Raw genomic sequence first — 72,089 nt, 5'->3', positions numbered from 1 at the left:
TAATATATTATAGTCCACAAAGGATAATAGCATACACATAAAATGAATTAACCAATGCACTAAAAACATATCAAAATGAATTACAGTAAGCTTCCAAACATAATATAATAAAAATACGAAAGTAACAACAAAACTAATTTTACTATGAGCTTTATATGTATAATAGTATACAAGATATTGGGAGGAAACTTTATACAAAAATCTTAAACCATATAATATAAAAAGCTTTGAAATAAAGATTTTATATATAATAAAAAGGAGTAAAATCATCATGATAGCTAAAAAAGAGTACATATGTACATGTATAAAAGGTAAGTATTAAGTGAATAAAAAAAGAGTTATACTACCCAAAAGGACTCTATTAAAACAAAATTTAACTAAAGGGATATTTAATAAACAAGATAAACCGCTGAAATTAAAGGAAAGACTGAAACGCAATGTGCTTCAACACTCAGGGATCAAAACAATAAATATACCAACTCTATGTTTTAGGTAAAGATACCCTAAAATCTTTTATTTGGCTGCTTAAGACATATCAAAAAACAATAGCCCCCTTTTATTCATTCGGCAGAAATAAAGAAAGCAGCCCCTTCCCCTCAATTTCTTTTCTCTGCTAGGTTTTCTACCTTCCCCCTTTGAACCGTCACCAAATCATCGTGAACCCACCGTGGCTTTCACCGTAAACGGTGGTCCAAAGCCTCATGGAACCGGGTTTTTGGCACTTTTAAAGGGAGATTCAATGGTGAGGCCTCTCTATACCGAAGAAAACAAAGGAGAAAGAACCCCCCACCTTCTCCTTGCGTCGATTCCGATGACGGGAAAGAAAATGGTAAGTTTTCCTTTTCTCCTTTTATTTATATTTTTGTAAAAAGGGAATTTAAAAAAGGCAAAAAAAAAGTAAATGAAAAAGGAAAACCGAAAGAAAAAGAACAAGAAAACAAGAACTAAAATCAACCTTTTTGTTTTTGCTTTTTGATTCCCTAATCGTGTGAAAATACAATCTTTTCTTGTATTCAAAAATCCCCCCACTCAAGGTTCGTCAATCTCGACTTCGAAATCTCCTCTCAAACTCCGATGTCCGCGAAGGAGATGAGGATTTCAGTCGTTATTTCATAAAGGTAAGCTTTTTCCTTATTCCATTATGCTAAGAAAACACATACAAGACGAAGAGAAAGAGGTAAAACAGATTCAAAATAGGAAACCATAGACGCACAAAATCACCTTTAATTTTTTTGTTGCTCTTGTATTCAGTATGCTAATATGTTCGTAAAAAACTTACAAACGATTCTCTTTTTTGATTTATAGCCGAGAGAAAAAGAAGAAGAAAAATAAAAAAGAAATATACAAATTTTTTTGCTATTTTCTTGCGTCTGTTGTTTTCTTACGTTTGGTGTGCAGGTACGGATGCTACTGGCATGTGTATGGGGTGCGGGCGTGGCGTACGAGGGCTGTGGTGTGGCTGCTGCAAGTTGGGGCATACGGAGGCCTGGAGTGGCTAGGCTGCTAGTGAGGGCTACGGCGCAAGGGAACCCTTGCCCTAGGGTTTGCTGACATTGGGCTCGTTTTAGATATTGGGTCTATTGGGCCTGTACTTGGGTTTGGGATATTGTTTTTGTAATTGGACAGTAATGGACTGTGGGATTTTATTTATTTAGTTATTTGTTTTTGGTCTGTTTGATTTGTATTTGCACTGGCCCGGGCAGATTTGGCCCATTACAAATGTAAGGGGTGAAGCTATTAAGATTATGAAAGTAAAAAATTTAAGTTACAATGTATATACATAGCTTGTTATTGTTTAAGTATTAGTTTATAGAAATACCACTGAGTGTATACTCAGCGTACGGTATATTTCCGTGTGCAGGACTAGGTACGAAAGAAAGCTAATGACTAAGCATCCAAGCCAATCCCGAACTTAAAGTGGTGAATACTTTTCTTTTGGTAAAATGGCATGTACCTAGGTTGTTAAGGTGTTATTTTGTACATGATAGTGAATAATTATGAAAGTTGTTGAAGCATGGTATGAAATATGCATATTTTGGAAGTTAAACTTATATGAGTTTGACTAGTATGATAATGTAGTATAATTTTGATATGTATTGTGTACATAATCCTTAAGAGGTAATGAAGTGAATGAATGAATATTTGCTAAGTTTGAATGGCATAATGAATGATATTTGATTTAAGAACTATTAGTAAATGTTTGGGCATGAATTAGTGTGTTTAGCTTTGTGAAAATAGCTTAAAAATGGTCAAAAATCATGTTTTCACATGGCCAAGTCACATGGGAGTGTGCTTAGGCCGTGTAGCTCTCTGTTTATGTCACACGAGTTGTTCCCACGGTCGTGTATGCAAGTTAGATCTGCCCACGTCCATGGGAACCCCACGGGTTGGCCACACAGCCATGTTTCAGGCCACACGGGCGTGTGCCCCTATCTTCAAGGAAAAATTTTCAAAGTTACCAGTTTAGTCTCGAATCACTTCTAAAGCATGTATTGGGCCCCGTAGGCCCATATTATGGACTTTATGGTGAAATTTGAAAGGTTTTGAATTGGAATGCAAATTTATGACTCATTTTTGTATAAATGTTAGTGTATAAGTCTAGTAATGCCTCGTAACCCTATTCTGGTGACGGTTTGGGATTATGGGGTGTTACAGTTGGGATGGTTGGAAATGGTGTGTAGCAGATGGGGTAGGAATAACTGCATATGTTTCTGATTTGTTCTGTATATAAACTGGAATTGTTCTATCATATAACTGTTACGTTAATCCTATATGGAATATTCTCTGATTCTGATTGGAACTTGATATTCGAGAACTTCTTATTAAAACTTTGCTTCTAATTGAATCTATATTGGTTATACACTGAGTTCTCTACTCACTGTGTTGTTGACTAAATTTCAGGTAACTCACAGGCTTGACCGGGTCAGAATAGGGGATCTATTTTATTATCATATTATATATTTATTATGTAGTTCCAGTATTTCTTAGTATTTCGACCTTTCTAAGATTGTTGAATTGTCTGTTGGATTTAATGGTTGTCATGACTTGTTAGGTATGGTTTTCTTAATAACGTTAATGTAACTCTTTGGACTTGGTCTACACACCTAGGTCGTGTTTAGGGTGTTACAGATACAAAAATATTAGATACAAAAATATCGATACCTAATTTTTGCATCGTGCTTTTTTTTTTTCAAAATTAGTTTTTTACCCTAAGTTTCTCTCCACCGTTTTCAAATACTCTAAAAAAACCTTACACAAAAGGCTTTCAATCTTTAAAATCTTTCAAGAAAATCTTCAAATACTTCTTCCTAATAAAGATTTAACGTTCCCTACATGGATTTCTTCATCATTTTCACAACATTTTGAGGTAAAAATGTCGTTTTATTTCAAAATTTTCAAAAATATTTTGTTAAATATTTGGCTAAAAGTTGTGTTATTAGGTTGATTGGAATTTGTGTTTTATTGCAAGAGGTTGCTTAAAACCAAAATTTTTTCTCGAAAAATTTTCAAAAACCTTTTCCCACCAAATGCTTGATAAAATTCCCAAACAAACTTTCAAAATAAATTTAGTGTGTCTAGAATCTTAGCTTGTCATTATGCCTTTAAATAAATGTCCTCAATCCGATACCTCATCATCCAACCCATCTAGTGGTACAATGGATTTGTTAAATGATTGTTTTAGAAACTCTGATGAACGTTATCATTTTAACACTTATTTTTCTACTCGCAAAGTAAATGTGTCTCAGCCACTTGATTTTAATTCCTTAATCGATTTTAATTTTCACTATCTTCCTACTTTGGCCGAATGAAATTGGGTTGCTTGTTTCAAAATCTCATCTCAAACCCATGCTAATATCATTCAAGCATTCTATTTGAATGCATTGATTGAACATGATGAAACATATGAAACCATTATTGCTATCAACTCTTTTTTTAATGAATACATCTATTCGTCTCGCCGTAAAATTTTTTAGAGATTTTTTAAAACTTCCCCCGATAGGGTGTCGAATATGAAACGCTCCTATAATTCAACCTTGATCGTTCTGAGCTCGAACGCATTTGGGCTCAATTTCCATGATCGCTTTTTTACATTTAATACTTACATGGATATTGCAACCAATTTCTAAACATTCTATCATTCGATCTATCAGTTATTGGTAGATTGATTGTTTTCAAAACAATAAGCATCCTCGCACTTATCATGTTTAATGACATTACCAAGGTCATAGGTAAGGAGCTTACCAACGCCATTAAGTTTCCATTTAGAACATATCTTTCTTACATTTTTAAACTTCTAAAAATCCTAACCCGAGGTGACCCTTCTTTGGCCTTACCTACTCTTTTTGGCGTTGGTGCCCTTCATCATGCGAGATATAAGAAAGAACCACACACTAGTAAATAGGTCAAGGATGTCCAATTAGCAGCTCTTAAAGATGAAGATGTTGAGGGTGGTCACGATGAGGTTCCTCGTCCTCCTCCCAAGCATGTTCCTCCTCTATCTGCTCCTTTGGTTGGTTCTTCTCAAGCTGCTCCTATTTTCATCGAGCTAGGTTACACGCTCATTGGTGCCATTAATTCTTCAGGCGATGAATTACAAGGCTTTCGAGTTGAGGTTAATGATGCGTTTCATAGTATAAGCTGTAGGATGTCTTTTTTAGAGGATCAAATAGCTCAACTTATGACTAGATTCCCTTCACCTCCCCAACCTCAAGAAGACTAGGTTGCATATCACATTCTCATACATCCTCATACTTTTAATTGCACATTTCTTGTCTTTGTTTTCCTATCTTTATGCGCTAGTACTTTTATGTTTATATTGGTATTTTTCAGATACTTGAATGTTTATTTTGAAAATGTTAGTTCTTTATTCCCCAATTTCAATCTTTATTATTGAACTAACAATATCTCTCTCTTAAGCTTTACTTGTTGCTTTTTGTAATAACAAAAAGGGGAGAAGAGAAAGGTAAATTTAAATTTTGGTTAATGATTGATTGTTTGGTCTTATGCCAAATTACAAATTTAGTGACCAAGTTTTCAAAATGTCTTTAACTGAGAATGAATGACCAATTTATAAATGAATGCCAAATTTTGGTAATGAATGAAAAATTTGTCTAAGCCTTAAATTGAAAATGGTTTTTAAAAAATGGGAGCAAACTTATTCAAAATTGAATTTACCAAAATGTTTTGTTATATCAAAAAGGGGGAGATTGTTGAACCAAGCTTTAATTGGAAAATTATTTTGATATAACAAATATTATGTTTTAAATAAAAATATTTTTAAACAAAACTTGGCAAAAATTTCATTTCAAGTGACATCTAAATTGAAAACTTGTTGAACTCATAGTTAGAAAAATATTTTAAGGCCAAGTTAGTTAAACAAACTTTCAAACATTTTTCAACCTTGTTAAAATTGCTCCAGGCCAAAAAGTATTGATACTTTTTGTCAAGTATCGATAGTTTTTATTGATTATTGATAGAATCAAGATTTTATCGATACATTTTTTAGTATCGATACAAAAATGACATTCTGTTTTCCAAAGTATTTACCAAGTATCGATATGGTATCAGTAAATTTCTTCAAGTATCGGTAGTGGTATACTTTTATCAATACATTTTTCAGTATCCATACGAAATTTGCATTCTGACTTTTTAAGATTTTATCAAGTATTGATACGGTATCAATACATTTTATTTGGTATCGATAGAATTCCCTTAATATTGATATTGATGGTTCTAACGGTCACTAAATTAGGCATTAAATGTTTATGGTATCAATACTCGTAGAAAAAGTATCGATACCTGTTGTTATAGGTGACATTAATGCATTGGTATTTTCATCTCTAACGACTCTATTCAATATTCCAACAATACAACAATTTAAACCAATTAAATGGTATAAATACCAGCCTTCAAAGGGTCTACAAGAAAAGAGATTGTCAAAGCAGAATTTTCAATCAATCAACCTTTGTGCTTAAAGTTTTCATACTTTTCTTGCACACACTTGTGAGCTATCATTGTTATTTATTTAGCTCAAGTGTTTTATTAATTTATTTATGGTAAATTTGCAAACAGTCCAATCTAGTAAGGATTACATCTTTGTTTGCTTATTTGTATTACTCTTTGAGAGGGTTTTATTTTAAGGTTTAGGTAAAAACCTTAAGGGAGTTGTAAAGTTAAACCTTATCTTCAAAGGTTAGACAAATTAGTGAATTTGAGAAAATCCTTAATTGTGGAAAGCTAAAGTAGTGGAGTTGTCAATTGGGGCCGAACCATTCTAAATCATTGTGTTTATTTGTTCTATATTTTCTTTCTTGCTTTTAAAAAATTCCCCCTCTTGGCAATTTCAGGTTGTTTTAGTGAGCTAACAATATATATACTATAGCAATATGAGGTTAAAAAAAAGAAATAAATTTTTAAAAGTCACATTTCTATTTTTTAACATATGGTACTTTCCATTTGAAGTATTTATTTACAGTGGGTAAATTACTCTTTTAATCATTATGCATGCCTTTTAATTTTAGTAAAAGTTATTTCATCCTTCTTGTTTAAATTTTTTCTTTATAATTTTTATATGTTAAATATAAAGTTGATTTTAAATGAAGTATCTCTTTATTTTAATATTTTACTTAAGTGAATTAACTTTTAATATTATCATATTAAAATTAATGAATATTAAATTATTAAGTTTAAAATATGGTTTTAATAAAAGACACATATTAATAACAATTAAACTTATATTTTTAAATATAAAAGAGTTAATTATTAAAGTAGAGCAAAGATACATATAAAATTAAAAAAATTGAATATTAACAACTTTGATATTAAAACAAATTAATTTAACCATATATAAAATAAATAACCAGTAAGAAATTATTAATAAGATTATTTAAATTATACTATATTAATATTAATATTATGACGAATTTTTATTATTTTAATATTCAATATGTTTAAAATCAAATATAATTTTAAATTAATTAAATATTTTTAAAAATATTTTGTAGTTACAACACTATTTCAATTTATTAATGATTTTAGAAAAACTTATTTAAAAATTTTAAACAAAAACTAATTTTATAACAAAATAACATAAACTTAATATATATAATGTGAAAATCGAACGTTGATAATGATAATGAATCGCAAAGAAAGAGAAAATAAAATACACTGATTTTACGTGAAAACCCTTTCGAGAAAAATCACACGCAAATGAGAAGAAAAATTTACTAACTGTTAAATTCGAATGATACAAGAGGAGAGATGATTATGTCTATTTATAGGTTTAAAAACTTTACTCTAATCAAAGTCTAATAAAAGCAATGCAGTAAGGTTGAAACACTTTATTTAAATTAATATCAAATATAAAAAGTGTAGGATTCCACTTGTGCAGTCTGTACTATATATACCGCCTTTGCCCCCACAGATCCCCTATTTTGTCATTTTTTTTAATAGAAATTTGGGTCACACGACTCTAACATACAACTCATCCTGCACTAGAATACAAACTAGTTACAAACTAAGATAATTTTATAACACCTCCTTCAAGTCTAGAAATTATAGTTGTGACCATAAATGGGGACAAATTCATAATTTGATCCAAAATCTTTATTTTTTCTTGTTCCACGTATTTACTTTGGTAATTATTTTGACTTGGATTATCTTTTATTGTTTGAATATAACAAAAGTAAATGGTATTGTGATGTAGTGTTAACGTATGGCTTACACTAGAACATGAGTTGTTAATGCCAACTAACTGCTCCTTCGATGGAGCAACTGGTGATGGCTATGAAGGGGACAAAACCATGAATCAGAGGCGAGGGACCAGCTTGTGGTTAGCCTGCTGCCACTCTCTTTTTAATGCTAATCTCATTCTTTTTTATATATTACTATATTCACGAGTGAAGTGCAAGAAACCCATTATTCATTTTCCAAAGAAGAGTTGATTTCAAGTAGAGTGGAAGGACAAGAGGTTATTTAATGAACCTCACTCGCATTTATTTCTCACCCCTCCTACGTTGATTATTCAATAATAAAACCTTGTATCAACCATACATGAATCCTAGTGTGATGAACAAATCTCGAAAGTGGCATGTTGAGCCCATTTCTTTGCATTCTCTTATTCCCCCTTTCCGCCATTGACGAATTAATATTTCCTTCAAACACGAAAAAAAGGGAGGTGTGTCCCCTACAATGAAACAACAATGCACCATCAACATCAAATCTTTAATAAACTAAAACCATATCCTTTATTTTAATCTACTTCATCAACCCTTTGGTTGGAGCAAGAAGATGGTCGATCATCATCGAATTCAGTCCCTAAAATTCCTCTCAGGTCTGACCATAACGTTTCTGCAAAAGAGGAACATAATCAGTGAAGAGATGGAAAAGGATTGATGGAGTTTTCAATCATTTTCTGTAAAACCATCCAACATTAAGTAAATTAAATTCATCTCTACAGCAATTTAATTTTGTTAATTTTAATAGTAAGTCACAATATTTATGTTTTCACCAATTGTATAACTTTGTTATTGGTATAATAACAAGATTAACTCTCAAAATTTTCACATTCTGCTAATAATATTTTGTCAACATTTACACAAAACATATAAATATTAAGGGATAAATTTGTTATTATATCAATTAAAATTATGTACAATTGACGGAAAACATTAACTTCACGATGCTTACTTTATAAATTGAAATGAACTAAATTGCTCCTGTTTTTTTAGAGTAACTAATTTATTCAATATCCACAATTGAGAAGGATTGGAGAAGTATTTTTAAATGAATTTTTTTGAACATAAATCTCATTATAGATTCTTATTATATCTGCTTTTTTTTTGATATAATCTTTATAACTACCCATAACCCCTCCCAACCCTTAAATAACAGATTCGAACCCATGTCTTCTTACATTGACAACAATACCGATACTAATCGAATTAAGACTCAATCGATTTTTAAATTATTTTTAATTTTTTTCATATCCCATCTGCATACTCAAATAAATATCATATTTAAGAAAAAAAAAAGAAAAGAAAATCAGTGGAAACAGGAACACTCATAGTTATTACTATACAAGTGAATATGTAAAAGAGACTTGAAATATTAGTTTATTCACTGTGATTGCACAGTGACAGACTGTGTTGTCCCTTGAATTCGGGAAATTGAGTATATGTTGGACGATTATAATAATATATAATGTTTTAGACTATTGGAAGTATTTTTGAAAAAAAAAAAAGAACTTGATGGACGTAAACTAGAAAGCAAAATAATAGAGGAATGGGGAAGAATCAACATACAAGCTATCCACACATATGGGGGTCTAAAACAACAGTTGCAATTTGATTGTAGTCAGCCATTAAATTCGAGTGGGACCAAACACTCACCTAACCATGGAAAAAAACATGACATAGCATTTCCCCTTTCACTTTATTTTGTTTAGATTTTATAGTCTTTAATTTAATAAATTTATATTTTAAAATATAAAATTTATATAACATATATTCGCTTAAGTAATTTAGGTTAAAATATATCATAAGTTTTAGTATTTTCTTTAAAGATTTAGAAATTAATTTATGTACTTTAATTTTAAAGAATTTAATTTATGTAATTTTAAATTTCAAAATTCGAGTTAAATTGTTAGCATTGTTAAATTTATTAGTGTTACATTTTGAAATAATTTTTTTACGTGATAGCCTTGTAATTAAAAAATAACGTTGTAATAAACTTGAATTTAACAAAAAATATTAACAGTAACAATTGGATTTGTATTTTGAAATTTAAAAATTAAAAGGATTAAATTCCTAAAATTAAAGTACAAAAACTAATTCCAAGTTTTGAAGACTACACAGACTTATAACATATTTTAGCCAAAAATTTATTTAACATATTTATAAATTAAATACGATTTTAGCTAAAATGGTAATTGATGAAAATTTTTTGAGGTATTGAGTTCAAATCACATCATGTGTATATATTTTTAAAATTGTATGTAAAAATATAAAAAATGCTCTTAATTTGTTGCTTTATGGAAACCACAAATATAACTTATTTTAATTACATAATGACATTATCATAAAATTTTTAACCAAGTTGGTGACCCGATTGAGGATGACACCCACTTAGTTAGTATAAATATACAATTAATGAAAGTTAAAATGTGTATTATAATAAAATTAAAATGTATAGCTATATTAAAATAAAGCTTTGGTTAGATGATAAATTAAATATTTTACTAATTCAATTGGTTCGATTCAAATCCTATTTTTATTACTGAACGACATTTTTGTAACACCAACTCAACTAGGAATTTACATAATAGTATAGATATTGAACTTTTGGTAATTTCACAACTAAATTGGATCCGGTTGAGAATGACACAAACTCGGTCAAAGTTTTAAACAATAGTATAGATAGATAATTTTATTTATTAAAAAGCTTGATGCCATTCGGATAAGATTTTGGATTTAAGTTTTGTTAATGGAAAAGAATATCTTCGATTCATTTAGAGATTTAATTTTATTCAAATTTGAATTTATTCGAAGTTAAATATTAGCCATAAAAAAGTATTAATGCAATGTTTTGATATCTTTCTAGTCCTATCTTCTCTTTGGCATTTGTCAAAGGAAAACTTTCCTTTTATATTTGCTTTAAATCTTTTTAACTTTACTTCTCCATTAGAGATTAAACCCAATTCACATATAAGCTTCTATTTTTACCTTTATTTGTGCTTTTTGCCCAAAGCTTTTCAACTTTTTGCTTCTTCTTACTCCTACTTGTAGAAGCATTTGATTTGCCTTTGAAAGACATCTCTTTCTTTTCGTTTATTTTCTCTCTCTCTTTTCCCTGGTCTTCACCACATTACAGAAAGAAAAAAACACAAACAAAACCCCAGGGGATCAATCTCAAGACACACGATCTAATTGCTCTTTTCATTGAGTTTGTCCATATGTTCCTTGCTTTCTCTGTCACACCACCTTTTGCTCCAAACCATAACTCTACAACCCAACCAATTTACACCTTTCCACTTATTTTCTCTTCCCGTATTCCTCTCTTGCTACTCTGATCAGATCAGCTGCATGATGTTTCGATGCACAAGACAACTGATTCTACTCGTCTGGCTGTTCTTAGCGTTGGCTTTCATCGTTTGCCTGCAGTGCCAGGGTTCAAGAACCACCCCCACCACCAACGTTTTCAAGACCAAGCCAAAATCACAATACACAGGCCACTTCGTGGGGTTCTTGCCTAGGCATTTCCCTATTCCAGGCTCTGGTCCTTCAAGGAAACATAATGACCTTGGCTTACAAAGTTGGAAATCACCATGAACATCAACAACAAAAGGTGATGATCAATATCACTTTGTTTTTGGTTCTTTTAATTTCATTTGTTTTTCTTATTGAAATTAATGAATGAGATGGTGGTGGCTACTGTATATGGAGTTGTTGGGTTAATCATTTTTTGGAGGCTTTGTTGCTTAAAAATATATGAACCTCTCCTTTGGTGCTCAAAGGAGGATATAGATTAGTTGGTTTAATCTTTTTTTTTTCTGGAGTGTGAATCAGATGTAGAAAAAAAAAGAAAAGAAAATTAATAGCATGGCAGAAGATCTAATTTCTGATTTTTTTTTGGGGGGTTTATATATGAGAAGAAATGTTGTGTATAAAAAATATATATCATTATTAAGCATCCAAATTTTTATTCTATTTGTGCTAGTTTTCTTCCCATGTTTTTTTTTTAAATTATAATAACATGATAAAATTCAAATAACAACATAATTAGCGTGACTTGAATCTAAATTATATTTAGAGCGATGAACACCTTTAATCATCGTGTCATCACACACGATGTTCCATATTTCTCCTCTTCATATTATGTTTCTTAAAAATGATCCTATAACTAGGTCATAAATTACTTAAAAAGTCAAATTTATGAGCTAATTAATGTACCAAATATGAACTGCTTCATTAAATTATGCAAGTACCTTATTTCCAACAACCAAAAAAAAAATGTTATATGATATCAAGTCGTAGGTAAGGGAACCTCAAGCTTACGCCATGCACAGTAAGACTGCAATTATCCTATGATATTTTTCTTTTCTAATCTTACATGACAGGTTGAACTACTTGTTGAAAGAAATTAATTTCTATGATTAACTTAAAAAATAACCATCAATTTCCATGATGAAAAAATAAAGTAGAGGTCGGTCTAACTCTAACTATAATACAAGGAAAAAACAACAAATTGGGCCAATTATGGCACTAGGTATGCATTTGAATGTTTCACATCAAAATTATCATAAACAAATATGCAAAGAAGCCTCTATCAAAATCCAAGTTGCCCATCCAAGGTGGGGTTGTTGATGGATACAAAGTTTTTGGTCATAATTCAAGGCTCCATTGGATTATGTTCCTTTCAATTTTTGGAATAATGAGGCATTGATGCTTTTAAGATGAATCCTTATCTATCATGATTTTCATGTTGGATCCATATCATTAACGTCGTTTTCATTCTTTGCTATTATTTTTTAAAATCAAAACCTAAACCAATACTTCAAATTAATTTTTAATCGAAAATTTAAAATTTATTTTACTGAAATATGAATAAAACTAAATATATTAGCGGTCAAGCATTAATGCTCGTCACTTGGTAAGCTAAGAATAAAAGTTAAACAATTTATCTTTGGACCAAGAATGTAAGTATTATCTTTTGGAAAGAAATTTCGTTCTTTCAATATTTTAAAAATTTAAAACTTATTCAAATATTGAAGAGCATCTCGAAGCACAAGCTTCGATGTCCTTTTAACTTATATTGTAGAAATTGAAAAGCGTTGAAATTCAACTATAAGAAGGAATATTATTATGGATCCATCCATTGTGGAAACAAAAATGAATGGGGCAATGAAAGAGACTCAAACCGTTTCATGCACGATTGTCAAATGCTTTGTTGCTAAATGTGTTGAATTCAATGCTAGATTTTAGTCAAAATTGACAACTAAACCTCTTTGCAATACTACCTTTCCTTTGAAAAAAGTTTAGGGGTGGCTGGATTTTAAAGGGACTCTTTGGTGGTCGGTGGGTAGAAAAATTGGATTTTCAGTCTTGGTTTCTCACTTCCAATTAAGCCCTCTATATTTTATAGTCAAACATCATGGTAGTATTTATTTAATACTCCCATGTGACCTTGCTGACTTTTAAATCAGCTCAGGGTACGTTTGGCGCTTGGGGCTTTGGGCTTGTGTAAAATTTTTAATTTTTGGGACCCTTGATTAAAATTTTCTCTTTTCCTGTTCAAGATTATTTTTTGCTTCATTTGGTACTCCTTTGACTGAGAATAAAATAAAATTGTAATCAATTTGTTTGCCTGTTTCATGGCAAAAGGAAACCCCAAATAGTAACAAAATTAAAGAAAGAGTTAGGACTTATAATCATGGCAAATGCAGTAGAAAACGTGGGTCCAAATTATTTTCTTCCTGCAAAATTTTTTTAGATTAAAATGAAAGGTAATAATAAGTAGTGGAATGGGCCTTGCGTAGGTGTTGTAGCTATTGCATTGGCTATATTATAACAACTACTAATAATTTCGATTTTCGTTTTCACATCATACGGAGAGTCATGTCATGTCCTCCACCTTTTCTTCTTTTATATTACTCGTGTGCCCATATTTTAACTTTAATTACTATTATTGTTTAAGATATCCAATCTAATATAAAAAAATTATAAGAAACTACAACAAATAAAATTGTCCAATCCAGTTAGTGTTGGTGCGAAAGCCACCAAGCACGGGTTGGGATGAGTAGATGGTTTAAATGTGCGGCAATTTTAGAAATAACAATAGAAACTACCTACGTTAGCATCCATTAAATTGAATACGGATGGGGACGAAATCTTTATTTGGAGTTAGCGTTGTCAATAGCTGTGACTAAAAATAATTACGATAATTGAATTTGGGGAGTTAGAAGAAACATTAGAAGATATAACATTGAGCAAGCCGAATTATGAGCTATTTATGATGGCCTCCAATATACATGGAAGGCAAAATAGAAAAATATTATTGTAGAAACAGATTGTGTTCTTGCTATTGAATCTATTCAAGGTAGATTTCAAGGTCAACTGAATAGAGACTTAGCTACAAAAATTATTGAATTGTGTTGAAGACAATGTAAGGTAGAGATTCAATATATTTCGAGGGAGGCTAATACGACTGCACATACTCTTGCCGGCGTGATGAAGCAATTTTCTATTGGCCTACATATTTTTCAGAATATTCCTTTAATTATAACAGATCAATTACGAAAAGAGAACTCTGCATCCAAATTTAGATATGATAGTTAATGTGTAATTATTTTATTTTATAAAAAAATACAATCAACTAGTGATAAAATTATTTTATATGATAAAGAAAATTATTCAAACACTAATTAAATTTCAAGACCTAACTTTTATTAATACATTCAAGAAAATGAAGTGTTTGAATTTTTGGGTGGGTTTTTTTTAGGGAAGATATGATATGCTTCAAATAGTATAGAGAGCATTAATTCAATTGAATGTGGTACCTCTCAACATTTGTCAGTCATATTATAGTAAATCATTGCATTGCCCTTTTTGCTCAAAAAATGTGAAACAACACATCATTTACATTTACATTTACATTTTAATTTCAATTAATTGGTGACTTTAATTATTACAATCTGAGTAGCCGTAATTTCAGTATTGCTCTAATGAAATATACTTTTATCTTCTATATAATTAGGGTGTAAATCAATTAATTGGAATATATGTATTTTTTTTTCTCTGGTCCCCTCCTCATGAAAGTTATTTTTATTAATTGGAATATATGTTTTTTTTTTCTCTTATCCCCTCTTTATGGAAGTAATTTTCATATTTATAAGACACGGTTTTTTAATGGAACGTGTTAGGAATAATTAAGTGTTTTGCACAACGATATGTTACCCTTAAAAGTTTGACACGTAACCTTAAAAGTTTGACACGTAACCTTAAAAGTATCTCTGAAAGGGCCTCCACACGAGTAGGCGAGCTAGGGAACAATGAGTTGGGAGATGAAGCTGGAGAGTGGCAAATTGACTAACTGGCAAACTGCAGATTAGCTACCTGGCGAGCTGGGAAAGCTGACAAGTTAGGAACGGAGTGGTGAGCTGGCAAAGTGATACAAATAAGGAGATGATGAATTGTGACCATCAGGCGGACAGGGAATGGCGAGCTGTGCACATAGGGGTAAGCGAGTTGTTCAAGTTTCCAAGTCGAGTCGTCATGTTCAAGTTTCTCTAGTTGAGTCGCCATTTGAACCGGATTGCAACACACTTAGCGGTAACAATAACAACCAAATCAACATTTTTTACGATTAATAATGATTAATAAAATAATATTAAACAACACTCAATTAAGTTAATTATCCCCCATATTTTGTGAAGTTTCGAAACTTCGTTTAATCATTTGAATATGACACCTAATTTTAGCAATGAATTATTTTACATTATGATTTTATTCAGGACAATAAGTAGTACACAGTATGATTTGCCTCATAATGCTGACAGTATATACACCACGATCTTAAATTATACCAATAGTGGCAATAAAAGAGCCAATGATTTCTTTTGTTTTTGTTCTTGTTTACAAGCAAAGAAATGATCCATCATTTAGGTAACTGATAACATCGACTTGTGGTTTCTCTTTGATTTATTTTCCTAAGATGGAGGTTCTTGTAGTTTGAAACCTTAAAAATAACAAAATATTAAGGTTTCAAATTTTAAAATTATTAAATATTATATTTACAAATAATTCCAGAAACATATTCATTAAAATTAGGGTGAGTTTGGATGGACGGAGCGTTTAGCTTACTTTTTACACTAACCGTCACAACTATTTTTACACTAATCGCAAGTAAACATACTGCTCATCTAAACCTACATTTAGAATTCTTTGTTATATTGGAAAATATGAGAAATACAATTAGGAATATTACCAAAAAACAGAGCAGTTAGCACTTAATAAGACTACCCGAGCTAGAAGTGGGCTACATAGGCGCCCATTGTAAGGGCGACTAGGGTAGAATTGGACTACCATTGTGTAGCCCTAGCGAGTATACAGAAAATGCGAGACCATTGTTTATTGTGGTTTTTCAGTGGAGCATAGGGTGTTAATGGGGAATTTAGAGGTGAATGAGGTATGATGATAGTGTAAGCTTTGTCAGGGAACGGGCCGGGTGGACGCAAATGGTAGCAAAGAGAAGATAGGGTCCGCCATTACTTGGACTCTATTCTTGGAAAGTTTGATGGAAAGGACTCTGCTTCCTTATTTCTCTCCATATTATTCTCTTTTGAATTTTTTGATTGAGCTGGTAATTCTATTTGGAGGATTGGGAATTGTTGGGCTATGAAATCGTTCGCTTCAGTTTATCAAACTATTTCTTTAGAAGGCTCATTGTTCTGAACATGGTCTTCCTCATTGTGTGATGTGAGGTTTGGTAATTATTCGTCACCAAGTGCTTTTGTTATTTCTTAAGAAATCTTTGTCGTAGAACATATTTTAGTTTAGAAGATGGCGAAAGAGATTAATAATTGATTTGAGTCATCTCTCGTTCGACGACATTTTTGAAAGAAAAGAGTTGAGGGGAGCAGAGCAGATAGATGGGTAGTTGGCTTTTTTATAGCAGATAGATGGGTAGTTGGGTCTTTTTATAAAACTAACCTAAAAAATTTAATTAATTACGTAAATAATTTATTTTTTTTGATAAAATACATAAATTAGTTAAAATTTACGGTGAAAGTTGATGGAGTCAAAGTGATTGACGCCACCAACATGCTACATCAACAATCAAGATAAAAAAATAATTTTTTTGGTGAATTCATGTAGAATAGTGTCATTTATATAAATATCAGAAAAATATTATAATTTTTAAAAAAATAGGGGGGCTTTAAATAAATTTTCTTTTTTTGGTGGAGCCAAATAATTTAGCGCCACCAGTACCAACGTCTCTACCAGCTTTTTGTCCTTTTTTTGTTCTTTTTAAAAATATTTTTTATTATTTGTTTATAATATTTTAAATGTATATTTTTTAGTGGATTCATTCTAAATGGTTATTTGTTCATTTAAACTTTTTAAAATTTTTTTATATATTTAAAATTTTAAAAAATATTTTATTTGATGGAGTCATTCTTTTTGGCGTAACCAAATTGATATATATAAGCCTTAATGACACATCAATCTGAGTTGAAGGGAAAAAAAATAGTTATACTTTGTTAGAGGATGAAAGAGAGAGATATGAGAAGCATTTTTTTTAATGTATTTGTTTTTTTTTTTATATTTGAATGTATGTTTTGTTTAACGATAATCCGGCGGAGCTCTGACACCGATAAATTTAATGGTTATTTTCATATGCCAATTATTTCTTTGGTAACAGGTTCAAATTGGTTATGCAACTAACAGGTGAATTATTTGAAATTCCTTAGGTTAATGGGATGTTCGAAGGTTATAAGAAATCCCAAATCAAACTGCATGAGTGAGACCATCAATATCGACAGCATTCAAGCTACAATTTAATAACACTAAAAAATTTGTTTTTGTTGCGGTTTAAATGAATTGGTGGCGCCATTTAAAATGGCTCCCCCAAAAAATATACATTAAAAATATTATAAACAAATAAAAAAAAAGGATAAAAATCTGGCAAAGACATTGGAAACTGGTGGCGCAAAATTATTTGACTCTACTAGAAAAAGAAAAATTTGCTTAAAGCCCCCTATTTTTTCAGAAATCATAATATTTTCCTGATATTTATATAGGGGGCACCATTTTACATGGCTCTACCAAAAAATTGATTTTTTTATCACGTGGCTAACGTAGCATGTTGGTGGCGCTAAACACTTTGGCTCCACCAACTTTCACTGTAAATTTTAGATCATTTACGTATTTTATCAAAAAAATTATTTACGTATTAATTGAAATTTTAAATTTAATTTTATAAAAAAAAAACATCGTAGTTGAGAAGAAAAAGATATGATGATAAGGGTTTTCAACAATGGATAGTACACGGAACATGAGTTCATTTGCACGGCCTAGTCTTCGCATATGTTCCTAATAAAGTTCAGGTCTAGAGAAGATAGAAAAAAGATAGTAGAGTAGGGTCCCTGGTTTTTCGATAAGCTCCTATTTCCTATGTAAGATTATGTGCTAGACTCTAGCCCATCGGCTTATGAATTTTCATTGGTTTAGTTTTGGGTATGCATATATAATCACCCGTTGGGTTGGATGAATCAAGCTACTGGGCAGAAGGCTAGTGGCTTACAAGGGTTCTTTTAGTCAAATATGAGTGACTTTCCAATTTCTGTTATGATTATAGGCTTATCTATCACATATTCAAAGCTTGAACGAATGATGTAGATACTGAGGAAAAGGGAAAGAGAAGGCTTCCGTATGGTGAACGACTACAAGTTCAACTTTTGTAGAATGCAAGTCTGACATGAGGTGTCAATTTTGAAAAGGGTATGGAGATGGTAAGAATCATGGAGTTATGACCATCGGCGAGTTAAGAACTTCCTCATATGGATCAGACTAATAATTCTCATAATGATATGACGGTTTGTCATGGCAACAAATTATTGATGGATCAAAATTGAGTACAAAGACTATGACTCTAGAAGCTACACATGAGCTCAAGGAAGGAAATTAATCGTCTTCTTTAAATGGGTCAATTTGGGTGAATTTTACGTTATATCACAACTTGCCACTAGTGTTTGAGACTAGAACTTTAGTCTAGTAAATCATGAGGCTTTAGTCAATTCTTTTACTTTAAATTTACTTAGTTAATTTTACGCACATCAAGTGTTTGAGTAAATACTCTCAAAGTGTTTGATTATTTTGAATAAATTACACTAAATGATAACACCTCTATTTATAATTGAACTCTCCCAAATCTAACGGTACAATTTAAATTACATCAAGGATCGAGATTAAAAACTATCTACAAGATGAGAATCCTAAAAGATTTAAATACTATACAATCTTATCCCTCAAGATTTACAATATTCACCTTCATAACTTTGTTTTATTGGGATATTTTACTGGGCTATTAAAACTTCAAGTAGATGGGATTCTTCATGTGTTCCATGAATCGGGCCACATTTAATCAATTAACCTCCATAAGAGGTTCTGTATGCAATGGTCACACAATTTGATCTGTAGCCCGTAATACTGGTGTCGAGTTGAAGTAGAAAGTTACCCTTAAGTTTAAAAGGGATGCTAAGGGAAGATCTAAACCGTTGGGAAAGGTTCAAAAAACCCAGTGTACTAACTTCTACAAATGATGAGGAAATGGAAATAGTGTCAATTACTATGAAGAGGCATTTAGAGGCTTTAACATCCATCGAGATATCGAAGGAGGTTATTAACCAGCCCTATGATTTCATTGGGGATGATTTGGAACCACTGAAAACATTAATCTTGGGCTTAAAAGTTACCCTGCAACATGGGTATGGATACCTACAAGGAAGATATTGAAGCTTCCCTTAAAATTAGCCATTAGATAACCATTGGAAAACTATGGTACAAATACATAACTACACGAGGCAGGTATCATACCTTGCCCTCATGAAGAGTTTTTTGCTACCAACTTGTAATGTATTGATACCTAGACCCTTAGTATCAATACTTGGCTACTAAAATGCTTTAAAAATATTTTTAAAATTTAAAAACACTTTAGTGTTAACTTAAAAACATTTTGTACATTATAAATCACATATAGAACATGTTGAGCTTTTTGCAAGTTTTGAGAATGTCTAAATGACTTAGTGATAAAATTTATCTTAAATAATGAATTTCAACAATACACTCCTACAAAGATGTTTAGAGAAAGGAGTCATATAAAGCAACCATTTGGATTTGAACATACCTCCTTGTCAACATATGTTTGTAAGCTTAACAAGGTGATCTATGGCCTCGCATGGGCTTAACGAGCCTGGTATGGGTTCTCTGTTTATTTTGTTATTGGTAGTAACATAAATAGCATTCATCATATTATCTGTAGTTTTTGTAGTAGATTCTCTCTTAAAAGTCATCGGTGAACTTAATTGGTTTGTAGGTGTTGAGGTGATTCCATACACAAGAGGTCTTTACCTATCTCAACACAAATATATTTTCTGAATTTCTGCACGAGGTCAATATGCACTATAGAAAAGGTGTACATACTCCTTTGAGTTCTATTCCAGCTTAAGCTTTGAGTGTCCATCCTAATGATCCTACTGTTGATGGATCTTACCATCGAAAGATTATCAGAAAACTTCAATATTTGGCTTTCACACAACCTATCATTGCCTTATCTGTCAAGAAACTTTGAATGTATCAAACTGACGTAGAAGATTTGGCTTAAAATCACATAGAAAAAAAAATTGAATCTAGAAAAAACTTGGTAATGCCCTAATTATAAAAAAATAATAATAAACAAAAATATCTACTACTTTCTTTTTCAGGGTATAAAACCAAAATGAAGAACAAACTTCAAGCTCTCACTTCACGAAAAGCAAAATGATGTAATTTAACGACTCTCTTCCTAGTTCCTACCACTCTGCAAGGTTAAAAAAAAAAAAAAAAAAAGAGCCTATGTGCCCATATCAGAATATATACATTTGCAGGGCCATTTACCAATTTTCTGTTGTGATGGGAGATGGAGATGAACTAGTCTGATTGCATCTTCTTCTGGGACAATCTTCTTCTTGTGTCCATGATAGCTTCATGTCTTTTCTTGGATATATCTTTCATTGCCTCCTGATACTGCAGCTCAATCATTTCCAGCTCCATTCTTAACTCCTCATCTTCATCTTCATCACAAGGAGATGAAGATACTGGATTCATAAGCTTAGTCTGACCGTCAACCGATAATTCTGCTCCAGTTACACATCCATCACTGCCCACAGGCCCTAATTCAGCAGACATTATAGATGGAACGGAGCTAAGTTTATCGTTCAAATCATTAGAGTTTGCAGAACCTAATGACATCTCGGAACCAGAATTTTCTGCCATCATATTGGCGTGAGATATTTTTCCATTATATTTCACATAACAAGAACCTGGCCTTGTTGATTCGTCAGATGCTCCTAAAGTGATGGCATCATGGTCTTGCAGAGAGCACAGATTATCTCTTGAAGACTGTTTTCTAGGAGGAGGAACCAGATGATCAATGGGGACACAAGGTTTCCAAGTGGGGATGAGATTCAGTAACAACAGATCAATCAATTCTGCTATGAACGCATCATTTTGATCAGATAATTCCAGTTGCTCTACCATTTCGCTTGAAACTGAGAGGGCAGTATCACTATCAAGGAAGAAAAGAAAATGAATATTTCTCACACGTCCTGCATATAAGAAACAAAGCAAAATGTATTTAATGTACGAGTTTAGAGATAGTATGCGAGAGTGGAGATGATTAGATTATTCTTTACCATTCTTATCAGCTATTCGAAGTATTAACGATACAGAGTTTTCATCATTTGCCTCTCCTTTTAACAAGAAAATGTTGCCTTTGTTTGACCTTCGGACCTCAATGCCCATGGAATTATCGAGAAATTTGATAACAGGCAGCTCACTATCACTGTTAAGATCCGCAGAGGATGGTCTATTCTTTGTAGAAGCAGGTACTTCTGACATGAGGCAGCGATCTCCAAAAGCTCCCATTTTGGGCATAACAATATCAGGGAGTGACAAAGGATGATTCTTTGCTGATGCATTTGCCTGAAGAAAGGGGTCCATTAAAAGCTCCTTCGCTGATAATCTTTGAGGCACCGGAACTAAACACTTCTCAATAAATAGTTTCATCTCTTGATCCTTAACCTTAGAAAGGGCAGCAGGCTTTATTCCCTACAAAGTTGGAAGCACTAAGTATTTGGAAATGCAGGGTTGACTGGTATTTACAAGGTAAAGTAAACAAAGAACTTACAGATGAAACCTTTTTATAGATCTGAGCTGAGTTTCTACACTCACTGTAAGGATATTCAAAAGTCACCATCTCCAGCATGCACATTCCAAAGGAATAAATATCAACCAACTCATTGTAACTCTCGTCATACAGCTCAGGCGCCATAAACTCAGGGGTTCCTATCCCATAAAAAGAGTCAGGGATTCTTTTACATGTGCAAACTCTAGAAAATGTGGATACCATAAAATGAACTTACAGAAGTAAAGAAATTGAGGCAAATTGAAAATATACCTATAACACTTTTAGCATTAGATTGCTCCAAAACAGTAGCCAACCCAAGGTCACCAATTTTAACTTCACCTTGGTTGCCATTGATGAATATGTTATCACACTTCAAATCTCTATGTATAATTGGCGGTTCATGACTATGCAGGTATATTAAACCAGCTAAAACCTGTCTTGCCCAACTCTTCACTGCTTTCATATCAACCTTCTTGTGTTTCTTACGATACCTAAATCACATATCACACATGCTCACCACAAGGTTAATTTCATCATAAAACAAATGGTGGAACTTCAGTGGGGATATGACAAGAGTAAACTTACAGCCTGAGGCTTCCTGAGGTGAACAACTCAGTTATAATATTGACCGTCTTCTTTTTATCGTCAATCCAAGAATTGTAAAACCGCACAATATTACTATGTTTCAACGATTTCAAGAGTCGCACTTCAGAATACAGTCTCTCCAGGTCTTCTGGCTTCTGTAGGACCTCATCAATCCGAACTTGGCTCCATGCAACTTCAATGCCATTAGCTTCATCAAATGCCTTGTAACTGGTTGGTCATAAAATTAAGGAAAATGATACCAATAAAAGATAAATCCAACTGAAAAATGATCTGTTGTTTCTGCTTATAGCATTGTTTTATCACCAAATTCATTAAACAATACAAACAGGCATGCTTGTGAAAACAAGTAATAATAGCCTGAGTCCCATAGATTCAGGCAAAAGGATACACTGTCTTGAAGGCACCTTTCCCAAGCACTTCATTATACTGTTAGAAAATATATCAGTCAACAAGGTGAAACAATAGTGGCCAAGTGCAGAATATTTAGTTCAGTTATAAGAAAGAATGCAGGATAATTGAATAATTCAAATATAAAAAAAATTCAAATCTCGAAAACAGCAGAAAACCAAATGAATGAACTACAATAACCTAAGATTTCTAGTTGAAATGAATATTCACCTCCTCTTTTAAACAAAAAAACCAAGTAAGCTACAAAAACATTAATATCTCTCATTTTCAAATGCTCCCACAACAACAGGATAGAAGTTGATAAAAATTTAAAATAAACTGATCAAACAAATACTACTTACCCTTATGTATCGCGAAGTGGGATCGATCTCAAGAATATCAGGATCAGGGGGCTCTGCATGTGCACCACCATCTCCTACACTTCCTGCTCCTACCATATCTAAGTATAAAATTGCAAACCCTGAATAGCAAAAATCACCCCAAAGAAGAACAAAACGCAAATTCCAAATCAATAACTAGGATCACTTCAACATTACCAAAATTGATCTATCAGATTAAATCCTAGATTTATTTAGCTACCATTATATCCTGCAAAACTACATAAAAATTAACAAGCAGAGCTATGCATGAAATATAGTACACCAAAAGTTACAAAAAATTAAAAACTTGAATTCAACCCTGATTCCAGATCAGTTTAAACACAATGTCCGATTGGAATCTTCAAACAACAACCTCGAATGAAAGAAATAACTAAAATCTAAGAAGAAATTCTCAAGGTTCTTTTAGTTTGTAAATTTTGCTATACATGTGCTGCTCAAAAATTTAACAAAAAATTTAAAGCATACCCTCAATCCCCCAAAAAAAAAAAACCATAATTTAATACCCATTCTTACGTAATTGTTTTATATTAAAGTAAAATTATGTGTTTTGTTTTTCATGCACTATTTTACTTTTCGATAAAGGAACCAAAATAACCATATCAGAATTAAATAAATCATAAAAATTGGCTAACCCAATCGCCCAAAATTAAGCAAAAATTACATATAAATAATAAATTAAATTTCTAACTACCTGGGAAAAAAGAAAAAGAAAAAGAAGAGTTCAAATTTTGAGCTTTTTCTCCGCAATGCAAAACCAAAAAAGGAAGAAAAATTACGAGAGAGAGAAAAGAAACCTAACCCTAATGAAGGGAAATTGGGAGAAATTAAGAGACGGAAACAAAGATGTCTTTTTGATAGTTGAATTGAAAGCAATCTCTCAATTTTTATTTTTATTTTCTCTCTAAAAACCATCAGGAGCTTGCCAGCTCTAAAATAAAAGAAACTATCTCTATTTATACTTATCTATTATCGTTTATATTTTTCCTTTTCCTTTCTTTTAATAGCTTTCCTATTGTCACTCACCTGTGACAAAATTTGTCCCCCTTTTCTTTTTAGGATTAATATATTAGTCGGTACTTAAGTTTAGTTTCAATGTTCAATTTGGTACTAAAGTTAACATTAAAGTCAAACTTAGATATAAAATTGGGATAATAAAAAATAAAGTATCAAATTGAACATTAAAATCAAACTCAAATACTAAATAGTATATTAACTCTTTTCTTTTCAAGTGTTGAAGTAATGTTTTTAAAGATAAAAATTAATACAAGTGTTATAAAAATATGTTATGAAATAAATAATAAAAGAATAAAACAACAAAGAAATTAGGAGAGTAAAAGAACTATGATATGCTATTGATCAATCGAGATGTATACAATGTGTAATAGCCCAATTTCAGTGAAATCGGAATAGTAGTTTCGAGACAAAAAATTTGAGTCCAAAAAAAATGAAATTATTTAAATTTCATAAAATGATAGGTATTAGGATAGGAATATTGCATGAAAATTTTTATCGAAAAATTTTATCAATTATGTGTCTAATTGCAAAAAAGGCTAAATTGAATAAAATGTCAAAGTTGAATCCTAGAAGTTATAAGGATTAAATAGTTATAGAATTAAAAGTGAGAAGTCCTTATATGGAAATTAGACCATTGATGAAAAATATGTAGATGTTTTTATGAGTCATCCATGGAAAAATTGAAAAAGGTTAAGGACTAAATTGGAAATTGAATTAAATAAAGTATGATAAATGATTAAATAGAATTAAACTCATTTTATATCATCTTCTTCTTCATAAAATACATGGAAATCCTAGAAGAGAGAAAGGAAAATTCTCAAGCTTGATTTGGTATGTTTTATATCCCGTTTTTAGTGATTTTTATATTTTGGAGATCGGGAAAGCTTAATTTCTTTATTTGGGTGATTAAATTGAAAGAAAATCAAAGTTTATAAAATTACCCATGGATGAATATGATGTAAATTGAAAGTTTATGATAGGAAATGAAAGTTTATTAATAGAGAAATCACTTTTACAAAGTGATTTTTAGTGAAAGCATGTGTAGGGACTAAATTGCAAAATAGTGAAATTCTTGGAAAAATTATGAAATTTATGAAATACATGTGCTGTAAAAGTTATATTGAAATTTTTAGTAAGCTTGGAATAAGGAGTAAATTGCATGAATTTCAATTTCAGAGCCTAGGGGCGAAATTGGAATTAATTAAAAGTTTGGGGCAAAATAGTACTTTTGCCTAAAATGTGAAATGGGCTTGATTGAATGTAAAAATCATAGAATTGATGATTAAATTTATTTATATAGATCCGAAAGTGTCGAACAAAGGAAAAAAAGATTGAGGGAAAGAAAAAGTCTCGGATTAGTAAATATGATCAATTGTCAAGATAAGTTCGTATAACTAAATTAAGCATGTAAATGTATTGAATTGATTGTTGAATATTGTGTATTATGATTTGAAATTGGTATGTACATGTAATAAATCAATCTTGATTTGTGAGGTGTAAATGATGAAATATTACATGAATCCGTTTGAATATTGATTTCTGATTGGACAGGTGATTACGCGTGTATATGAGATCCTACATATGTTGCAGTATAGGTTGTTCCGAAAGGGATAATCTTTTGATTTCATTATAAAAAGGAATGTAACCCGAAAGGGTAATACTTGAAAAGGATTTGTGTACCCAAATGGTACAATTTGAAAAGGTTAAGTATACTTTGTGTATTCCATATGAAAAGAGGTATACTTTTTGTATACCACTTGAAAAGGAAAGGTACACTATATGTGTACACTTGAAAAGGTTATGTGCACTTTGTGTGTATAAATTGAAAAGGGTATGTACACTTCGTGTGTACCACTTGAAATGGGAGTGTACACCTCGGGTGTACTACTAGAAAAGGAAAGGTCCATCGAAAATTCAAAGATTCAACGGAAATGTATTAACAAATGAAATAAGAAGAAATGACATAATGAGCTCATCTATGCAAAATAATGTTTTTGTACTAACCAATTTGGTTGAATGATTGTGTATAGGCGATATTTGCTAGTTTGCTAAATTGATGGATAACTTGCCTTATGTGTGATTTACTTGTTATATATGAATGGTAAGTGTAGTTTGGTTATATGAACTTACTAAGCATTAATGCTTACTAGGTTTATATTTTTCTTGTTTTATAGTGCTCAAAGCTCGTGAAGGTTGGAATTGGGTCGGAGCTATCATCACACTATCAATCCCTTCATTTTGGTAAAAATGATAAATCTATTTTGTTATAATGGCATGTATAAGCTTTTGAGGCCAAATGATGAAGTAATATGTTTGTTTACAACCTAGCCATTGGAATGGCTAGTAATATGTATTTTGAGGTAATATGGTATGTTCATGTTCAATAAAATACAAATCACCTTTCATAAAACATGATTTACAAACTAATGTAAAGGTAAGCTTTAAGGTATGTTTAAAAGTTGGAAATGTTTGATTGAATGATGGAAATTGGTTAAATTGGTTGGTATATACTTGTAAGTTTTCATGCAGGAAAATGGTTAAGTTTGGGTGAGAAATAGGGCTAGGAAATGGCCTTATTTTGTCCACACGGGTAAGACACACGGGCGTGTGTCTAGGCCGTGTGTGACACATGGACAGCCCACGGGCGTGTGAAATGACCGTGTGTCCCCTGTATCCTTAAATATGAAGTCAGGATAGTACACGGGCAAAAGACACGGCCGTGTGTCTTGGCCATGTGAAGAACACAGGTTTCAAGCATGGTCGTGTGTCAAAATCATGTGAAAATGGCTTAAAAATGGTGAAAAATCAGTGTACCACACGACCTAGCCACATGGGCATGTGCCCAGGTTGTGTGCCCCTTTGATGCTTAAGAAATTGCAAGTCAGAATTCCACACGAGCTGGCCATACGGCCATGGGATCCCCACGGGCTGGCTACACGGCCATGTCCCAAGCCACACGGGCGTGTGCCCCTATCTTTAAAGATAAATTTCCAAAGTTGCCAGTATAGTTCCAAACCATTTCTAAAGCATGTATTGGGACCCGTATGCCCATATTAGGGACTTTTTGATGAAATTTGAAAAGTTTTGATTTGAAATGCAAATTTATGACTTGGTTTTGTACAAATGCTAATGTATAAGTTCGGTAATGCCTCGTAACTCTATTTCGGTGACGGATACGGGTTAGGGGTGTTACACAATGTTTCTCCAAAGTTTATATTTATAGATATTAGACGAATAAATAAGATAAAACTCTACTTCTGATTAATATTAGAGTCCTCAAGCATATCAAACTTATCTTGATTTTGCCGGACATTCACTTAATAATAAAAATTTTATAGCACTCTCTCTTAGATGTCTATTGGTAGATAATATGTCTAGGGAAGGAAAAGAGTATACATATCTATAATATGCATAATATGTTGTCTTATTAAAAACCTTACCAAGAAAACCCAGTGAAACTAAAACATTGGTTAAGGGAAAAAGAGTATAGCGTGTATTTACTCTTATTACAACATCACATAATATCGCATATTCTATGTATTCTAATCTTGAATACAAGCTTTTCAAATGATCATTTGAATGAATTTGATAAACATTTATATCATCAATATTCTGAATGTCTTGAGTGAGGAAATTTTTGGGAAATATATTTTGATCTTTTAAGAGTTCCAACAATAATCATAACAAAATTTTAATAATGATCCTTCTATAAAAATACATATAGGTATTTTGGATTATTTTATAATCTTCCTTCAACTACTATTCACTACGTCAAATTTACCACATATGTTCAAATTATTTAAATTCATATAAATGCTTAGATGAATATATTGAACAATTTTCTTGGAATTTTTATATGCTTCTAGCATTCTAAATTCTTCAATAATTTTAATATAAACTTCATCAGTATAGTGATTCATACAAAATGTTGTAACAACAATTAAGACGTTTGTCAAATCTTTCATGAACTGTCAGACTAATAAGATATCTCAAAGTTATTGCATCCAACACAAAAGAATATTATATTTTTTACAATCAATGTCAAGACTTAAAAAAAACTTCATGTTTCTTATTCTGTTTTTGCAAAACTACTCATTTGTACTCCACCAAGTTTATACCTTTAGATGTTTAGACTACTAGTCTAGAAATTTTATGTTGGGATTGACCTATATAAATAACGAGATAATAAAAATTGAGAAGAACAAACATAAATATTTTACGTGGAAAACCCTCAAAAAGGGAAAAACCACATGTAAAAAAAGCTTCAACTTTTCACTAAATTAGTAACTAAACGAGAGTACAATATGAAAAAAATTAACCTAAATGTACTACACGTACATTACCCAAAACTCCGAATACAAAGCTCAAAATCCCAAAGATCAAACCAGCAGATAAAACTTAAATCTCATAGGACACTCACAAAAAGGGTATAAATTACTCTTTATAATTACCACGAAACTCTCATTAAAACTCATATGCTGCTATATCTTATTGCCTCCAAAGAAAAGTCCATTTTTTTATTGGGATCTCAAAATAAGGATACAATGTCCCTTTAAATAGGCTAAGATTAGAGTTCTAATCATACTAAAATATCTCTGGAATAATCAAAATTTAACTGGAAAAAAAATAGTAGAGTTTAACTGGTAGAAGAATGTGAGGCATAGCCCACACTAAACGAACTTAATTCTACTTAAATTGTATCTTTTCATTTTGACCAATCTATTTCATGTATATAATTCTCAAAAAATTTCTTCAAAATCCTCATTTTCTTTCATTATCTCAATAATAAAATTGCATGTAAAACTGTTGTTAACAAATTTCTATTTTTACAATTTCATGTTTTCTCATATTAACACAACTTATCGAGATCTCTTTATTTTTACTATTTCCATCTTCAATTTTAAGTATCTAAATCTCTTCTGGAGTTTTAATAAATAATTATGTTTTTGGCCTCTTCAAGAGTATTGCCTCCATTTTATGACAATCTAGATTTATTCTTTTCTTTTAAAAGAATTTTCATCTTTGGAATCAATCGAACTACCATACTTTAGGCATGCATTACCTTCAATTAGGCTAGCAAGTTGTCCTACTCGAACTTCAATTCAAATCAAAACATTAACTAGTATATAACACTTGGTTATTTTCATCAAGTCAGTAAATGCATTTGGTAGTTAAGTTGTAATAAAGTGGATTAACTTCTTGAACTTTTGGTTCAAATTACTTTCTGTGAGGATCTAAATAATGATAATTCATTCTAAGTAATTTATTTTTATCTGGCTATTATTTCTCTCCCCCTAATGTTGGGAAAATTATCAAATCAAATAGTAATCACAAATCATGTTATAATTGAATTTTCAATTTATTTAACACATTTAATAATACAAGGAGATTAATAACTAATGTATATTCTTAGCTTTCTTTGAATACCCATAGCACCAAACGGTCTCAACTTGTCACACAGTTTGGCTATACGGTTGTATGACCCCTATTTTTTTGTTTTTACTGTACTTTTCTATTTTATTTCAAATTAATCCCTTCTTGTTTCTAAATTGATTTTGAAGCTTTGTAGGCTCGTTTTAAACCTCGTTTCTATATAAATGATATGGTTATTGATTGAATATCTATTAATGATTGTTTTGAAATAAACCTCGAATTGAATTAACATATTTAAACAACGAACATTTAATAAAAAACATTTACTCAAATATAAAGCAACATGGTATTAATATATTAAACCAAAACGCATTCATATTAAATAATAAAATAATATTTGACTTTTTTAAATATTATTAGAACATTAGAAAATCATTTGAAAATAAACATATTACAAATGTTCATTAATAAACTTTATAAACCTCTCAATATTTAATAATTTATCTTAATAATTCAATCAAATTTAAAAAATAATCACAATTATGCCTCAATAAAAATATGTCAAGCTCCTTAACAATTTAAATTTGATCGAGAAAATCTAAGATCAAGAACCAAAATTAATGCTGAGATCAATTTTTCACCATATTCGGAAAGATAAAAATAAAATAAGGTAATCAAATCAATTATAATTAATCATGAATTAAAAATTGAAATTAATCTAGACATAAAATATTAAAAAGAAACTGTTGGACAAACATGTTAGCGAACAAAATACTCAAATATAAATAAACACTTATATAAAAAATAGAATAATTTATATTTAATTTATCAAATACGAAAAATAATCAAAAGTAAAATCGAATAAAAGTTTAAATCAGAAAGAAGAATAAGAATTTTGCAAAACGTTAAGGCTTGTGAAACACAGTTTCCTTAAGACAGATTCGGCCGCTCTTATGTTACTTGGAGAATGGTTGGTCGAATGTCTCCCAAGATACAACAGCACAAAGATCAAAGCAGCAGCACCTTTATAGCGATCAACGAACAAACAATGCATTTTTCTATTACCAGAATGTTTGAAAAATACGAAGAGGAAAAGAAAGAATTTTGAGAGCAACAGAATTTCGGTATAAGAAAAACATTAGTGTGTCAAACCCTTGAGAAATTATAGCCTTTTATAGGCATAGAGAATGTTGGATTTTTGGAAAATTTCCACAAAATCTGCCATTAAGGAGCCAATCAATTAATTTGATTAAAAATTTAATCATATTGATTGGAATCAAATCAATAAGACAAGTGTCTTATATAACTAGATTCTGTCTGAGGAAAAATAATTTCATGTTGGGCTAAAAACTTATCCATATGCCCAACTGGTTTAAACATTTACGTCACCCGCATCGTGAAAATGCACCTTAATCCTGTTGAGTTTGGACCTACAACCCCTTTACGTGCGAGGTAGGGTTTCAAAGTTAATCATTCAACTATTTTTTAAGAGGGTTCACATATATAAACACATCTCACACTAAGTATTTAACCAATGTGGGATCTAAGTCTTTATTTTTCCTCAACAATATTTTCAAGTAGCTTACTTTGAGCATCAATTTCTCATTCATCACTCAACCATTTTGAACATATGATATACCGTTGTAAAGGTCTCATGGAGTAGAATATGAAACCATAATTTTATAATTCAATTCTCCACCTTTACCTATTAAGAATATGCCTCAAAACTTTCATAAAATATAATTTTTTCTAACAGAAACTTTTATAAATCTCACATATTATATCTAAGATTTTGAAAATAAATCTAATATTCTGTCCTTGAATGAATAAATATGATCAAATGCGAATAAGTAAGCTTTTATAAATTTCTTGGCGTATAAAAAATAAAAACTTTAATAGAGTAGATAGGTGGTTAAAGTTGTGGGAATCAAGGGAATGCACGTTCTAATCCTACTAGCAAAGTTGGTTTTTTTTTCCTGTCAAACAATTTTATAGCTCTTTTGTCAGTGGTTGGGGTTTACTTTCAAGAATCTTGTGTTCAATCCGTGGTGAAGGTTAATTTGGTAGATTTTTTTATTATTCTTTTGCCTATTACCCATTAAAAATAAAGAAAAGAAGGGATAAAAGAAATTGAGTAAGAATAGAGAATTATCTATAAATAAAGTAAATTGTTTTGTTGGTTATTCAACTTTTAAGATGCTTTCATTTTGACCAAAATAAAATTCTTATAATTTCATTACTCAACTTTTAAAACGCTTTTATTTTAGTCACTCAACCATTCTACCGGCGGTTAACTGTACACGCTGAATCATGTTCTCACTTTCATTTAAGCACCCAACTTCTAGATTGATTTTATTTTGGTCACCAAAAAAAATTTTTTTTTTAAAGTATTGATTGAGGTAAAAAAAATTTAAGGATTAAAGTAAAAAGGATAGAAACTAAAATAATATATTAAAAATTATCAAATTGTACTTGTTTATCACATTGCGAAAATTCTAAATTTCTTTTTTTTCCAACACTAAAATTTTAAATTTCAAAGCATACAAATCAATTAAATAAATTGTTGAAAATTTTAATCTCTTAATAATGTTAACCGATTCGTTCTTGTACTATTGAAATTAATTAAATTAATCTCCTTTAAGGTTTTAAAATTTTATTTTATTTTTCTATATTATTCTTAATGAAATCACTTGATAATTCATATTTAATAAATCCTCTGAAACTTAAATTTCTTTTGATTATATAATCTAAAATCTTCCATGCTAAGCTAAAAGCAACTAAAAATCATTGTAATTAATTTAAGTAATTGTTATTCTTCATTTGGGTAAAGAAGTGATGGAAAAATTCTTGGTTTTGTTTGTACGGAATATAAAATTAATTAATTAAATTAATTATAAGGATTTTTCTTTGCTTTTAGCTTAATATGAAAGATTCGGGATCATATAATCAAAAGAAATTGAGTTTCATGTATAATTATTAAAAATAATTTATTTGAGTTAATTTTAATTTGGAAATATAAAATAAAATTTTAAGATTTAAAAGGAGTCTAGGTGAATTAATTTAATTAATATCAATATTATATTAACAAATCTTTATGAATCGAAAAAGGTTGAAACTATCAATGGATAAAAACTTTCAATAACTTATTTAATCGATTTTGATGTTTTTGAAATTTAAAATTTTAATATTGAAAAAAGTTAGAACTTTCAACAGTGGGGTAAACAAGTACAATTTGACAATTTTAAAGTATTGTTTTAGTTTTTATCATTTTTTTCACTTTAATCCTTAATGTTTTTTACCCAGTTAATATTATAAAAAAATATTTTTTGGGTGACCAAAATGAAAGTGTGAACATGATATGGCATGTACAAGTTAACAACCGTTAAAGGTTTAATGGTTGGGCGGCTAAAATAAAAACGCCTTAAAAGTTGAGTGACAAAATTGTAACGATTTCATTTTGGAAAGTTGGATGACCAACTAGGTAGTTTAACCAATAGAAAATAAAGAGTGTAAAAGAACAAAAAAATTTGGGAGAGCAAAACTACAATATTTTATTGATTAATTAGGATGATACAATGTTTCTCCAAAATCTATATTTATAAACATAAGACGTATAACAAGATAAAATTCTACTTTTTTTGGTAAATAAAACAGCATTAGGCGATTACAATAACAAACATAAAAACAAAAGCCCATAATATCTTTTTGAATTAACTCCCGCACAACTTGAGGAGGTCCTGAATACTTGTGAATCCTATAGCAGCATGCTTTGCCAAAAAATCTGCAATTGCATTGTCAACTCTAGGAATGTGATGGATACATACTTTCCAATTCACCTGTATCAGCTTATGAATGGCTCATAATTTCTTAAATTGACTATCAATAGATTTACTAGCCAAAATTAACTCCACCAACAGAGCATTATCAGATTCAAGCTCAACCTGTCGATACCCTTTGCCCCAAACTAGTTGAAGCCCTTCTAACATTGACCTCGCTTCGATCCTAAACACTTTATCTTTCCCTAATGTCATCGAATAACCACATAACAAATTACCATCAGCATCTCTAATGACTCCTCCAATTGTAGCCGAGTAAAAGCTAAGTGAAATTGCACCATCTATATTAAGCTTAACACATCAACTCTCCGGAGCTGACCATTTCGTATCAGTAGCCATAGATCCCAAATGAAACATAGCTGTCAAGGGTGGAGAGTAATTTCTTGTCCAACTAATACTTGTATCTACCACATCCTGGACAGAGCTATGACTACTGAAAAACACAAACATATTCCTATTTTTCTATAATAACCAACAAACTATAGGAAATAACGTTTTCCAGTCAACTTCATGACTACCACAATTCCTATATTCTGCAAGTTCCAAACAACCCATTGGTCAAGAGGTAAGGAGAAGAATAATATTTGCTTATGATTTGGTACAATTGAAGTCTAGACTGCCTATGGAAATGGACAATCTCTAACTGCATGTAACTTGGACGCAAGGGTAAAACTACATCTCGAACAGTAGCCCTCACAAGCCATATGTCTCATAAATCTCTCCTCATTAGTTAACAGCCTGTTCTTCCATATGAGCCAAATGAACACTCTAACCCGCTGAGGAACCTTGGCTTTCTAAAACAACTTCCAGACATTAGAGTTATTATCCGAACCAAACTGGTACATACCTCTATAGGTTTTCGCCATGGACAAGGCATTTCTAGCCGCCCATCTCCACAATAATCGATCATTTCCCGCATCCAATGAAGAAGGCAATAGCAAAGCTATTTGCATCACAATTGGATTTGGTAAAAAGCTTTTAAGACGGATCCAATCCCAATTCCTAAACTCATTAACTAAATCACAAACTCGCAAAGTGTCATCTGGTTGCTCGAATCCCACAAAGAAATTCCTTAGAGGACCAAAAAAAATCCCAACCTCAACTGGACGACAACAATCATCCCATTTTAAGAGGGTCGATTTCCTAATCAGAATATGATCCCCCAAAAAATTGTGGACCACCTTTTCAATCTCACCACACACAGTTACACAAATACGAACTATAGACATAAAATAATTAGGAATAGGTATCAACACTAACTTAACTAACATAATTCTATTTGCCAGTGAGAGTTTCTTAGCCTCCCACCCATTGAGTCTACTACGGACCTTATTCACCAAAAACTCAAAAGTGCCAACTCCAACTCTCTTATGAATAATCAGAAGACCAAGGTACAACCCCAAATCATCCACTCATCTATATCCCACATTCTTGCATATATCTAAACCAACAGTTTCCAAAACATTAAGCGAGAAAAAAAAACTTGAGATTTGTTCCTATTCACTTTTTGTCCCGATAAATGACAGAAGGTATTTAAAATATCATGTACCACTTCACCTTGCTTTAGATCCACTTCACCAAATAGCATTAGATCATCAGCAAAAAATAAATGTGATAAAGCTGGACCTCCCTTAAGCAGAACCAGAGGCTTCCACCTCTCGTTATTCACTACTTCATCAATTAAGTGCCCCAATCTCTCCATACATAACACAAATAACACAAATAAGTAAGGAGATAATGGATCTCCTTGTCATAACCCCTTAGAAGGCCTAAATTCATTCGTGACCGTACCATTCCAGAGCGACCTAGAACGTAGCTGAAGACACACAATTCATAATTACTGTGATCAACATAGGTGACAACCCTACTTCTAAAAGTGTATCCCTTAAGAAGTCCCAATAAATTTTATCGTATGCCTTCTCGAGATTAATTTTTAGAATCATCCTCGATTTTTTGCCTTTAAAATTCCTCAAAGAATGTACCACCTATTGAGCAAGAACAATATTGTCCGAAATGCTTCTACCCATCACAAAGCTAGCTTGATTTTATTTAGTAAGCCTCGACATTAACGGTCGTAATCTATTAACAATTGACTTGGTGATTATCTTGTATTAAATTATACACAGGCTAATCAGATGAAATTGAGTGATACTTTCTGGACTATCAATCTTCGGGATTAGAACAACCAAATTTTTATTAATCCTGTGGTTCATTGGACAACCCTTAAACACCTGTCGCACCATCGAACAAACTGAAGGACCAACAGTATCACATTGAGTTTGATAAAACTTCGCATGGAAACCATCAGCTCCAGAAGCCTTAAGCGGAGCCATACCAAAAATTGCATTACAGATCTCTAAATCTGTCACCACCATCTCGAAACCACCCTTTTCCACTAGAGATAAATCCTGGAAATGACATCTGCAAGGCAAAAACCCATCAACTGAATAGTCTAAGGAAAATAGACTCTTATAAAAATCCACAACATTTTGTTTTAGAATAACAGGATCAAAATACCAATCAACCTCATCTACCTTAAGGCCCTTAATTTTGTTCCTTTTACGTCTAGCAAGAGTCCGTCCATGGAAGTATTTGGTATTTCTATCTCCATTCATGAGCCAAATTGACCAGGATTTCTGAAACCATAAGAGCTCATTATGCTTCAAAACCTCCTCCAATACTTGTCTCAATTCTATCTCTTGAATACAAAACCTCTTATTCGACCTTAACTCCAACAATTTTTGTGCTTCCTTCAACTATTAAATCAATTTTCTTTTTCAGCTAACGATGTTATCGTAGACACGCTTGTTCCAATATTGGACCTTAACTTGAAACTATTTCAGTATATTCACCATGGATTCTTCAGAATTCCAATTATTACTAACCAACATCCTCAACTTAGAATGAAGCATCCAACTGCCAAGACACCGGAAAGGTCTTGTCCCCCCCCCCCCCCCCCACCTGGTGAGGTTTAAGGGACACTAAAATCGGGCGATGATCATTTTTTAACCGATGTAAATTTTGAATCAAAACAATCAGATGCAAACATATCAAAAATAGAATTCCCCAGACCCTGTCCAAACGTTGAGATAACCCTCCGCTACTCCATGTAAAACGAGATTCACAACAACCAAGTCCCGAAGTCCATTATTGAATAGAAATTCCTGAAAATGAGCACATCCGTTCCTAAACGTAGCCGCATCACCTCTCCTTTTAGACATATCCAAGATCGAATCAAAATCACCAGCAATGAGCCAAGGCTCATCACACGATTCAACCATAGAATTCAAATAATCCCACAACATATGCCTACGATTCCTCTGGGGACTAGCATATATAGTCGAACAAAAAACCAATGTTGAATTTTGTTCATTACCAATCCACATGTGTACAGCCTGATAATGTAATACCAAAATTTTAACATTAATATTATCATTCTAGAACACCCAAATTCCACCAAAGAAAACATTCGCCTCAATTCTACAAGAGTTCGATACAAGAGTTCGAATACCCCAATTTGTTAATAACTCCATCATCACGAAAGCCACTTATCCAGGTCTCAAATAAAAAAAAATGTCAGGACTAAACTCATGTCTATATTCAGATATAAACTTGTGTAAATGGGGATGTCTCGCTCCCTGAGAATTCCAAAAAATTAAATTTAAATCCATAAATATTAAAAAGATGAATTCAAGCATCAATCACAAAATACGAGCACAAGCAGCTTACCCAAATATCATGATCAGAAACCGTTGCTCTTCCAATAGACTTAAGCCTAAAATTTTCACAAACCCCTTTACCATTTACCCTTAACCCTAACATCTCTTCTCCTAACCCCAACTTCCCCACTAGTCGTATCAATTATTTTCCTTATCGAAGAAATCACACCTTTCTTTCCTTCCACCATCGTTTCATTCCTGGTCAATAACATCACCGAATTTTCCTCTAAAACACCAGCCCTATTCAACTCACTCACCACGTGATTGTCGACTGTTATCTCCTCCCCCTCGGCCTCCAACACAACAAACCTTGAACCCCTTTACCACTGACGCTTCTTACTTCTGATGAATTACGCGATTTCCCCCTCTACCGTCGCTCAACCATCATCCAAGGACCAAACGCCTCTTCCTTCACCCTAGTTTGAAGACCCGATTTCTCAGCCCCAAGCCACCAGAAACAATCACATCCTCCTCCATAGTTGATTTGTTTCTAGTGCATAACAACGATCTATGACCATCAAGCCCGCACGAGAAACAAATGTTAGGTAACCATTCATACTTAACTTTGTATCCTACCATTGATTCTAATTTTCGAAACCACTGGTTTTTTTCAAATCCACACTAATAGCCTATCTAGTGAACTGCCCTCTGACTGCCGCATCAGTTTGTGCATCGATACAAAAAGCCGGTCCAATCATACTTTCGATAGCCCTAAGCAGAAAATCAGAATAATATCCTTTGGACAACCCTGGTAAACAGATCCAAACTACAAGAGTGTCAACCATACTATTGGTCGTCGAGAAATCGACTGACTAGGTTCTCACTGACAGGTCCAAAAACCACATAAGGACCACCTAACAACACATTGTCCAAATCATCCTTGTCCTGGAACCGGACAAGGTAGAAGTCATTTTCTAGATCCATTAACTGAAATTGGCCCCTGATATTCCACGGAATAGAGACCTTGTTGAGTAAGGTGTTGAAAGCTATTTTCCTACCCAGTAATTTGATCATAACTGATAAAGCCATTTTCTTTTCAATAAACCTATGAACACGATCAGCGAACATGATTGAAGGAATTTCATTCACTGTCTCCCTCCGTCGTCACACCCTCATCCTGTAACTCGAAATCCTCTTCCATACAAACATTCCCATCTAGAATTGATGAATCACCCATCAACTTAGCCTTATACGAATCCTTGGCCACGTTCTCCTCTTGCACCATCTACCCGTTCCCATCCATTGTCGAGTCAAATACCTCCATAGATAACTCCGGCCGTTGTCTTACTTTCTTCTTAGCCCTTCCAACACCACAATTCAAAGCCGTAGAATTCACCCCTACTACAAAGTCAACCAGAGATAGTGTTTCAGACATAAACGCTTAATTTGATAAAGCTATACTTTTAATTAATATTAGAGTCCTAAAATACATCAAATTTATCTTGATAAACATCCACTAAATAATAAAATATTTATAAATATATATATATATATATATATATCCATTATTTGCTATTAAATTATCTTTTCCTTATAAATTATCTATAAATTTTTTATTAATAATTTAATAAGTTTTTGTTTAATTTAAAAATATGAAATATGCTGTTTAGTTTTGCCAACCTCCTGAATAAGCATAATTTTTAATTTAATTTTAATTCAAGCTTAAACAGATCTTAATCATAAATACATTGTCCAGGGCCAGCTACATACAAGGCTAAGCCTACCGAGCAGGACCATTATTATTTAATTTAGATCTTATTAAGAAATATAATATTATAGCGTAAATATTTAAAAAAATAGTTATATACTTTAAATTTCAATAAATATTAAAATGCTTAAGATTAAATTAAAAATAAGTTTTAAAAGATAAAAAAAAAATATAATATAAGTGATTTAAACGAGTTTAAACTAGTATTATTTGAATTGGACTGAATGGTTTGGTTGAATCAAGAATCATTGAAGTATTGATTCAGGGAGTAACAAAAAATCGATTGACCTGTAAACCAATACAAATCGATTGAACCGGTTTAAATGACCGATTAAACTGGCAGGTGAATTAGATTTCATAATTTTTAATAATCAAGTGTTTGTACATATTTTATCTATATATTTATTTAACTCTTCAAGTTTATAAATTTTATCAATTTAATATTGATTTAACAAATTTAACTCGTAACATTATACATTCTATCAATTATTACACAACATGTATAAATATCGAAAGCTAAATTTATTATTATACCAATTAAATTTTGTACAATTGACAGAAAATAATAACATCGCGACTAATCATCCTTAGTTGCTTTGACAAGAATTAAGTTGCACTAATTTTTTTCTAGAAAAACCAATTAAAATTGAAAAGGATTGAAGAAGTGTTTTTACCTATAATATTTTGAGCATTCCTTTCTTAGATTCTTTAAAATGTTGTAACAAAGTTTGAGAGGATTTGGAGAATATTTTTGGTTATTCGATCATGTTATTTTCCACAAAACAAATATATCATAATTTTTTTTTTTAAAATGTGCTTACACATAAATTTTCAACATTCACGTAATCGCTTTTTTATTTTCTTAAAATACGTGTAACAAAAAATAAGTAGGAAATCCTAATTTGATCAATAACTGGAAAAAAAAAATTAGTCCCACCCTCAATGGATCAATTTCAAACATTCGATTTTCATTTGCCTTTTTAAGAGTTTAAGCCCACCAAATGACTTTAATTCAAGTCTTAGATTTATTCCAACTTAAACTTCATCATGTGTAAATCTTCTCTAGATTTATGAATTGGCCGTGTAGCATGGTATGAGTACATTAATGAAACTTGGCTCTCAAATATTGTTATTAAGAAAGAAGACACTAATACAAGTTTCAGCAAATCTACAGCCCCTTGGCTTGGGCATCATTCCCACTGATAGGCAAACCAATCAAAATTACGTTAGTTCTCACGTCTGAATCTTTTAATCAACCTAGCAAAATGGCAGCTAATATCATCTGGGATTTACAGCACTGTTAGCCATCTTTCATCACATGATTATGTCTAACAATACAAGGGCCATTTTTCAAAAAGCCAAGCCATTCAAAGCTAAAGCTGCAACAAACAGTATTAACCTGATCACTTTCCCAAAGAAAATATTTTCACATTCCTACATGTCGCGATATCGTTCAGACACCACTCTTACTCGTCACAAATGAATGATGCAATATGGTTTTAACATCACAAGGAGAAAGAAATTTGTGTTCAGAGTGCTAATCTAGCACTAAAAAATCCGCAAATATATTATAAATCTAACAAGGAGAAATGTCAAATTACATTTAAAGAACAACATAATTCACATTTCAATGATAAAACTAAAATTATAGAGCAAGCTATGCTCAACACAAAAATGTATAACTAGAACTACAGGACTGGCTGCACCCAATATCCATCAAACATCACTACTGAGTGCTGAATGTAAATCTTTCGTCGGTACTAGCATAATAATAAAGTTAAAGTTCAACTGTAAGATGAAAGAGAAATGGCAACCTGAAGATTATTGTTGGAGTTCCAAAGTAGGAAGAATTCACCACTCCAGTCACTGCATCATCCGAGCTTACTCTATTTAACGCCTTCAAACAAAATTAATGAGAGACATATAAAAATGATACCAGTTGACCAAATGCCCTTGGATCATGATGTACACAATGTAGCCAAAAGAATGCGAACAATGATTCTGTGCAGGGGTCTCAAATGTAGAAACAGCGGAACAGTTATGCAAGTGCATAACTTAAACTAAGCTGCCTGATATAGATTTAATGCAAGTGCATGTAACAAGTAGAAACCCGTGTTACTGTCCAAGCAGCTTTGTCCTTCAAGTCCGTCTATAATCAATTGATCTTCCTAAGAGTGTTAACATAAGTATAACTAGAAAATGAAACAAAAAGCTTCCGAAACCTGCAAAACCAACATAAACAATCTAAGAAAAATGCTAAATCAAGGAGATGATCCAAATAGACCCATGATATGGAATCTGTTATGATTAATCAAGGAGTTCAATTCATATATAAAAAAAGAAGAAGAAGAAGATAATTTCAGAAAGAAAACAAGAAGAAATTTTGTTAAGTTTTCACAACCACCATTGGCCACGCTCAATTTTACTCTTTTATAATTTAATGGGAAGCATACATACCAAACCCATTGGCTTGAGTGTTCAGCCATTGCCTGGAAGCTCTTCAATGGATGCTCATTAAGCAAGCAATGCATTACACCACTTGGATGTTGCATGACGTCTAAATTTGACATCCAAATGTCAAACAGTCCACTATACTTGCGCATTATATTTATACTCACCTAAAACAATCAGGGTAGAAAGAAAAAAATATCATAATTCAAAAATTATGGAGAAAACCCAGAAATAACATGATATGTCAAATCTTACACAGAGAAAAGTTTATTAAGGCCACTGATTTGTTCAAGGGTCTTTCTCCTTCACTAGCTCAATGCAATAACTTGGTCAACATTCTAGAGTAACTAAACAAGAAAATCATTTGATTGGAGTCCATAGAACAAAGAAAGAACGAATGTATTCAACTTAAATTTTGATCATAATGGAAGGGGATAGACGACAAGAAAGAGAATTTAGAAGTGGCAAAATTAATGCTAGTAAATCTTTGATCATGGAAACTTAGGTAACTTTGTACTAGAATTGAAAGCAGTGTTGTTTTTCAGGAAAGCAAAGCTTGTACGCAAGAAGGTCAATATGGACAAAGGCTACAAGACAAAAACCAGAAACTACTAGTGTTTACCTCTTCTTTTCCTATTCCTATTTAACTCTTATGATCGGCAATAGATTAGGGAAAATTAAATTCAGGGGCATGCAGAAAAGTTTAGGGCATATCAAAAAACATAAATTTTATACAGTTAAACAATTCAATGAAGAAATGAACTGAGAATTGAAAATGAGGAAAATTTTCCATCAATCAGCTTGGAACCAAATTAGCAACTCAAAAAGAATTAAAAGGGGTGGCAGAAAGGCAACTTACAAGTTCCCAGGCTTCAATATTCCCCGGTGAAGAATCATGCAGGAACTTGCTGTTAATACAAGAAAAAGAAAGTAAAAGAGAATTCAAAATACATTTATGGTGATAAACAGTATTAAAATTATATTTAAGAAATAGTTAAGAAAGCACAGAATTTTATCAAGTACATGCAATTATGCAGATAGTACAACTGAATTGTTACTTGTGACAATATTGTGATTTTAGTAGTTTATATAAGCAAATAGCAATGTGATCTAAATCAATGATTAAGTTATTCTATAACACTAAAAGATCATGTTCTTTTTTTTTTTAATAAAGTTAAAATAAATTTAGCTTGGGACCAATTTAAATCAATTCAACATAAATTTACATGTAAACAAATACACATGCTAATGTTTCATTTTTTTTTTTTTTTTTTTTTTTGGGGGTGGGGTGTGGAGGGGAGGAGGTGGAGGAGAAAGCCAAGGACCTTCAAGCTCCCATTACCTGCCGACTTTTTATATTACTACCTAAAACAACAAATTACATTTCCCATGTTTCCATACATCTCGAACACCTTAATTTTTCTATGGTTTCTTTTTGGTCATTTCAAAACATGAAATTTCCCTCTTCATAGAGAGGCGAACCCCAGGTATTACAAATAGCCCACTATTCTTCATTTAAAAGGGCAGCTTGATGAACTCTTAGGATTCTAATATCTTTCATATGTTCAAAATCATTTTTACAGCATTCTAGATGGCACAATCTTTTATTCAGCACTAATTTATTTCTTGCAAGGCAGACTATTTTCCATCTCGTCGATTTCATGCAAGACACTGATCAAGAGGGTCCAAACTCCAAAGTGCTCGTATGCAATTACACCGGTCTCACCAAGTTTTACTAAACTATCTTCAAAATTCTCCTACTTGGATTATAAATGCAACTTCATCATATCTAGACAGCGTAGGTCATATCACAATATCCTTTTTTCTTTTCAATTTTTTTTAAAAAAAGAAAAAAGAAAAACGACAAAATGGTGAGTTTCTAAAGCAAGATATGGCACATAGACTCCATCTAGAAATGGTAGAAGTACTATTCTAGAGATCACAAGAGGAAGAATAAATCTTAGGCCCATGTAATTAAGAGCTTACAGCATTGAATGGTTGCATGAAAACACCAGTACATTTTAATTTATGGTAATGCCACATGCTATGAGGCAACATTTAAAACATTACTTCTGTGCAATTGAGTTGAAAAATATAATATAACTTACCGTACCCCATAATGCACATCACCATGGTTGCAATGACCCGAAACACCATAGCTATCAAATGTAATAATCTAAAGAACAAATAGAAGCAGGAATAAGAGAAATAGGAAATGAAAGATCTTAATAAACAAGTGCAGTAACAGAAAACTATTGCTGAGCCAAAAAAAAGTTGCAGAAAATTATCTCTTCAAAATGTGTATTGCTCACCATTCCCAAATACAAGAATCTCTTAGCCTAACTTGGAAATTTTATACAGTGATATAGAGGGAAATCATCTTAAATGAATTAAAGCAAACAAGCATGTAGGCCAAATAAACAACAGGGCTAAGAATATACCACATCAATCACATGACTGTAAACCTCCTCTTCTATGATCTGTGCCACTAAACCATGGTTCCAGACTTGACCAAAACCATCCTGGTATGGAAAAAATCAAATTATAAACTCCTCTTAACTCATTTTATCAATTAACAGCAGATCGAAGATTAGGTAATCCTGGAGCTATATCCAGCCAAACAAGTTTTGCATTTTTCACTACAGATGAAAACACATCAGTTTCCCAGCATCAAACATGCCAAATAATGAACAGAGCGATTCAGAATCCATAAAAGCTAAAATAAAGAGACTTAATAGTATAACCTGCAATTCTGGGTGGTCCAAAACGTTCACTTGTTGAAGTTGAATCTGCATTTATAAATTTAAAACAGCTAAAAGCACAGTATAGTAGGTAGATAAAGTTCAAAATAGAATATATGTCAAGAGATGCAAGGATATCTTGTAGCTAGAGAAACCCAAGATCAGGTTGTTGTAGGCATTAGAATAAATGGATTACTTAAGCAGTTAGACCCCATCTATGCTTTATAGGATAATAAGAGCACCTTGTGAACTACACAAGCACGATAAAGCTCATCTTTTCTACTGCTTCCCATGCCATCTGCGTTACCTGCACAAAGAAAATGAAGTAACAATAATAGTAAATTTATTCACATAATTACATGGAAGGGGAAAGAAGGACACTATTTTTAGAACACATGACAAGGTTTTGTTTTTGACCCGTACCATATGCCTTGGCTTTTTAGAGACATGGATGGTAGCTAGACAGATTATTGGTAATACACAAAATTACCCACTTGGCATAGGAAAATGGATTCAAACCAAAGAAAGGAGATGAAAATACAATCTCCCCCTGAAGTAGATTACATTATTGTTAATACATATCCTAAGATAATGAGCTGTCTACATTACATTATTATTGTCTAATTAACACTCTGAATCCACAATGAACAAAGCATTTGGTGAAAGAGATTGATAACAACTTAACCCTACTTTAGTTAGCTTATGGTTTTAGAGCAGTCATTAGAAAATAAAAGACATTTTTATTGTCAATACACTCCATAATTCTTTTGCAGTTAAGTGCCAAGGATCCTATAGTTTCCCCCTTCATGTAAGACCTTCAACCAAAAAGGAGAATCTTAATGCAGATACATACTAAGGAAAACTCAAAAACCTCAGTTCTTGATTACATCAAACATTTGCTGACATAGAAAGGAAAAACTCAAAATCTCGGTTCTTGACTACATTAGACATTTACCTACTCAGAGATGAAGGCTCACATCATTTGAAGTGAAAAAGATTCAGAAGAAAAGATTTCTAGATGCAAGAAATATTAAAAAAGTAAAATAATCAGAACACTTAAGGATGAAAATGCAATACCAATAGACAAGCATAATAGGTAAAGATTGTGCCCTTTTGAAGTCAAGTAGTTTATTGTAGGTGAAAAGAACCTGCAACAGAACACAAAAATACCATACTACTATATTAAATTGATTCAAATAACATTCACAACTGAAACCTTAGAACCAAAGACAGAACTGCAGGAGCAAAGCTGTCACTTGAATCACAAAAAGGTCAAGGGTAAATAAATTACACCAAATCAATCATTTACAAAAGAAATTGTACTAACTACTGATTTTATCAATAAATTCAATAAAAAATCCATTCTCATCCATAGAATAAACAATTTATAATTGAAAAAACCTAAAGTGTACTCGGAGACAAATGCAACTACTGATATTTATAGAAAATTGAAAACGTCGAATAAATAAATCTTATACTAATTAATATAGTACATTTATGTCATGAAATAAATTGGTAGAAAGGCAACAAGGCAGGGCAGTGCATGAAAACAACTTAAGAATAAAGCTATAAGAGAGCTGAAGCCTAAGCCACGAGCTAAAAAGATGGATAAGTAGGAGCTGAGTATAGAGCTTGAGCCGGGAGCAGACAAATTGAAATATCAGAAATGTTATGGCTGAGCTGTTAATTGCTTATCAGCTTAGTCTAAATAATTGTGTAGTTGTCTAGCTTCTAGATTCTGTAGAAGACACCTGTCTATTTGCAAATATATATATACCAGATGATTCACATTTTCTCATGAATGAAAATTATCAAAATTTATGTTTCATCTCTAAACTCTCCTCTTTTTCTGGTCTCTATCTTCTTCCCTCCTCTCAGTTACCTCTTCTTCTTCAAGTGTTCTTTACTAGTCACTTATTCTGTGACAACTGGTAATCAGAGCCACATTGATTCCACTCAAACAAGTGCACACAAGAAAAAACCAAGAAATGACTGGAGATATTAGCCTAGATTCTTTGGAGGAACAGGTTCATAATCTTCAGCTTCAGATGGAAGCTTTACAAGCTTCAAAAGCTACACCTCCTAAGCTGTGGGAAGAGCAAAAGCGAAGCATTGATGCCAAACTAGCCGAGAACAAAAGATATATCATGAAACTGTTTGAACTTTTAACTCAAAGAAAGAAAGTTCAAGGTCAATCTGAAACTGTGGAGGTGATCAGCACAACTAGTACACCAAAAACTGAGATAAACGAGGTAAATGTGCAAGCCGGAGATGAAGTTGCTGCCAAATTCGAGATTGTCATCACTAAACAACCTCTACTTCATCATGAATACTGCAACATGGTATCAAAGCTGAGTAATGATTTACCTAGAAGCTTGGTCAGCTGGTTTTATGACTCAAACACAGGCAGAAATTTGTAGAGTGCATCTAACGTTTATGCCTCAAGACCGGGCTAAAAAGGATGACCAGAACCATATTGTTATTGATGACCATGGTAAGTACTCAAACCATAAACAAATTGGTTTGTTGTCCAAAATTAAGTTAGAGAATGATGACCTACCACCCATAGTTGATGTTAAACCATTCAATACTAGTGAAGCCACCTATGATTTTACTACCAATTCCACCATCCCCACAATAACTTCCTCCAAATTCATAGCTAAAGTGAGTAAGCTTCAAAAGCTTGCCAACAAATTCAAGAAGCCAACTGAATCCAAAAAAATTTTCCAATTACTACACACTAGTCTACACCAAAATCGTTCACCGCCTCTGATTGGCGAATTATATCTCATTGATTGATGACATCTTTCAACACCGAAAATGGCACAATGATAATTCCTTGAAAGGCTCACTAAATTGCCTGATGGTATTTTACAGCAAAGTTGGCATGATCAATTCTGCCCAGAAATTGTTCGACAAAATGCTAGAACTAAAATGCCGTCCTACTATATTAAATTGTAGAATCAGTAGAAGACACCTGTCTATTCGCATATATATATATGTGTGTGTGTGTGTACATATATGTACCAGATGATTCACATTTCCTCATGAATGAAAATTATCAAAATTTATCTTTTCTCTCTAAATTCTCCTTTGTTTCTGATCTCCATCTTCTTCTCTCTTCTCGCAATTACCCCTTCTTCTTCAAGTGTTCTTTACTAGTCACTTATTCTGTGACGATTTAGTCATTCAATCATTTTGCGATCATTATGATTTTAGTTTTAATAGCTTACACATTACAGAAAACAAAAGCATAAAAAATCAGTAGTGTAACAACAAACGAGAGGTCAATTCGTTCTAAAAATCGAAAATTAAAGAGCTTTCTTCAGAAACTTACATGGACTCATCATCAGGGTGCGCAACAACCAGCAAGACATTTTTTTTGTGCAAAGGTGTACCTAGTTTCAATGGGTAAATAAATATTAATTGAAACAAAACCAACAGGTAAAAGAAATCTGAAAAAAAAAAATGGAGTTACCTTCATTTAAAAATGTGGGTTTTGAATGGGAGAAGAAAATCTTCCAAAGAGAAGCTACCCAGACGATGGAAATTGAAATAATGATAAAAATCAATCCCATAAGAAAGACAAACAAAAATATACGGAAAAGATTAAGAAAAATAATCAAATATTCATATAATATAAGGTTTCCTGGCGGGAGAATGAAAAGGAATTGGGAAGGCAAACAGAAATGAAAGAAAAATGGTTCAAGTAGATCTTTTCTGTATATATACTCAGTAAAAGGGAAGAGATTATTGTCATTATTTTATTTTCAGTTAAATTCTGCTATTAGCGTCTGTAGTTTGTAAAATTTGTGTATTTTTTAAATTTTCAAATTTTAGTCCTCAACAGACAGTAACTATTAAATTTATTATGTAAAAGTTCTGCTATTTCTAAAATCTAATATTCCAAACATATTATCATACGAGTAATTTCATGTTAGCTTATTTTTTCAAATATTATTTACTAAAAATCTAATTAATAGATTAACCACTATCATTTATGTTAAAAATAAAAAAAGTATAAAAATTTAGAATGATCCAATTGGAGAAAATTGATTAAATCTATAATTACACACTTAGTATAGACTAAAATTGAATTTAAGTAAACAGATTTAATAATTATCGTTTGAGTCAAGACTAAATTTTAAATTTTATAAAGTACAATGACTAAAAGTGATTAATATGAAAAATACAGAAATTAACATTGATCAAATAAAATATAAAAACTAAATATATAACTTTTACAAAGTACTGAGACTAATACCCGCTCGAATTAATCGTGACATAAGCACAAATAAAAAAATTAAATTATTATAAAGGAATAATACTAAAATAAGCCCTCAAAATATAAAGAAATAGTCAAACAAGACCCTATTCTTTAATTTGAAGAAATTAAATCCTCAAACTGTTGTTTTTCATTTGTTCATAATAATAAAAATCTGATGTGGTATCTATCACAGCATTATATTGTACTTTTAATTTATAACATATTGCCTTAATTTCCAAAAGTTTTTTTCCTTTTTTTTTGGGTTTTAAAATTTTATGTTTAATTATTAAAATTACTAAAAATTTTATTAAATTCAAAAATAATATTTTAAAATAAAAAATATTTACTTAATAGTCATATAAATAAAAAATAAAAATGCAGTTTGAATTTTCCCCAGATAAAAGATCACAAATAAAATAAATTAAACAAAAACTTTGAAGCAAATTATTCTAAAATCGAAATTAAATTTGCATTATATAAAATAGGGTCAATCCCACATAAATTAATTTATCTAATTTTGTATTTTCTTACAACCAAAATGTATCGCTTCTTTGCTCACGAAGCATGTCAACCTCTACGAAATAAAAAGAGATTAAATCTGAAAAATAATTAAATAACAAAAAATAAATAAAAATAAAAACGAAATTAATTAAAACTGAAAAAACTGTATGGACGACGCTTTAGTTTCAGACTTGATTTTAATTCTAGCTTCGAATTGACCTTTGATAACAAATTTTCTCTTCCAATTGATAAGTCAATTATAAAAATCGAGAAAACGTCTCATACCACGAACTTTTCTGTGTGTAAATTGATTATGAAAACACTCAACAACTAACTCTTATACTTAGCTGCTAAATGTCTTAGTTTTGTTTTTCGTAACTTTTGTCACCCCAAACCCAACCCCTTGACTATGTGGTCAATGATCCCTTGTTTCTTTATTTTAGGCTCCATTTTAGAGATGAAATTTGAAATTAGTGAGAGTTGAAATTTTTTGAAAGAAGTTTTTAAAATTTCGTATATTAGATAATTAATTGGTTTTTCAATAACGAAAAATATTACCTTTTCATAGAGATTTTATGTTTCATACTTTGTATTTTATCTTCTCTTCTAAAAAATAGGTAAATTAATTATTGTAGATTAGATCAAAGAATAAATTGATCATTTTTATTAAAATTTTATCATCTCTTCTATTAAAAACTAGAGTAGTGTCCAGTCAAACAACTAATTAGTCTTCTAAATATGTTGTCCCCTAATAAGAGGTTTTGTATATCGTATTTTACTGAAAGCTAGCGTCTCATGACTGCCCAATAAACCTGATTTTCTCCTCGAAAGCACCCGCCCATCAACAACAAACAATTTTAATTGTTAGAAGCTTAAAAATTAAGATTATCAAACATGTTTAGGTTTTGGTATATTGATGCTTGAAATACCCCCAATAAACATATCCTCTAAAACAAGAAGATTTGCAATTTTATTAAAGTTGGTGCATTGATGATGGGAGGAAAAAAAAATATATATATATAAGGGAAAATCAGCTGCCAGAAAGGGTTGACCTATATCTTAACTTTATTAATATACACATATCATAATAATTAAATTAGTTTTTCATGTTCAACCTAATAAAATGGCAAAACCCAGAAATCTTTTCACCTGCTGCTCTCTGCTAATGGCAATCATGTTTGCTTTTTCTTCATCAGTTCAATTAAATGACCCTGGTATACTTCAAGTTTTATTGTTTGTTTTTTTTTTTTTAATGTTTTGATAATATTGGGTTTTTGTATTAATATCTGATAATTTCTTCCATAGATTGGTACTTCTGGTTTCCCCTCTATGCTTGTGCTTGTATCGTCAATCTATTAAATTGGAGAATCTCAGCAAAAGGGTATATCAAACATGTTGCAAAAGTGGCACTGTGTCTTGGAGTATTGTTGTTTATTAAGGTTGTGGTTGAAGGTTATGTAAGAAAGATAGCTGGATTGTGGTTATTAGATTTGGCTGAGAGAGTTGTTAGGGAGAAAACAGGGAGTTTGTTGGTTATAATCTCCATGGTTTTGCATTTGGTATGTTTATCAGAATCAGTGGATCTTAAGCAAAGAAAGAAGAGGGAAACTGTTGGAAGAGGTGTTGTTGCATATGGTGAGTGACACTAGAACTAGTTTTGTTTTCTACTTGCTTAAATCATTTTTTGAGCTTCCACTAACCATTCTCATGTGGTAGCTGAATTTATTTTTGTGCAAGTTAGGCTATAAAATTGATAATATTTTTTTATGTCCAAATTAGTTCTTGAACTTGGCAATTTTTTCTACATTAAGTGTTACACCTCTCACCCGTATCCAATGTCGGGATAGGATTTGAGGCGTTAACGGACTTAAACATTCACAACAACACATAACATATTACCAACCATGCATGGCAAACAAGCATATGCACATCACCAATATCAAACATAACATAAATAGCTAGATTTATAAGTCAGAATCATTAGCTCACTAAAGACCAATATATTTGGCCAAATTATAATAACACATGTTATAAAACTAGGTCCCTACACATGCCACTCACTTGATAATTCTAGCATATGTGTTTATACTGTCAAGGTGTTGGCTTGATAGTGTGATGCTGCCTCCGACGATCTCCAACCCTGAGCTAACCTGACAACACTAAAAGAAATGGAAAGAAGGGGGTAAGCTTTACGCTTAGTAAGCTCGCATGAAATAATAATAAGTAATTTACTAACATGCTTTCCATAGAAAAACTAACCCAATTGTACATTTACACATGTTCTGGTTAAGCTGCTTTCTTGAGTCACAGTCAATAAATCATTTATATCTGGAGTTACGAAACTCCAAATTAAGATCTGTAAATTTTTCCAGAAACTAGATTCATATATCTTTTCACCATAAAATTTTCAGAATTTTTGGTCCAGCCAATAAGTACAGTTTATTATTCAAAGTCTCCCTTGTTTCGCTGTTTGACAGCTTCGACCTTTCTTCCCTAAAATTTATTTATCTCATAGTACGAGACTCGGATTGTAACGACCCGAATTTTAAGGTTATCAGAAAAATGTATTTTCGGGTCTCCGTTTTTGAAAAAATGGATTAGTAAATAATTATTAAAAATATTTATGAAGTTAGTCGAGTGGTTAATTAGAGTTTAATGAAGTAAATTTAGCTTAATTAAGGATAAATGGATAAAATGATTAAATTGAATGAATAGAATAAAGAAAATTGAGGGATTAAATAAACAAATAAGCCAAAGTGAGTGCCAAGTGTGTGATAAAATAAAATACATGTGTGATAAATAATGTACATACATTTGTAATACATGTATTATTTACTTATTATTTAAGTAAGTATTAATGTATTTATTATTATTAAATTGATATTATATGATAAATAAATAAAAGAAAGACAAGTGTATGAAAATGATTTGATATAAGTGTATAAATAAAATATACACATTTGTAATACAAGTATTTGATAATAAATAGATATTTATTTAAATATTAAATTATTGGTATAATTATTAATTAATATTAATATTATATTATATTATGAAATAAATTAAAATAGTGACAAATGTGAGGTAATTATAAAATACATGTGTAATAAATTGAATACATACATTTGTAATATGTATATTTAATTATTAGTAGATATTTATTATTTATAAAAGATATTTATTAATTAAAATTTATATTATAAGATTTTTATGTAATAAATATATTAAATTATGACAAGTGTGTGGATAATAAATGGATACAAATGTAAAATAAATATTTGATATTAATTAGATATTTATTAAGTTAACATATTATTTATATATATATATATATATATAAAGTAAAACAAAAGAAAAGAAATGAAAAAATATAGAAAGGAAACAGAGAGCAAGGAAGGAAAGAAAAAAAAGAAAGGGAGAAAAGGGAAATTTTAGATTTCAAGGTTTGAAAGTTTAATTGGTAAGTTAATTTAGCCCTTTTTACTTAATTTTGATGTTTTTGAAGCTTTGGAACAAGATTTTGATGAAATTAAGTTGATATTTTGAAAGTTATTAGATTTCTAGATAATGTTCATGTTGAGTAAAATGATGAATTAAGGGCTAAATTGGTAGAAATTCAAGTTAGAAATGAAATAAGGATTGAATTGTAAAGTGATTCATAAGTTTTATGCTTTAAGGACTAAATTGAAAGAATTTTGAAATTATGGTTTTATGATGAAAAATAGATAATTATGTCTAAGTTTGGTTAAAATTGATTAGAAATAAAGTATGAATTAAGATAGAAAAGTAAGTGAATTTAGTTAGGATTAAATTGAAATTTGAAGTAGAAAATCAACATTTTGCACTAAGACTATTTTGGACAGCAGCAGTAGTCTAAGTTTAAAAAATAACCAAAAATTTTAGAAATTGAATTAGAGGATGAATAAAATATGGAATTAAATATTATTGAGTCTAGTTTCTTATAGAAGAAACGGTATAAGAAATTGAATTGTAAATTATGAGATATAATGAATTTTGTGAGACAAGGTCAGAATGAATTTGGTTTCCTCTGTTCTAACTTTGTAAAATCACTAAAAATTGGAGAAAAATAATTAGAGGCTTAAAGTTATGTTTTTAGAATCCCTAATGAGTCTATTTTCAGGAGAAATCAACAGGAATATTATCCGAGTTCTGTACTGTGAGATAATTAATTTTTAGTGAAGAAGGGTCGAAACTATCAGACAGCAGAATAGGGGTGAATTTAAAGAATAAACTGTACTTAATGGCTAAACCAAAAATTCTGAAAATTTTATGGTAAGAAGATTTGTGAGTCTAGTTTTAGGAAATATTAGCGGATCTTAATTTAGAATTCTGTAACTCAAGATATAAATTAGTAATGTATTACTGATTATGAATTGTATTAATTTCGTAGCGAATGTGGTACCGGAAATCTCGGCTAAGAAAGGACAAGACAAAGTCAACGGGAGTTAGCTCGAAAATTATGGTTTGTATTTCTATAACCCAAACTTAATATTTAATTATTGAATTTATTATTTATTATGTATGGTAGGTGCATTGATTAAATTATTTGAAATAAAATGAATTTTGATTGAAATTTAAGGGTGAATTTAATTAATAATTGTTGTATTTTAATTGAATGTTATGGTAAATAATTAAAGTATGAATTATTGGTATTGTGTTTTTTTAAATGATTTGATTTGAAAATATGGTGAAATAATTATGAACATGTGTTTATTGTGAAATTGAATATTTATTAGTGAAAAGTGAATGGAATTATATTGAATTGAAAAAATATATAATTAATTAATTAAAATATGAATTAATTGAAAAGCGAAAAGTGAATTAAATACCCTATTAACTAGTCGGGCTAGTCGGATATAGTTGGCATGCCATAGGATATGAAAGAGTACGGGTTTTTGCCAACTTCTCGATCGAGCACTTATGTGCCGACTCATTCTTATTACCAATTCTATCATTCTCGATTCGGCACTTTGTGTGTCGGATATTATTCTTATTACCGTTCTTTATTCTTGTTTGAATTTGTTCCGATGAGTTACTCGTATCTTTATCTTATTCTGTTCGGATTTGTTCCGATGAGGTACTCGTGTACCGTATTACTCTTATTCTTTATTCTTTTTTGACTTGGTGATGAGGCACTATGTGCCGTCTTGGTGTGTTGGTTGGATCCGTGTATCCGTCGAGTCCGAGTCATGTTAATAGGGTAAATAAAGGAACTGGAAAGATCGATTTTTCTTGAATAATTTAATTGTTCTTGAATAACGATTATTCTTGAATAATTGATTGTTACCGAATAACTGACTGTTATTGAATAAATAATCGTTCTGATTGACTGGTTGTTAATGAATATTACTGATTGATCAATTGCTATTGAAAAATAATAAATGATTTTGAATTTAAAGTACACCAAGACACTGGTTGGAAAGTGAATGGTTGAATACTCATTGAGTTTGAATAGTTCAATATATAAAAATTAATATGTTTTATAATTGTTTAAGTGTTCGGATTATAGAAATACCACTGAGTGTATACTCAGCGTACGATTTGTTTTCGTGTGCAGGTTAAGGTTAGACAGCTGAATCAGCATCCCAGGCCGATCCCAAATTCAATGAGGTAAAGTATGTTGAGTATTGGTAATGGCATGTACCTAGGATGTCTTATGAGAGTCATTTAGGTTGAGAAAGTATTGATAAAATAAGTAAATTATGGTTGGCAATTGTATATAGTATGAATTTGAAATTTGAAAGAAAAATTCGTTGTAATTCAAAATTAGTTTCGAATTGATTTTACTGTTCATATTAGACCGCGAGGGCCTATTAAAGGGACGACATCTTAAAATTATGATGAGCCTAAACGTTTATATTTAATTAATGTCTGTATTGTACTGTACTGACTGGTAATGTCTCGTAACCCTGTTCCGGCGACGGTATGAGGTTAGGGGACGTTACACGGATAATGTTTCCATTTGTTTCTATTAAAATTAGACTCATCAAAGATTCTAAGAATATAAATTATAACCCATAATTATTTTTCTACAATTTTTAACAATTTTTCCAAGTCAGAACAGGGGATCTCAAATTCATTCTGACACTGTCTCACGAAAATTAGAATATCACATAATATACAACTCTTTTGCTCCCTCTGTTTCTTTTACATGAAAATAGACTCATTAAGCTTTAATTATATAATTTATTTGAAATTTAATTCAATGTACACAATTTTTGGTGAATTTTCAAAGTCACACAACTGCTGCTGTCCAATACTATTTTACTACTAAAATTCACTATTACATAATTTCACGTAACCCATTTTGTCTTATTGAAGTTCACTCAAATATCGAGCATATTGCTCAAAATTTTCTTAAACATATACTTGCACTTATTCATCATATAATCATGTTCACATGTATTTTTACTTAAGCGATTTTCCTGTTGAACTCTTCGAAATAATAACTGATACTCAGTTGCCTGCACATATTTTCACACTTGTAGCCAAAGCTATCTGGTACGCATAGTAGCCTGCACTTAGTACTACACATGCGACCAATTATCCGGTACACGTAGTAGCCTGCACTTAGTACTACACACGTGATCGAAGTTGTCGGGTACGCATAGTAGCCTGCACTTAGTACTACACATGTGACCAATTATCCGGTACACGTAGTAGCCTGCACTTAGTACTACACACGTGACCTCACAATAGATCATTCGTACCGTTTCTATTCCGAAGGCTCAACCGGGAAATTCCTCACTTTCCAACATGTTACAATTTATTCATAGTCCTTTTTCAATTTGCAATTTGCAATTTACAAAAAAAATAATCATTATATAGGCAGCCACATTTCATATGATAACAAAATATAATAAAATAAAAAGAATTGATAAATTATTTACGTACAAACTTACCTATGATCCAGAAATGGCAATTTACCATTCTAGTCCATAACCTTGTATTTTCCTGATTTAAGCTCAAATCTCGATTTCCTTGATCTATAATATCACATTTAGCCTACTAACTAGTCACACTATTCATATGGGTCTAAAAATCATATTTTTACAAATTTTCATTTTGACCCTTAAACTTTTGCATTTTTGCACTTTTGCCTCAAGGTTCTGAAATTAAACTTATTCCTATTTTCTTATGTTTTATGACATGCTGGTCATTTTTCCCTTCTATGGCAACATCAAATTCTCACTCTAACATGTACTTATGAACATTAGGTATTTTTGCCGGTTATACCGTTTTACTCGTTTTCACGTAAAATCGCTTAGCAGAGTTGTTTAACACAATTTCAAGGTTCATATTCTGCCATTAAACATCAAAATACAAGCATATCATTCATGGGTAAATTTTTAAACATAAATCCTAGCTCAAAATAATGGTAGAAATGAGCAGATCATGTTACCGGATTTCAAAATACATAGAACATTAAAAGCAGACTCGGAATCACTTACTATTAAGCTTGGAAGCTTGGCCAAACCCTAACCATGGCTGCTCTTGGTACATTCTGCTGTAGCAAGAAGAAAGGGACACATTTGGAGTTTAAAATTTGTCTTTTAATTCATTTTACCCCTAAATGACCAAAATGCCCTTTTTACTATTGTTTCAAATTTTACCCAATCAAGGCCATTTTTGTCCAACAAGTTATACTATGGTTTAATTATCATTTAAGGACCTCCCATTTAAAATTTCATAACAATTTGATACCTTTAACATGTAGAACTCAACTTTTACACTTTTTACAATTTAGTCCTTTTTACTAAATTGAGTGCCCAAACGTCGAAATTTTCAAACGAAATTTTCAAAAAATCATTTTGTGAAATCGTAGACCATAAAAATATAATAAAAATGAAATTTTCCTCATCAGATTTGTGGTCCAAAAACCACTATTCCGACGAAGCCCAAAATCAGGATGTTACATTAAGGCCTGAACTAGGCAATTGTTTCTACATTGGGGCTTAGAATTTTTTTATCCAAGTTAGTCCTTGAGCTTGGCAATTGTTCCCACATTAGGGCCCGAACTAGACAATTGTTCTCACATTGTGGCTTAAACATTTTTTTTGTCCAAGTTAGTCCTTGAACTTGACAATTGTTCCCACATTAGGGCATGAACTAGACAATTATTCCTACATTGGGGCTTGAACTTTTTTTTCTAAGTTAGTCCTCGAACTTGGAATTTGTTCTCATATTAGGTTTAAACTTGACAATTGTTTTCATACTGGGGACTAACTTTAGCGTTTCAAGAAAATTTCAAGGATTAACTTGGAAAATAATTTAATGCCCAATGTGGGAACAATTGCCTAGTTCAAGGTCTAACTTAAATAAAAAAAATCAGATCCTGATCTGAAAAAACAACCAAGTTCAGGTCCAAAAAGTAATTTAAACTTTTTTCCATTTGCTTTCATGTCATGAACTTTCAGCTTCCGAGTTTAATTCTTACACAGGAATGGCAAGCTTAGTCGCATTCAGTTATGGGCTTCCTTTTGTGTTCTTTGTGATTTAGAAAGGGGAATTGAGCTTCTAAACATCAGATTTGGTGGATTTTATTTGTTTTGGGGGTTTAATTATATCTATGTTTTTGTTTAGTTCTCGAGAAAATTTGCTTATGACTCACTTGAAGGAACTACATATGGCAGTTTTGTTTATTTTACTAAATGTATGGATATCATGATTGAGTATTTAAGTAACTTAACGAAGATAAGGCATAATAGGAAAAATTGTTCAAACTTTATACAACAGAGAGCAAACTACAGAGATTAGAAAATGTCACAAAAAAAGGCAAACTACCAAAAAGAGGCAATTCATGCATTAAAAAGAAAAAAAAAACACTTTCTAACATTCCTAGTCTAAGCTATACACATAAGAACTGCGATAGACCATAAAAAGGGAAAAAATTTGGCAGATACTTGTAACGCGTCGGTCTGTGCAAGTGTACGCAGTCGTTATCAAGTAATAAGTAAGTAAAAGAGTTATCATCTCCATAAGGACTGTATATATTAATCAAATATTGTAAAATTAAGAATTTACAAGTTGGTAAAAGAAACACAATAATTTGAGTGATAGATGTTAAAATTAAATTAAATTAACCTAAATGTAAATGAGATGAAATGTAATGCAAGGTGATGGTTTAGCAGCAAATTCACAAGCTTCAACAATAATAATATGAATGAGCTAAAACAATTACAATATTTGACTCAATTTATTTTTCATCGTGTTTGACAATGTTCTGGAAAATATTCTATGGCAACTTGATCTTTCATTAACTTGAAACCAGTTATAAGTTCTTCCGAAATCTTATACTTAAAAAAACATGCATAGTACCATGATTACATTTAACTAAGGGTTTCTTAGAGTTTATGTGAAGTAACAGGGACATATTAGGTTTGAAACAATTTAATCACACAAATATAAAAGTTATGCAAGGTAATAGAGCTCTCTCAAGTTATTATGAACCTTTAATTTAATCGGGCTAAGATCTAAATTAAGCATGCACCTTTCAATTATTACGTCCATTAATCATCATCTTGCTAGGATTGATCAACTAATTCTAATACATTCAACCACATATTAATGAATGAAATACATGCATGAGTTTAATTAAAAGCATGAATGATTGAGGTACAGAACATCATAATCATGAATCAAATGAACTTCATCAAATTAATGTAATTATTCTAGCTAAATAAAATTAAACTATTAGTGTTGATAGAAAAACATCAAAACAATTTGCAAACATATTTGAATAATTAAGAAGAAGCAAAAGGAATAAGAAAATATTTGATAAGTTTGGTAACTAATCGTGGAGCCTTCCTCCAATTCTCACGGCTGCTTCTCCACAAACTACTCTTCAATGCGGTCAGCCAAGAGTAGTTTTCCTTAAAGGAAAATGCTAGCTGAATGAGGTAGAGAAATGGAAAGCTTATGTGTGGAAGAGGGGAAAAGAAAGTATGAGAGGATTGAGAGAGGGATGAGGGATGAATGAATGAAAAGTAAGAGGTAATATTTATAGTTGAGGGATGGCTAAGGAGTTTACTAAAAATATCTTGAATATCCCTTAGGTTTCTCCTTTGCTTGGCTGACCATAAATTGTGGAGAAAAGAGTTGATGGTTGCTTGATTCATGCTTGATTTCATGCATGAATCATGCAAGGAGGTGGATGACTTCTTGGGTAAAACTTGAGAGCTCTCTGTAAATGAAATTGAAACCTGGTAAGCCTATTGTTTGCTTCGTGCTCGCCTAAGATCTCCCTAACATATTCACACACAAATGTGCCATTCAGAATTGGTTCACCAGCCTTGACCCCCTAGCCCTGAAGATCAACATGAAGCAATGTCAGAGGACATAACTCTAAAATACAACAAGAAATTGAAATAATTACCTTATTCTCGATTTTGAAGACTTTCAGTTTTACATGTACACTTTTTTACAAAACCCTATTCAAGCGTGTTATATTGCAGCTAAACTTATGGTTTCATTCATAGATAAGGTAACCCTCCTGTACAATTTCACAAAGGTTTAATCTCAAGACATAAACTACAATTAAGGAGCACAGGAAGACACCAACAAGGTTGCGTATCGGTATCTACTTGTGAAAAGGGCATGTACTTCTATAATGTTCTGAATGGTAAAAGTGAAACATTGCAAGTCTAAAAGGAAAAAAAAAAATCACATTGGACTCTTATGGGTATCATATCAAGTCAATAATGCATTCCCTAAAAACATAATAACACATGCTATTTTATATGTGACTTGAGAAACACCATAAGCAACCAAGCAACATCAACATATGATGCTAGAAATTATTTTATATGTTAAAAATCAGGTTCAAATTATTTTATTTAATGTAATGTGATCAAATAAATAAGTTACTGATAACTCTTGAAAAGAGTTATATTTAAAGCCTTTAAATAGAATTAATTGGTTGTAATTAAGTGAATACATTTGCATTTTTAGGATATTTTTAGAACATTGCATAAATAAGCTTGGATTGTGATATAATGGTCGTTATTTGTTACTTTTATCACTTGGGGAGGAAAAGTGTGGTTTTGTGTGAATACAGGGGTAGGAAGAGCAAGAAGATGAATAGGGAAAATAAAGGAAGTGAAATATTTTCGTGGAAAATGGTGAAATTGGTTGCCAACAAATTTGCCATTGTAATTTCGAAAAGACGACTCAGCATTTTATCCACGTCATTCTTAACCAGCTATACGTGTACCAGAAAATTCAACCTGAAAAAAGACTGAAAAAAGTGTGCTAAGGTGGGGCGAATATACCCAATAAAAGAAGGAGAGAGAAGAAGAAAAAGAGGGAAGATAATTTGTGTGAGAAAAAGACTGGTGACAACAATCCTCTCTCTACGCAGAGAAAAATACATTGGAGAATTTCAAAGAAAGAAATGGTAGTAGCTACAGAGAGCAGAATATAAACGTGAAGAAGGAGAAGAGACATCTATCTTGGATTCATGTATGATCGAAAGATAAAAGAGAAGCTGGAGTGTAACGAAAAATCCTGCAGTTCTACCTTTAGTTTTATTGATTTCTGTGATTCAAACTTCTTTAAATGTTTATGAATGATTTAAATTTGGTGTTTACTTTTCTACCCATGAATTAAATCTTTTCTAGGTTGGAGTTATTTGGGTGGATGTTTATCATCATTAATGGTCATGATTTGAGATTGCCTATATCTTTGTTTCATTCTATATATGTCTATTTTAAATACATGCATGCAAGCTCTAGACATAGCTAATTGTATGTTGTGTTCATAGATTTTTTTTTTTAATTTTGAAAAGGTTAAATATATTGGATCTAGAATCATTTGATGCAAGCGAATATTCGACAGGATATTCGTAGCACTCTAGACATAGATGTTGCAAGTTGTGTAGAGAAGAACGTTCATTGTAGTTATTAATCTAGAGTTCTGTAGACATACAATAACTTAGATTTTTAGCTTAAAATCTAGCTATCGATATAGGCAGGTTATAGTAGTAACTCTCTGAGTAATTGATCAGACAATATTTTGCCATGACATTATTTTGATATGAACATTTCACCTGAATAATTCCAGTCTATTCATTCAACAATAGAATTACTCTTGCTTTTCTCTATAATTTGCTACTGCATTTTATTTACCATATCAAGTCTCTGTTTTTAGCATTAAATTACATTAATTCATTATACCATCTTATTAAATTTAAGAGTATTTCCTGCTATTTAGTATAGTTAATAGGATTATAATAACTTAATCAATCTCTTACTAATTTTCAGTCCCTGTGGAGATGATAGTTACTTATCACTTTATTACTTGAATGACGTGTACACTTGTCAAATTGCAATAGTTATTTACACACAACAGTTATGCATCCTTAAATTGAACACTGATGAACATAATCATGCATTATTGGTCTAAATCTTTATAAATTATCATAAATATGTTAAATTGTATCAATTTATAATTTATAGTGTATAATAAGTCAAAGATTTATAACTTCAAATTTTAGTTTTTGTTCAAAAAGAGCATACTATTAATTTAAATTCTAATAGGTTCTCTCTGTGAGGATGATGCCTCTGGAGACTGCTCTGTTGAAGGTTTGTTTCCTAAAAAGGTTCGTTTTAGGGATGAAGGCGATGGCTTGAGTAGAGACATACTGGTTGATTTGACGGATAAACCAATAGTCTCATGGAAGGACAAACTAGTAGGGCAATCACCCACTGTTGTAGGGGATGGATTAGAGGAAGAAGACTTTGTTTTACGAGAAGGGGATATCTAGAATTTTTTATGAATGGCATTCCCTCCATTGAATTCTCGGATAGAATCCATCAATTACTTATCAAAGATATGAAAATACTCTAATCCTTAAACTTTTTGGAAGGAATATTAGGTATTCGATTTTATATAATAAAATCTATGCCTTATAGAACTTATCAGCACCGTTTCAACTTATGAATATTGAGAATGGATATTTTCTAATTAGATTTGGTCATAAGATTGATTGTGAGAAGGTACTCTCTGAAGGACCTTGGATTATTTTTTGCCAATATCTGACAGTACAACCATGGACAGTGGCATTTAATCCAACACAAATTTTTTCAAGTATGGTGATGTTGTGGGTTAGACTCCCAGGATTGCAGGTTCTGGTGGAAATAGGAGGAACAATTGGGAAGGTCACAAAATTGGACATGAATACTGATAATAGGATAAGAAGTCGATTTGCAAGAATGGTTGTGTATATAACTTAGAAAGACCTTCGGTGTCTCAAGTCCAAATCAATGGCATGCTCCAAAGAGTTGAATATGAATTTTTATTGACAGTTTGCTTACATTGGGGTAGATATGGACATGTGAATGAAGCTTGTGAGCATAGAACCTCTATTTCTAGCATTGAAAAGAAAACATCACCGATTGAAACATCACCGTTTGAAACACTGTTGTCTAATACACTGTCGAAAGACACGAGAATGGTTGTTGATGAAATAGAGGGAAAGCGAGAAACGTATGGGCTGTGGATGCTTGTCGAGAGGAGATCACAACAGAAGTCAAGGGAGTCCTTGCAGATCGACGCTAGAAACCCAGCGAAAGATAATGTAGGATTTCTATTTAGGGCATTGGATCACTCAGAGTTATATGAGAAAGCTAATTCAGGAGATAATCATGGGGTGATGGAGAATCGGAGCATTAAAAGGAAAGAGATTTCAACGGGAATCTTCGACTGGTATGCGTAGCTTGACGAGCCCGAAAATAATTATCTACCCTTAAATTCAGATGATAAGAACTACCCTCTAAATTGTGTATAAGATCGCTCGGGTACAAGGGGTGGATGTGTCAAACGATGGAAGAAGTGCCCACGTCATTCTATTTTTGGATGAACTAACATCGATTGCCTACCGAATAAATACGATTTCTCATTCTCGATGTACCAACATTGGTACTCCTCCAAGGGCCACAAATAAAAATCAAAAGCAAAATCTATATTAAGTCTCCGCCTTATCTGGTTGTTCCATAATACAATATATTCTTGATGCTCTATTGCCCAACTCTTACTTGTTTCCCATTTTGTTAATTTTTTGGACACCCTCAAACTCTGTGAAACATCCGAAATATCTTGTATGCACCAGAACTATCGCAGTACTTGATCCTCATTGTACCACTCAACTGTTGAGAAATTCAATAGGGGTGCATTAATGCACCACAAGTATAAGTAAATGTAAGCAGATGGAGGAAGAACAATTGCAATATTCGAGACAAAATATGACATCTAGACAAATTGCACAATTAACAACATGGTTATAGTAAAACGAGTCAAATAACATAAATTAAATAATTACATGTCATGAATATTAAAAAAAATTTCCCGATCTCTGACGTGTCTCAATCATCTGTCAGTAAATTGGAAGCGTATATGACCTCCGAATACTCAAAGAAGTACTCTATCTACAAAAAACTTGAACTTGTTAAAAAAATTTTAATAAAAATAAAAAGACAAAATTCTTAATGTAATGCTTAAATTTTATCACCTATTCACAAATGAGAAAACATGTGTTTGGTGACTAACTAATGCCAAAAGTAGCATCCTGTAAAGTGCCCAGGACTATAGCAACATCAGACACCCGCCTATGTTCACGGTACAGTACTTTATCACCCAACAAAGCTCATGATACAATGTTGCTAGTACTGCTAAGTCCCAACTATACGAACATGTAGCCGTCAAATCAGAAAAAAAGGGAGAAGTACATCAAGTGGGCCTTCTTGTTATTTGCATCTGGCATGAGTACACCCCCTTATCAGATGCATTATATATGCTCGAGAGGTGCACATCACCTCCCACTTAATGGCAGTACTCTGTAAAGTTTTGAAGTTTCCCTTCAACAATGAAAATTATAAACTCATAAATTTTTTTCCATGATCATCGGGTGAGCGTCCTGGTAAGTGATAGCAAAGTGCTACCAGTTCAGACACTGTACTCACACTTGTGACTGCACTACCGTTGAATGAGAGCCCAAGTTACAATGTAACATCTTCCAGAGTGATGGTGCACTCCCTACACGACAAAAGAAATGTGCCACTGCTCAACCAAAGCAGATATTAAGTCGTACCTCAAATCGAACATATAGATCAATGCCACTGATCCTAGTCCAGATGCCTCCAAGTATGGGATAAGACATTCATTTGGTAGATAGCCTGAATTGTTGACATGGTCCTTCAATACGTGGTACGGACTCAGACCATATTAAATTACCACATTAGTTAATATATCTCAATTAAATAAAAAATGATGTGGAACTTTATAAGAGAACCTGTGAATAACAAATAGTAATTTTATTACTAGCACATTAATCGTACTTGCTGTGTGATCATTTTTGTAATCAAAGAACTCATTTGGATATTTGTAGTTTACAAAAATAAAGTTTAAACATTTTCACTCATTAACAAAATACATAAATATAATACAAAAGCATGCAAATCACAATAATAAAAAATAATATCACAATAATATATACAAATGCATACAAAACACAATAATATCACTTAAAACTTTTTTACTCCTACACATATCAAAAAATACTAAACTGTTTTTTAATGATAATGTTTTTTAATAGAACAGTTTAGTATTTTTAATGTTATTTTTTAATGATAATATTTTTAACAATATTTTTAGCCCATATCTTGGTGCCACCATATACCTACCCTCTACCATTTAAATATGTTTTTTAAATCTAATTATGGCCTAATAATGGGCAATTGTTGGTGGGAAAAAAATAATGGTGTTACCACTCTTTCAGGCACCACCTTTCGGCACTATTCATTTCACCTTATTTTGGTAAATAATGTCATAGGGATACCATTTTGGTATTTAACTAATTTTTTTGCATTATTAGGGTAAAAAAGCTGAAGAAATCCTAGCCAAACAAAATCATGAGAATTTCTTCGACTTTTTTACCTTGATAATACAAAAAAAAAGTTAAATACCAAAATGATATCCCCATGGCATTATTTACCAAAATAGGTGAAATGAACAGTGTCGAGGGGTTGTTCTTGAAGGAGTGGCGATACCACCATTTTTTTCCTCACCAACATTAGGCCATGGATTAAAAAAAACATATTTAAAAGGAGGGTAGGCATATGGCGACACCAGTATATGAGTTGAAAAAAAAAATCCAAGCATAATACAAGCCATTTACAGACTCAAAAAAATAATTTTAGGGCAGGAGGGTTGTTGTCAGGCAACACCTAAGGAAGGAGGGCTGAGGAGTGGCGGCACCACTGTTGGAAATCTAATCGCCTGTGGTGGACGTGACCGCACAGTCACGGGGTGCTTCTCACCCCCGAAACAGCTGCCCATTTCCCTAATTCTTTTCCCTAAAGGCATATATATATAAGCCCCCTTGTGTTGAAAAAAAAAGTTTGGTAGTTTGGTTTTGTAGATTTTGTGTTGGGAAGAAATGAAGCAACAAATATGTTGTCTGTTTTTTAATATTATTTTTTATTTACTTAATTAGGATAAAGAAAATTATTATATCTGAAATGGTATGTCCAAAAATATGTGAGTTTTCAATTTTTATTTGTAATTATTATATATTTGTTTGTATTTATTAATATTAAAATTTCTTTTCTAATTTTCAAGGCTTTTTATGTAATTATAATTTGTTTGAGATTTTAACATTTAAATTTTTACATTTTTAATATATTTTGTGTTGAAAATTTATTATTTAGTGTTATTTGAATAATTTAGAGCTTGCAAGTTGAATTTTTTGTATGTATAATAAAATAATAAGTTTATTTTTGTAATGATAATGTTTTTTTCAATAAAACAATTTAGTATTTTTTAATATGTGTAGGAATAAAAAAGTTTAAGTGATATTATTCGATTTGCATGCTTTTCTATATATGATTATGATATTTTTATTATTTTTTTGATTTGCATGCTTTTATATTATATTTATGTGTTTTGTTAATGATTGGAAATGTTTAAACTTTAATTTTTTAACGCAAATATCCAAATGAGTTATTTGATTACAAAAATGATCACACAACAAATACGATTAATGTGCTAGTAATAAAATTGTTATTTGTTATTTACGAGTCCCTCTATAAAGTTTCGTGTCATTTTCTATTATATTTGTAATAGCCCAAATTTGCCGGGCCATAAAATAAATAAATGAAAGTAGAAACAAAAATTAAATAAATTAATAAAAGTTTTACAGTCCATTTACAAAACCCAAAATTGTTAGCCCGTTTACATAGCCCAAAGACCCATTAACCCTATACCCGGTTACACCTAAGACCCTTAGCCCATATGCCCAAACTAGACCCAAAGCAGCGAAGCCCAGGAATGCCCAAATCCTAAACTGAATCAGGAAACCCTAGGGTTTCCAGAAGCACTCGCGCCGCAAGATCCCAATCGTCACGCCGTAGTCAGCGACCCCTTGTCTCACGCCGCAATCGGTGTGCCAGTGCGCCATCATCAGCACCAGATTAATCGTTGGACTTCTCGTCGTCACCTGCAAAAAAAGAAAGAAATACGCAGCAAATATGGCAAGGAATCGAATAGAAGAATGCACCAAATTTGTATAGGGGCTATAAAAAGCCAAATGTATTTCACTGTAATAGGGGGAGGGGGATATTCTTTTTACAGATATAAAACAGATATACACATATAAACAAGAGAAATACGAACAGTTTCATTGTGGAAAAGGTGATTCAATTACAATTTTGATTTATTTCTTGTTGTTCTACGCGTAGGAATTGTTTCTTTGAAAAAATATCAGTATTTATAAGAGAAAAGAGGTTACCTGTGGTTCACCTGGAAAATCGAGGCTTTTCTCCTTCCAACCACTATGTGCGGTGGCACGTACGACGCATGGGCGATGAAGGCCAGAGGCTGGAGCTCAGAGGGTTTTTCCCTTCTTTCCCCTTGCAGAGGATTTTAGGTTTTTTTTTTTTAATTTAGCTTTAAGAAATGATTTTTTTTGACCGAAATATAACCTATATAGTATTATAAAAACGGTGTCGTTTTTGCTTAGTACAATAAGCACTAAAATGGCACCGTTCAAATAGAAGATCCGCGCGTTGACCCGTGATCCGAGAAGGATCTGCGTGTTTTTGGTAAATGGGCAAATTGCCCAATTAATCCTTCCACAATTTTAAAATTTAAAATTTCTTTTTATTTTTATTTTAAATTGGCCTTAACCTTTTACATTTATTTCAATTTAGTCCAAATGGCCATTATAAAGCCTATTCTGAAAACGACGCCGTTTTGGGAATAGGACTAATTGCCCATGAGTCCCTCGATTTTGGTGTGCATTTCAATTAGGCCCAATTCTTTATTATTTGTGATTAACCTAGATTTTTAAATTAAATTAAATTTTAATCCTTTTATATATATTTAATTTATTTTAAATACTATATGTATTATTTATTTTATAAACATTAGTTACATGTACAAATTGTATATATATTATTTTTATATATTATTTATCATATTATTTATATTATTATACATTTTATTTATAAATTTTATTATATGTTATATATTTTCCTATATATATATATTATTCCTTACATTTTTATTTTATTATAAACTATATATTATTTTATTATTCATTAAATTGCATAAAATTTAAAATTTTGTAAATTATTATTAAATAATACATATATCGTTATTAAATATTTAATATCTAATATTTTTAAAATTTACTATAAAATTTTGTTCCTATTTAACACATTATTATTTTTATATATTAAGTTATTATATCATGTAGTGTTTTTTTTTATATATTAATCATCTCTAAAAACTCTCCTTTATCATTTATACATTGTTTTAAATATTTTCTAATCTGCATCTATTTTTAAAAATTGTATTTGTTTTCTTGTCTTTATTTTTGATTTATATGTTCATATTTTGTTTATTATTTTTGTATCTTTTTGTATTTATTTAATATTGTTTTAGTATGCTAATGTTATTTCACCAACTATTTGTTATTTTTATGTTATTTATTGTTTATCATATTTGCACAAAATTGATTATTTGTGTTATTTTAAGTTATATTTGCATAAAATATTGTTATATATTATGTAATTTATATTGTTATATTCATTGTTTTCTATGTTATATTTTGCATGAAATATTATTATGTATGTATTATGTAATCTATATCGTTATGATCATTGTTTTCTATGGTTATATCTGCATGAAATGATGATGAATATTATGAAATGAATGTCATTATTTATCATTTTCTATGTTATACTTGCATGAATTGTTAAAGTATGTATCATATATTTTATATTATTTAGTATCGATACCTTGTAATATTTTATATACATCATTGTCATAAAATTTATATTTCATCCAAAAGAATTTAAAAAAAAATTAAGGCAATGTTTTTTTGGTATTTAGGAATTCGGGAAGTAGTGTCCTAACATGCTGGGTTGCGATTTCTCGTTTATCTAAATGTCTAAAAAGCATCCTTTTAAATAAATTTTGTAAATCACAAGATGATTTCGATTATGAAAGCTTAGGAATATCTTGTCCAATCATGCTGGATGTGATGTTCGTACTCTTTCGAAGCAAAGGAATCTTGATTTTCAACTTAAATTATTACAGTTTCAAAAAAGAGATCTTATTTCTAAATTCCTTCAAATTTTAGACGTTAAGACAAAACTATTCAATTTGGTACCAATTTTGGGCGTTGCGAGGGTGCTAACCCTTCCTCGTACGTAACCGACTCCCGAACCTGTTTTCTCACAATTTCGTAGACCAAAAAAATTTTTATAAGGTGATCCAATCACACTTAAAAAGGTTGGTGGCGACTCTCGTTTTCAAAATACCCCCCTTTTAAAATGGTTTCGACAATATTAACTATTGCGGTAATTTAATATGGTCAAGGTCTGGACCTAGTATTGAGAGACAATGTCAATGGTCCGGGCTGGTTATCTATCGAATGAACGTCTTATGCCATACTTGAAGGCATCCGGATTCAGATCAACGACACTGATCCACATGTTTGATTTGAGGTGCGACTTAATATCTACTTTGGTCAAGTGATGGCGCCCGGAGACCGCACATTTCATTTATCATGTGGGAGTGCACCATTACTCTATAAGAAGTTACATTGTAACTTGAGCTCCCAATCGACGATAGGGCGGTCACAGGTGTAAATACAATATCCGAACCGGTGACGCTTTGCTATCACTTACTAGGACGCTCACTCAATGATCGTGGAGATAAATTTATGAGTTTATAATCATGGTTGAAGGGAAATTTTGAAACTTTATTGAGTACTGCCACTGAGCAGAAGGTGATGTACACCATTCAAGCATATATAATGCATCTTATAAAAGGTGTAATCATGCCAGATGCAAATAACAATGTCCACTTGATGTGCTTGCCCCTATTTTCTGATTTGACAACTGATCATTCGTACGATTGAGGCTCAACAGTATTAGAAACATTGTATCGTAAGCTTTGTCAGATAACAAAACACCGTACCATAGACATAGGTACGTGCCTGATATTATTGCAGTCCTAGGCGCTTTACAGGATGCCATTTTTGACATCAATTAGTCACCAAACACATGTCTTCCCACTTATGAATAGGTGATAAAATTTAAGATTTCATTAAGAATTTTTTTTTATGAAAATTTGTTTTAACAAGTTTAATTTATCGTAGATGGAGTACTTCTCCGAGTATCGAGAGGTTCTATACATTTCGATTTATCGACAAATGATTGCCACACATATTGGGGAAAGGTAGTTTTTTCTAATATTCATGACATGTAAATACTTTATTTATATTATTTAACTTGTGTTACTATAATCATGTTATTAATTGTGCAATTTGTCTGAATGTTATATTTTGTCCTAGATATCGTGATTGTTATTTTCCCATCTGCTCACATCCACTCACACTTGTGATGCCTTAACACACCCCTATTAAATTTCTCAACAGTCGAGTGGTACAATGAAAATCAACTACTGCAACAGTTCGGGTGCATACAAGATATTACAGATATTCCACAATTTGGGGGATGTCTACGAAATTAATAAAATGGGGAAACAAGCAAAAAATTGAGCACTAGAGCATTAAGAATATAATATATTATTGAACAATCAGATAAGGTGAAGACCTCGGATGGATTTTGCTTTTAATTTGCGGCCCTCGAAGGACTACCACCGTTGGTACATCGAGAATGGGAAACCATATCTATTTTGTGGGCAATCGATACTAGTCCCTCTAAAAATACAACGACGAAGGCACCTCTCCCATCGACTAACACATCCGCCTTCTACACTTGAACGATCTTATACATAATTTGGGGGTAGTTATTATCATCCAAATTTTGGGATAGATAATTATTTCCCGGGCTTATCAAGTTACGCATATCAGTCGAAAATTCTCAATTCTAGTTCTGATCATTTGAATCTAATATCACCGTTGATGTTTGATACCTTCAGCCCATTACCACCCTTCTTAACCAAACCTTTGAGACATGATTTTTCGAGTATGTTTAGCACACCCCAAATTTCACCGATGGAGGCTGCAAACGATGTTACATAAGGATGACAATAACTGACACAAGCACTTTCAATTCCAACACTAGGCACCACAACAGTTTACCCCATGGACGACACCATCGAACCATCAATTTTACCACATGTAACACTATCTTTATTGTATGTAGTTTGTAATTGTAATTTAAATTTTCAAGTTTGTCTTAATTAAATATTATTCATTCAACATAAATTACATTTCAAAACACAAATTTTAACTTAATTTTGTTTTTAATTCATATTCCACTCAATTGAGACGATTGTCAAATATGTTAGGATTAATACAGGCATTCATTTTGATTATTACTAGCTATTCTAAAATGGTGTGTGCAGAATATTTTCCTGGTGACCTACGGATGCCATGTATGTCTCTAATTCATATTCCACTAAAGCCTGATCAATATTTTCTTAAAATGGTGTTTTTCTAGCTCATACGCCATATATGTTTTTCGAAAATACATTACTTTTTCGAATTAATTTGTAGAAGTATTAAGAATATTTAAAAAATATGTTGAAATCAAAATTTACTTGTATTCACTACTTGTTTCTGCCAGTCTATATTCTTGTAGTCTTGATAAAAGTTAAAGAAGATGCGTCGGATGCAGTAAATGGATCTCCACAGAATATCAGAACGCTTAATTGCGACAATTAATCTTTTGATCTATTGAATATAATGCAAATATTATTGTCTTTAACAACAAACGTTAAGTTCGTCAGGAAGAATTGTTATGATTTCATGTTCTCTGACTCCACAATTACAAACGCTATCGAGAATAAGTTTTGGTTTTGTCTTGAGCAATCGCAATAAATAGAACCTATGTATATTTTCCATATAGCCAAGTTCCATCAACCTGCATAAGCGGTTTGCAATAGGAAAAGACTCGCACGCATGGGTCAAACGTTTAGAACATCCGGTGAAAATTTCTTCTTCTCGATTGTAGTTGGTCGTCCGGATCGTGATAAGATCGTATTTGCAACTCATTAACAGTTTCTAGCACATACTCACACATAGCGACTATCCATCCCTATAGTTTACTGTACGACGCATCTCAATCTCCATACAATTGTTCCATGGTCATTTATTTAGTTAACTATGCTTTTTAGTATGACACTAATCTTTCTTGCATTTGGACAATTAGTACAGAAACATGAATGATCAACATGTCTTTTACCATTGACATGATGCATTACAGATAATTTTGGTATCAAGTTTTTAGTAATCTTGTGTCATACGATTTGAAGTGCAAGTGTGAGGCCCAACAAATTTTTGAATCTCCCACATTTGCGACTTTAGGATAAATGCGAACCATACCTGCCAATTGCACCCTTCTACCGACCTCCAACACTCCCCAATGTAAAATGTCAATTTAGACACGAAGATTTTGTAGTCAACATGTTATACTACTTAATGCAAAATAGGCAATCTTCTTTGGTTGTAAATTTTTGGCCCACGAACAACTCCTCACATTCAGGATCTACGACCAATCAGTGAGCATGTAGTATGTCGGGGTACTCCGAAAACTCGTGTGCATGCACCGTATCGGGATCTACGATCAACATGTAAGCCTCATGATTATTG

At 31.6% G+C, this 72,089-nt stretch overlaps 4 protein-coding genes and 2 long non-coding RNA genes across 6 annotated transcripts; 3 read left to right on the top strand and 3 right to left on the bottom strand.

Moving 5' to 3' along the window:
• The first annotated feature begins 529 nt into the window (after positions 1–529).
• LOC108459846 (uncharacterized) lies at positions 530–1,775 on the top strand. The gene is made up of 3 exons (XM_017759240.2): positions 530–829; positions 1,035–1,118; positions 1,399–1,775. The coding sequence occupies exons 1-3, from the start codon at positions 740–742 to the stop codon at positions 1,549–1,551; spliced, it is 327 nt and encodes a 108-aa protein (XP_017614729.1). The 5' UTR covers positions 530–739; the 3' UTR covers positions 1,552–1,775.
• Positions 1,776–20,341: 18,566 nt separating this feature from the next.
• LOC108457974 (probable serine/threonine-protein kinase WNK7) lies at positions 20,342–24,303 on the bottom strand. Its single transcript, XM_017757195.2, has 8 exons — positions 24,136–24,303; positions 23,298–23,416; positions 22,937–22,974; positions 22,528–22,755; positions 22,213–22,433; positions 21,943–22,100; positions 21,449–21,863; positions 20,342–21,361 (listed from the first exon to the last, which is right to left on the bottom strand). The coding sequence occupies exons 2-8, from the start codon at positions 23,391–23,393 to the stop codon at positions 20,685–20,687; spliced, it is 1,833 nt and encodes a 610-aa protein (XP_017612684.1). The 5' UTR covers positions 23,394–23,416; positions 24,136–24,303; the 3' UTR covers positions 20,342–20,684.
• An 8,946-nt stretch (positions 24,304–33,249) lies between these two features.
• Positions 33,250–36,828, bottom strand: LOC128291804 (uncharacterized). Its single transcript, XR_008281724.1, has 2 exons — positions 36,094–36,828; positions 33,250–35,980 (listed from the first exon to the last, which is right to left on the bottom strand). It is a non-coding gene; the product is annotated as an uncharacterized LOC128291804 (long non-coding RNA).
• A 3,680-nt stretch (positions 36,829–40,508) lies between these two features.
• Positions 40,509–47,967, bottom strand: LOC108457889 (uncharacterized). Its single transcript, XM_017757085.2, has 10 exons — positions 47,657–47,967; positions 47,516–47,576; positions 45,256–45,326; positions 44,421–44,485; positions 44,182–44,226; positions 43,879–43,959; positions 43,546–43,613; positions 42,297–42,345; positions 41,444–41,604; positions 40,509–41,208 (listed from the first exon to the last, which is right to left on the bottom strand). Exons 1-10 carry the CDS (start codon positions 47,754–47,756, stop codon positions 41,142–41,144), a joined length of 768 nt encoding a protein of 255 aa, XP_017612574.1. The 5' UTR covers positions 47,757–47,967; the 3' UTR covers positions 40,509–41,141.
• Positions 47,968–49,996: 2,029 nt separating this feature from the next.
• LOC128291425 (uncharacterized) lies at positions 49,997–50,683 on the top strand. The gene is made up of 2 exons (XM_053026462.1): positions 49,997–50,160; positions 50,252–50,683. Exons 1-2 carry the CDS (start codon positions 50,070–50,072, stop codon positions 50,587–50,589), a joined length of 429 nt encoding a protein of 142 aa, XP_052882422.1. The 5' UTR covers positions 49,997–50,069; the 3' UTR covers positions 50,590–50,683.
• Positions 50,684–52,309: 1,626 nt separating this feature from the next.
• LOC128291426 (uncharacterized) lies at positions 52,310–54,831 on the top strand. The gene is made up of 3 exons (XR_008281202.1): positions 52,310–52,406; positions 53,358–53,429; positions 54,525–54,831. It is a non-coding gene; the product is annotated as an uncharacterized LOC128291426 (long non-coding RNA).
• Positions 54,832–72,089: the final 17,258 nt, after the last annotated feature.

The sequence above is a fragment of the Gossypium arboreum genome, chromosome 4 (genome assembly GCF_025698485.1).
Source record: "Gossypium arboreum isolate Shixiya-1 chromosome 4, ASM2569848v2, whole genome shotgun sequence".
NCBI lineage: Eukaryota > Viridiplantae > Streptophyta > Magnoliopsida > Malvales > Malvaceae > Gossypium > Gossypium arboreum.
Note: the sequence above shows the minus strand (reverse complement) of the source record. Positions and strands in the feature narration are given on the sequence as shown.

Coding starts and splice junctions, on each gene's coding strand:
- LOC108459846 (XM_017759240.2), top strand. CDS start 740: ATGGTGAGGCCTCTCTATACCGAAGAAAACAAAGGAGAAAGAACCCCC. Junction 830..1,034: donor CGATGACGGGAAAGAAAATG/GTAAGTTTTCCT, acceptor CCCCCACTCAAG/GTTCGTCAATCTCGACTTCG. Junction 1,119..1,398: donor TCAGTCGTTATTTCATAAAG/GTAAGCTTTTTC, acceptor TTTGGTGTGCAG/GTACGGATGCTACTGGCATG.
- LOC108457974 (XM_017757195.2), bottom strand. CDS start 23,393: ATGGTAGGAGCAGGAAGTGTAGGAGATGGTGGTGCACATGCAGAGCCC. Junction 22,975..23,297: donor CCACTTCGCGATACATAAGG/GTAAGTAGTATT, acceptor ATTTTCTAACAG/TATAATGAAGTGCTTGGGAA. Junction 22,434..22,527: donor ACCTCAGGAAGCCTCAGGCT/GTAAGTTTACTC, acceptor TATGTGATTTAG/GTATCGTAAGAAACACAAGA.
- LOC108457889 (XM_017757085.2), bottom strand. CDS start 47,756: ATGGGATTGATTTTTATCATTATTTCAATTTCCATCGTCTGGGTAGCT. Junction 45,327..47,515: donor CACCCTGATGATGAGTCCAT/GTAAGTTTCTGA, acceptor GTTCTGTTGCAG/GTTCTTTTCACCTACAATAA. Junction 43,960..44,181: donor TGGACCACCCAGAATTGCAG/GTTATACTATTA, acceptor TTTCCATACCAG/GATGGTTTTGGTCAAGTCTG.
- LOC128291425 (XM_053026462.1), top strand. CDS start 50,070: ATGGCAAAACCCAGAAATCTTTTCACCTGCTGCTCTCTGCTAATGGCA. Junction 50,161..50,251: donor AGTTCAATTAAATGACCCTG/GTATACTTCAAG, acceptor TTTCTTCCATAG/ATTGGTACTTCTGGTTTCCC.